Source organism: Pleurodeles waltl, chromosome 9 (assembly GCF_031143425.1).
Source record: "Pleurodeles waltl isolate 20211129_DDA chromosome 9, aPleWal1.hap1.20221129, whole genome shotgun sequence".
NCBI classification, from domain to species: Eukaryota; Metazoa; Chordata; class Amphibia; order Caudata; family Salamandridae; genus Pleurodeles; species Pleurodeles waltl.
The window spans coordinates 42,688,630-42,760,718 of NC_090448.1; the positions used below are offsets into that span (position 1 = coordinate 42,688,630).

Genomic DNA, 72,089 nt, shown 5'->3' on the forward strand with positions numbered 1-72,089 from the left:
TGTGCTGAAGAGGCGGATCCGGCCGTCAGGTCGTAAGCACACGCGGACGTGCACATACAAACATACATGTGAGTACAGGAGGTACAGGTGGAGGTAAGGGGAGAGGGTAAAAAGCGGGTCTCCAGCTGGGGGGAGTTGGACAGTGGGCGCACCCCGCTTCTCTGAGCTGTGGTGAGATCAGATCGTGGAGGATCTGCATGTGAAGAAGAGGGAGACATGAATTAGCCACAAAAGGTGCGCGGCTGACAAGGCTGCGTGCGCGCAGAGATACTGTAATGGAGTCAATGGAGGCGCGAGGACAGCTCCTGTGTGCGGGGCATAAATACACCAGGCGAGGGGAGGGGGAGAGAGAGCCCTCCTGGCAGCCACACTGCTCGGAGGAGGGCAGGGCCTGGGTGTGCCGAGATCCAGATGTGCCGGCGCCGCTGCTGGAGCTCACTCTGGCACTGGGAGAGCAGGGGAGACAGGCAGAGCGCAGGAGACAGGTAAGACTGCAAGGTCCCCTCTGTGTCACAGCTGTGACTGCTGCTAGTAATGCCGATGGACAGAGCTCACTCCTGGAGGAAGCTCATTCTGTCACTGGGAGAGACCCGAGGGGAGACAGGAAGAACCCGGGTGGCAGGGAAGACTGCAAGGTCCCCTCTGTGTCACAGCTGTGACTGCTGCTAGTAATGCCAATGGACAGAGCTCACTCCTGGAGGGAGCTCATTCTGTCACTGGGAGAGACCCCAGGGGAGACAGGAAGAACCCGGGTGGCAGGGAAGACTGCAAGGTCCCATCTGTGTCACAGCTGTCACTGCTGCTAGTAATGCCGATGGACAGAGCTCACTCCTGGAGGGAGCTCATTCTGTCACTGGGAGAGACAGGCAGAACCCGGGTGGCAGGGAAGACTGCAAGGTCCCCTCTGTGTCACAGCTGTGACTGCTGCTAGTAATGCCAATGGACAGAGCTCACTCCTGGAGGGAGCTCATTCTGTCACTGGGAGAGACAGGCAGAACCCGGGAGGCAGGAAAGACTGCAATGTCCCCTCTGTATCACAGCTGTGGCTGCTGCTAGTAATGTAGATGGGAGGGGCTCACTGCACGCTCACTCCTGGAGGGTTGTTAAGCTGGCACTGGGAGAGACCCCAGGGGAGGCAGGCAGAACCCGGGAGGCAGGGATGACTGCAAGGTCCCCTCCGTATCCCAGCTGTGACTGCTGCTAGTAACGCCGACGGACAGAGCTCACTCCTGGAGGGAGATCACTCTGGCACTGGGAAAGCAGGGGAGGCAGGCAGAGTCCAAGGGGCAGGTAAGACGGCAAGGTCCCCTCTGTATCCCAGCTGTGACTGCTGCTAGTAACGCCGAAGGACAGAGCTCACTCCTGGAGGGAGATCAATCTGGCACTGGGAGAGCAGGGGAGGCAGGCAGATTCCAAGGGGCAGGTAAGACTGCAAGGTCCCCTCTGTATCCCAGCTGTGACTGCTGCTAGTAACGCCGATGGACAGAGCTCACTCCTGGAGGGAGCTCACTCTGGCACTTGGAGAGCAGGGGAGGCAGGCAGAGTCCAAGGGGCAGGTAAGACTGCAAAGACCCCTCTGTTCCACAGCTGTGACTGCTGCTAGTAATGCCGATGGACAGAGCTCACTCCTGGAGGGAGCTCACTCTGGCACTGGGAGAGCAGGGGAGGCAGGCAGAGTCCAGGGGGCAGGTAAGACTGCAAGGTCCCCTCTGTGTCACAGCTGTGACTGCTGCTAGTAATGCCGATGGACAGAGCTCACTCCTGGAGGGAGCTCTCTCTGGCACTGGGAGAGACCCCGGGGAGACAGGCAGAACCCGGGAGGCAGGAAAGACTGCAAAGCCCCCTCTGTTCTACAGCTGTGACTGCTGCTAGTAATGTTGACGGTATGTGTTGCGGGGAGCGGACGGCTCAGCGCGCACAGAGGTCTTGGTGTGTGACAGGATCGGGTGGTCTATGTTCACTGCCTCGCCTCTGAATTACAAAGTGTGTTGTGTTTGTCTTCTTGGGCTGCTTGTTTTCTGTGAGTTAAACACACAGGTATCTTAGTTCGAGAAGTGGGAGATTGTTTTAAAAGATATTGACCAATTCTGAGTCTTTTATTTTTTTGCCCATTGCAAGTTTCTACCTTATTATAGCGGAGCACTGGGTTTGTGAATGGGCCAATCTGTCGAAATTCTTTCGGGCCCGGAGTGTATGTTTTCAGCAAGCACAATAGACAGCTTTCCCTGGGGCGGGGACTTGGAAATCTTTGGATCAGGAAGGGGCTTGTGTGATCTCCAACGCTAACCCCGAGTTAGTTGTTTTATCCGTCTGTCCTACCCCACTCTTGGTGATTCAATGGATACAATTCCTTCGGTTCTTTCGGATGATGAAAACATTCTTTAAGTCTTGGAGATTATTTTTTGTATCCGTCTTGACTGCCTCTAAGCACTACCTCTTTTCTGTTTTCCTTCTATCAATCCCAACATAATGTTTTCCAAGGAGTCATGTATTCTCATTAGGTGCCCAAAATATTTGAGCTTCATTTTTTTTAATCATAAAAGATTCTAGTGAAAGTTCTGGCTTGATCAAACATTGGTTCCTTCTTCTAGAAGTCCACGGGTATAGAAACGCATTCCCCATGCACCGGAGCTCGAAGAGATAATACATTTTACTGCCCTGGAAAGGTGCTTGTTTCCATCCTTCTTTGGATGATTGTCTAAAGTGCAGAATATGTTTTCACTCTGTTACATGTCAAGCACGGACATGAGTGATTGTAAACGCCAATGTTTTTACACAGTTTAACTCTGTCCATCGGGTACCGCAGCCATGTGTGGTACTCTCTAAAGGTTGTTTGATTTAAAGGATATGTTCATTTCCATTGGCCGCTGCTCAGAGAGCTGGTCCACGGTGGCCCCGCTTCTCCCGCTGCCTGTACATGCGGCTGGTACCCGGGCACAGCTGTCACAAGCCCCTTACTCAGCCTGCTTCTGTTTACAGCTCCTCGCATCGCCATGTTTATGCCTCTCCCTGGTGCCTTCTGGCAGACACCAGCTTCCACCGCTGCGTATACACGTGGCTGGTGCACGGTGGCCCCGCTTCTCTCGCTGCCTGTACATGTGGCTGGTACCCGGGCACAGCTGTCACAAGCCCCTTACCCAGCCTGCTTGTGTTTACAGTCCCTGGCACCGCACCGCCGTGCTTACGCCTCTCCCTGGTGCCCCCTGGCAGTCAGACATCAGCTTCACTCCTGGTGTTTCAGTCAGGGGGTGGATGTTACCTGTTTTCGGATGTTTCGTACATCCGTGATGAGGGGGCAGGGGATGGCACAGCTTCCCCGGCTCGTGGAGTTCGAAGCTCCCAGTTATTTCACGGAGTCCAGGCTCACACCAGCTGCCCTCGTCCCTCTGCAGACCCGGGATGACGGATCTCTTTTACGGGGTGCGCTCTCCCCCTACAACCAGTGGGCCTCAGTGCCGCACAGCTCAGATTCACAGCCAGCTGGCTCCGGGCAGCGGTGCGGTGGATTTTACGGTGTTTGCGCTGTAAAATCTTCACTGCGCAGTATGCTGTATTTAAATTTTTAACCCACCTTTCCCTCCTGTAATTTGCATTTAAACGCCTCGCCTAATTATCGCCCCTCCAATGCCACTGCTGTAATATTTTAGACGGCGGTCATTTTAGCGCAGAGCGTTCCCTGGGCGTTGTGGTCGCGGCATCAGCTCCCGGCCTTAGGTGAAGACAGGAGGAAAGCGAGTGCCTAATGGCGTGGGGTCCTCTGCCCTTGTGTGTGTGAGGTGGTGGCCTTGGTTTACCCCCCCCCCCCCCCCCCCAGGCCAGCGGTCTTGTTTGGATGATGGGGGGTTCCGCTGGCAGTCACGCAGCTCCTGCCCCAGAATCGGAGCTCATCCTTTGCTGGCACCCCCCACAATCACGACACAGCCCCCGGTCTCGGTGCACCTGCCCTGTGCCAGGAGGGATGCGGCTGAGTCCCGTGCAGATTTAAAAAGCTTAGCGTGGTAAGCTCCGCTGCCCTTTGTAGGGAGAAGCGCGCAGGCACCGTGGGCCCTTCTCATGGCGCCTTTTATTTACATTCATTCACAAGCGCCCAGAGTATCAACGCCTCCAAAAGTGGAGCTCCTACGGCGATTTCATTATGACTCAGTGTAGGAAGCTGCGGCATAACACAGATAGATAGATAGATAGATAGATAGATAGATAGATAGATAGATAGATAGATAGATAGATAGATAGATAGATAGATATTCGCTGCACCCCACGCTGCCAGGCAGCGATACGCACTCATTTTATCACCAGTAAACACCTTGCATAAGCTGTTTTGTCAATTTGGAAAAAGCATGGTATTCAAAACCTGTGTTTTTCTGGGGTGCCATCATTTCCAGGAGTGATCGCTTTTAAGTAATGGAAGAATAAACATGCGTGTGGTGGGTTTTGAATGAAGTATCATGATGGTCGAACAATGCCATCTCTGCAGACTGCCTTCGGTGAAGGGTAGATGTGCGGCGCTACGGAGCTGCAAGGCTGTGGCGCTTGTGTGTGTGGTGTGAAGACTGGCGGGTGTGCATTTGCAGAGACATCGGATTACGAAGCAGTGTACTGTGTGACGTGTGCATCGGATTCGGAATAGAAAAGTACACACAGGGCAGTGCTGTGCAGTGGCGCCCGGCAGTACACAATAACCCATCGAGTGGGACGAGGTTCTAGGGATGTTTACAACTATGCAGTAAAGCGCAGTGCGTGGCCGCAGGCACTGGGGCGTGCTGCCGGGAGGGGAACACAATATTTGCATCCTTTCCGCTGGCATGCAACTAGCTCATGCGCTCTTCCCCTTTTACAACCATTTTATCACAGACCGCCTCGTCGTTGTCATTTTTTCTGAGTTGGGTGTGAAGGACAGGGGTTACGGCCGGGTTAAAGGTTCTAAGTCTGTTGTGAAGACTAAGGGACAAGGGTAAAAGGGTCAGGGGTGCGGAGTTAGAGGTGAGGGTAATGTTAACGAGGTGAGCGCTGCGAGGGGGCGGACAGCCGCAGGGGAGATGTGGATTGCTAAGGGAGCTCACTCACTGGTGGGGTGGCAGAGGGAGCAGCTCCCCTACGGTAACACCCAGCATGTGTGTGCCGCTCTTCCGGACCGCAGACCTCGCACAGAAGAGCCTGCTCCTGCCGAGACTCGTGCCTGGAAACGGGGCAGGCGACGAGAAGCCAGGGACAAAGCTCAATTACTTGCAGTGACAAATTGGAAGTAAATTGCAGGTTACCAAAACGTATTTACAAGTTGTCAGCCCCTTATTTGTAAAACTGCGCCGAGAGACAGGGAGGGAGAGCTCCTTCGGAGCTGGAGACCTGCCGTAGCAGTGGCATAGAACAGCGCACTCGCCACTGATGCCAAGGCCGGAGCCTTCCTTGGCAGGTGTGCTGTGGGGTGGCATCTTTTCAAGTCGCTCTTTTTATTCCTTCTAAATAGACGATTGGCTGAGGGAGGCAGCCGTGCGCACTGGCATCCGCCCATTAGGAGCATTAACGTGCTTTACTGCACGCAGAGACAGCATGTCTGGCGTTCGGGTGCAGTGTAAAAGGATAAAAATTCAAAGTACCCACAGGGGTATTATGTGTGTGTGTCTATGTGTAAGGTGCCCAGTATGCGTGTGCGACGGTGTAGTGTATGTAATTGTAAGTTTGTGCGCGGTGCAAGTGTGTTGTGTATGCATGTGTGGGCGTTGTGTGTTTTGTGTGACGCGTGTGTACTATGCATGTGTAAGTGTGTTTACCACAGTGAGTGTGGCGCCGTGCGAAGTTGACTGGGGGGTCATACTTTGCAGAAGCGTTTATGTGTCCGTCTGTGTCTCGGGCACGCTGCAGGACGGCTGAGTTACACTTCACCACAAACGTGTAACAGTAACACCTGTCATGCAGCGCTTACACGTGAGGTGTGAAGCGCTACATCAATACAAGGTGTTACTGGCAGGCCGAAGGCAGCTCCGACTGACCCGTGGACACGCTGTGGACCGACAGAGAATGAGGTCGCAGAGGATTACCGAGGCCACTACGATATTTCGGGAAAAGTGCTTGGGTCCTATTGATGGAACATCTAACCTATATCGAATTTATTTAAACATACGCACATATATATGGAATTAAAATCGGAAGCTCCAAATAGGTAGAGAAATCCATAAGCCAACAGCCAGTGGCGTAACATAGGCCCCCGGGCGCGCGACGGGGTGGGCATTGGCGAGCTCCAGAGACGCCTTAGGTACAGTGCCCACAGGATTCTTGACCGAGCCCTGAAGGGGGTGGGGGATCCATGTACATTGCGGCCCCCCCCCCTCAATTTTCGTTACGCTACTGCTAACAGCATGACATCAACACTGACATCACAAACATTGCAAACAACCGCATCTGAAAATTGTGCTCAAGTCCCAAATGCGCCAGGGCCCCTGATATGAGGGACTTTCAAGCCCACAGGTGCGAAATTATGCAAATTATTAATCCTCTGTGATCACAACGTTCAGAATGAGAGAATTCAAACAAGATTGGTACAGGGAAGTTGATGGCCGGCCATGCTCACATAGACGAGGAGCCTAAGTGGACATTATCTGCTGTGGCGTGTTTACAGGCGATCACTCGTCCCCATCCCTCAGGGAGTGGCAGCTCAACCGACCTCACTTCCGCCCCATCATTCACTTTTCCGGCTGGTGACCGGTAGGTGGAGGCACTGCTCCATGGTTTTAGGACAGACTAGTGAGTCACCTACCTACCCAGCCTGGTTAGTATGGCAGCTCACTTCAAATGTTCACCGTGTGCTCTGGGAGTAACCGGGTTCACTTTTCATCTCTTCTTTGTATAGAGTGCATGCCTGCATCCTCTGGGATGGGGGTCCCTGTCTGCACATCACACCCTAAAACAAACTACAGTCCTGCATCGTCCCAGGGGTGAGTCCCTGTGTGCAAAGCACATCCTAGAACATGGTACAGAACTACATCCTCCCGTGCGTGGGTCTCTGGATGCACACCTCAGCCTAAAGCAGACTACAGTCCTGCATCTTCCTCAGGTGGGTCCCTGTTTGCACACTGCAGCCTACAGCAGAATACAGGCCTACGACCTCTCGGGGTTAGGTCCCTGTCTGCACATCCCACACTACAGCAGACTACAGTCCTGCTGAGTGCTTCTTGTCACCAGGCGCTGAGTAGGAGAGTGTAGGCATGTGGTGAGGCTGGGCCTGTCTCTGTGGTCCCGAAAGGGGACCAGTTAAATAGCCAGGTCTTCAGCTTCTTGCAGAATTCAAGAAGTGAGGAGGAGCCCTAATGTGTTGGGGGGAGGTTGTTCCAGGATTTGGCAGTTTGGTTGGAGAGTGATCGACCTCCTGTTCTGCTTCTGTGGATGCAGGGTGTGTGTTTGTGCAAGTGAGAGTGATGTTGTGTTGGTGGGTTAGTGGAAGTGCAGCCGGCGACTGAGGGATGCAGGTCCCGTGTTGTGTAGTGACCTGAATGCGTGTGAGACGTTTGAACTGATAGCGCTTCTAGATGGAGAAGAGGTGGAGCTCTCTGAGGAGTGGTGTGGTGTGGGTTCGGCCCTGCAGGTCGAGGACAAGTCTGGCTGTGGCATTTTGGGTGGTTTGACATCTGTGAACGAGTTAGGTTGGGAAGCAGACATAAAATGCATTGCCGTAGTTCAATCCGCTTTTAATTAAGGACTGTGTGATGGTATGTCTGGTGTCCAGTAGGGGCCAATTGAAGATTTTACATAACATGCAGAGGATGTGGGAGCATGAAGAGGTGATGGTATTGACCTGGGACTTCATGGTGAGGTTGGTATCCAGAAGGAGGCCTAGGTTGCTAGCGTGGTCGGTTGAGGTGGGTGCGGGTCCAAGTTCATTGGGTCACCAGGTGGAGTCCCAAGGTGAGTTCTTATTCCCAAAGATCAGCGCTTCAGTTTTGTCAGTGTTGAGCTTGAGGCAGTTTTCTTTCATCCAATTGGCCACGCTAGTCATCCGTTGCTTGAAGTTTGTCTTGGTGGTGAAAGTGTCCTCTGAGAGGAAAAAAATGAGCTGGGTATCGTCGGCGTAGGAGATGATGTTAAGTCTGTGGGATAGGGGGATATTTGCCAGAGGAGTAATGTATATGTTGAAAAGTGTTGGGCTTAGTGATGATCCATGTGAGACTCTGTAGATGAGGTTGTTGCATCCTCCCGGGGTAGGTCCCTGTCCGCACACCCCACCCCAGAGCAGACTACAGGCCTTCACTTTCCCATGGATGGGTCCTTGTCTGCACACCCCACCTTAGAGCAGACTACAGCCTACATTCTCCTTGGGGGTGGGTCCCTGTCTGCGCAACCAACCCTAGAATAGGCTACAGGTTTGCATCCTCCTGCGGTGGGTTCCTTTATGCACATCACATCCTTGCAGGGCACAAGTCTTCATTCTAATTTGGGAGGGAGCCTGTTTATTGGGTTAGGAGACGTCAGTTGGGTCACCACCACCGTTCATTCAGCCAAGACAGTGACCTACACCAGCTTGGATTACAGGAGGGTCATATTTATTCAGAAAAATACAATATTAAAACAATACATTTCTCACCCACTAAAAGAATAAACGTTTTTAAAACAATATGTACACAGATGTCATTGTTTCAAATTAAGCTAAGGCAATTTCAACATCCGAGGCTTATGGAGTAATCAGTCTTTTATGATTATTAGCGACATTCTCGAAGATAATCAAATTATTTGACTAGCTGCTTGTAAGCCCCACATGGTGGTGTTTTGTATGCCCATGGTCGAAAATGTTTGAGTCGCAATTTTAAAGAAAATTATTGTGGATAATCTTGGGATGCCAAACTGTGCTTTGAGCGGGTTCCACTACATATGACTCTACTATGGTAAAATAGATGGACATAGTGATTAACTGACTTTCTTTAACTGCAGTAACTTGTAACTGGCCACGTGATGACTAATCGTGATTTACCTGTGAGTTCAATTCTTCTAATGCAACATTTTAAGTAATCAACAGTACATATATTTCGCTCAATTGGATAACAAAATACTTATGTTTAGGGGGAATTGCTAAAGCACGTCTTTGCATAATACCAAGCCAGGAGTTGTTAATCTAGAAAGTGGTGTTTAGAAGATACAAGGCAGACCTAGTGTGGTTATAGGTATTTAATCTGCAATATTGTACCAGTGATTACTGGAAGACTGCAAAGCAGGGGGTGTCTTTTTTTATTTCTCCCCTTTAACTTTACGCCCTGCTTCAAGCTGCTCCCAAAAGTGGGAGCATAGAGGAGTAGGTGGCATGGTGGTGAGGGACACCCCTGGGACAAAGGCCGCGGGCAAGCACTCCTTGGTTCTAGGAGTACCCTGGGTCACGACTCCTGGGGCGCCAGGAAGCAGTGATATCAGGGTGCATCTGACCACTGGTCTCAGTGACTGTTGTAACTCTGCCTCCAAGGCTACTCTATGTGGGTAAGTTTGTCGCAGATCGCTTCTTTTACCTTAGACTCAAGTACGGATTGAAATCTAGGGAGCGTCAATAATTCCATGTACTCTTAGCCCTCTTGGTTGCTGAGCATGGTCGCTTGTAAGGTTTCTACTACTGAGACTTGAAATTGTCTATGGGAGCCGAGAGCTAGGCCTGGACTGGAGACACCAGGTATGAGTTTTTCCAGGACTTTTTGCCAATGGATTGGCTGTGGGCTGTACAAGTGTGTGCAGCACTCTTGTACAATTTAATTTTAGAACTAAAGTAAGTTAACTAAAGTATGAATTGATGGGTATAATAACTCCATACTTTTTCTTGTCTTTATATATTTATATTTACTAATATCAAATCAGTTTAATAAGTAATCGAATTGCACCATTTTATTCTACATCGCTCTAACTCGGGCACAAGACTGTGTCTATGTTGCTTACACTGGTGCCCTAGAGGCACAACATAGATAGAGGGGCATAAGGTCAGAAACCCAACAAGTTAAATTTAATGCTGTTAGGAACAATAAACATCATGTAGGTTCGATGCTTCTGCCGCATACTGTAATTTAATAGAGCAGGGCACCCTGTGAGTGAGAGTGGCACCAGAACAAGAAAGGAGAAGGATTAACAGCAGTCGCTGTGGGTGGTGTAGAGCATCACATCCCTGGTGCTATTTAATTACTACATCTGTTTTTCTAAAAACACAACCAGGCATTCTTGAACAAGCGTTCATCAACCATTCAGTTTAATGACATCATGATAATTCAAACTATTATTGTAAAGTTACGTTCTACACTGTCTACGTCCCCCAACCAAAACATGCAGGTTACATGTCAGCCACCCCGAGGGTTCCACCTAACAGTTCCAAATATGCCAAATCAGGGCCTCCCCAGCCGCCCTTCTGGGAGATAACCCTGGGTACCTGGAATAGAACACAGGCAAGGGATGCTGAGAGAAAGAAGCAGCCAAGCTTTAAAGAACTGATATTTATGGGGTGTGGTCTCGAACAGTGAAGCCTGGGCAGAAGAGGCCACGATCATATGTCCAGAGAGGATAAGTGAACCACCTGTGCTTCACTTACTTCACATATTTATTGTTTTTAGTCATGGCGGCCATAACAATTAACAACACAGATCAAAACAGAATGATCATAATAAAAACCCACAGTTGATTCTTGAGTTCACATGAAGTTAAAAAACAAATAGTTTAATACATCCAGCAACTTTGGGGGTTACCGTTGTGATTGACCATATGACCAAATTAGAATTTTGCATTTTTTGAGGGAATTCTCAACTGAACAACAGGCCAATCCTGTGTGCTTCACTTTGATGTGTTAAGTGTGTGATGTAAGGTAAAAAAAAAAAAGATGGTAACTTAAAAACAGTTGGGATTATGGTCGTAAAATAAGGATGTCTAATGCTTTCATGAGTTGATCTGTAATTTACACTAGGTTTCCTGTGCTGACTGTAAAGTGCTGGTGGGTGAAACTAAATAACTTGTGCTTCACATACTCATACAGAGGCTACTATCACTAAATACACCAACAGAGACATGTCAGCTAACCTCACCTCCCCAGTTTAAATCAATAATTGTAATTCTAATACTTATTGTTCTAGCTCACTTTCAAAACCCTGCTGTGTTAAGTGCGGACTGCTGCTACTAATACTATTACAGTGATTGCTGCCTGATGTAACTCTATGTGCCATGTAATGGTAACTATGCATCTTATGGAAAAAAAAGACTCTTAAAAATGGAATGAGAACAAATAACTATGAATAAATATAGACAGATAAGCCAAATACCATAAATGGGAACACTTGTCATGTGCAGAAGTTCCTTAGCTACTCCAGGCACCACATCTGGGTTATGTATGACCACAAGTGGGTATTGTTTGTAATTCTTGTGTCACAATTTAATAAATGTGCTTATAACATCTTCTAAAGTACTAGTATGTGGTCCACTGAAGACACTTCTACTGGCCTCACAAAATATGATAGGCTGGCTACACATGGATGGATCTGCTAATCCATTCTAGTTTTAGAGCACAAGCTTCCATCCATGTGTCAGATGCTAAGTAAACAAACTATGAGCCAAAATGCATTGTTTTTTATTGCAACATTTATATTACTACCCATATGTGGGGCACTAAAGCACTTACCTACATAGGTAGCACACACCACCTTACAGGGTGTGTGATTGGAAGGGCGTTGTCTTTGTTGTGATTCTGTGTGGAAAGGGCTTCCGAGTCCTCTGTGAGTATTACTGAGGAGTGGTTATCCTGTTATGGGTCACAGTGCATAGCTGCTTGATGAAGCAGTTTGAGATTCAGTCATGCAGTTTATGATTTTTGGTAAACTGGAAGCTTTGAGCAGTTCTGCCCGCCCCTTTATGGTATTTTTTAAAGCACCACTAAGCTACCTTACAGGTTTGTGGATTTTGAGATGTCTTGTTTAAATTATTTCAGAACACTAAATAGCCCATTCCAGGAGCACACTGACTCAAAGGGTATGATGAGTCTCCCGCCCCGATTCTAAGACACGAAGTGTGAAACGACTGCATGGCTACAACAAATTCTTAATAAGCTTTTCCACACACGTTTCTTCAGGTTGCAGAGAGATACCTGATTCTTCCAGCCAGTAATTCCGGACATAAAAATTGCATGAGGCTATGGCTGCAGCAACAGACAAGCTCCCACCCCGTTTTGTTTACAAGGGGTGCATACAATGCAAGATGCAAATAAAGTCCTCCCCTTTCCACCACACCCTCCCCAACCTTGCCTCACCCACAGAGCTCAGAGCAGGTGGGAAATATATACATTAAAACCCCATGGAATTGAGAATTCCATCTGGTTTAATGCCCAGGAAATCAATCCCACACAGGGATTCCGTATTCTATGGGGTTTTACTAGTAATTGCATTGAACTGGTGCATACTTACTGGAGGGTAACACTGAAAATTGCATAAGAGTTTACTGTTACCCCTGTGAAAATGGCTCCCGACGCACACAAGAAGCACAGTCGCCCAGGCCCTCATAACCAGAAGACTCAACTATGGCAATACACTCTACATCAGCATCTCCAACCTGGTCACTAAAAGCCTCCAGACCATCCAAAACACTGCCACCAAACTCATCCTAGATGTCCCCAGAAGCATTCACATCACTCCCTACCTCAATGAACTACACTGGCTACACATCTAGCGATGTTGCAAATTTAAGCTGCTCAACCACGCCTACAAAGCCCTCCACAACACTAGACTAGCATACCTCACTTATACCAACCTTCCAGACAGCTACACTCCACAGAAGTCAGGAAGGCAAGCCTTCTTTTCTTCTTCATCGGCCAAGAACACTTCTTAATTTCTGGAAGAAATGGAAGACCTGGATGTTCAACTAGGAGCACCGCCTTACCTACATACCTGCTCCAACGTCTGCATACCCTTATGGGTGATACTGTGCCACTCAAGTCGATATGACATAACACCATGAGTGAGGGAAGGGTGCTCATCGGTAGCCTAAAAGCACTATAACAGTTACTAAGAGTGGAGGGCCCAGTTTACAACGAACCAGGTAAATACACTGCAAAGTAAAAGTGCTCCAACACAACGCTATTATTCCGTGTCTCATAATCATTGATATGATACAAACGCATCATTGGGATGAGCTGATGCCTGTACCAAAGATGTTTAATACAGACAAATGTGTACAAGAGCGACCCAATTAGGACCTGCCCTTCGCGCACAGATACTATGCCCCAACCCAGGCCCATCGCCCTAGACCATTGCCCCAGTGGAGTAAACAAGATCCAGAGCCACACCCACAAATCCGCGTAAAATTTTGAACGAATTCTTTGGCAAGGAAATGACATTTTTCAGTGATGACAAACAGTCCATTCCTCCAAGAATGGATGACAAACAAAGGACAATACCGCAACACGGATTGCATGAACACGGTCGGGTCAGGAAAGCAGAGAGGTCAAAGAAGGTGAAGCCTGTTGTGGCCTAGCCCCCCACTCAAAGGAGACTCCGCCTTGACACGCAAACCATTGGTGTTCACTTCTCAGGAAATGACGTCACCAGCAGCTCAGACGTTGTCTAGATGTTGGGAAGCAGCCAGGGAAAGAGGGGTCAAGTACTTGGCGGCCTATAGGGCCGCTGTTCCGCAGTGTTTTATATGGGCACGTACCACGAGCACATGCAACCCTTTCATTTGTATCAGCACTGATGCAATAATTTCAGTGGAAGATTTTCGCACTAATCAATTGCTAGTAGGTACTCTTGCACTCCTATACTCTCCTTACAGGGGGGAGGTGTACCATACATTGTTGATGCCTGGATACAATGTGGTTGGCTGACATAAAACTACACCACCATGCGCCACATACGGGGCCTCGGTCTTCAGGGTGGTACATGCAATGTTACACCTTTGCTGGCACATCTGGTCTGTGAGCTACATATTCAAGGAAGTATGGGTGGTTAGATAGATGGACGGGTTAGTGGAAGGAAGAGTGGTTGGGTGGAAGGAGGGAAGGATAGATTGTTGAGCGGATTTGGTGGGTGCCACATTGCTGGATGAATGGGTGGATGAACAGATTTTGTGGCAGCCATATGGTGGTTGGGAAGTCTGACGGGACAGTACGGCATCTCAATGCTTTATTAAGTGGGATGGGTGGCAGGATGGATGCATTTACTAAATGGTGGGTAGATAAATAAACATACGAATGCCAGGATAGGTGAACAGATGAATGGACGGATTGATGAATAGTTGGACACATAAAAATTGATGGGTGAATTTACTAATGAATGTATGGCTTGGGTGTGCAGTTGGGGGAACGGGTTGATGAATGGTTGGGAGGAGCCCACTTTTCATGGAGTTGTGCTATGTTCACTGAGGAGGTTACTGCCGTACGATCCGAGGTGGACAAGAACTTTCAACTTGTGTATTTCACGTTGTGTGGCGGAAGTATCTGAGAAGTTGCGGACAGGTCAGTTGAGTGACCTTTGGCTCAGCACCGGCTACCCCTGACAACTGCTGACGCACCTGCCTCTCAGATCCTGCATGCTCTCTGGGACAAGCAAAAACTTCCTGTTTTAGCCAGCACCACGGGCAGGCGACAGAAGTAGGTCTTCGGTACCACTGGTTCAGAAAAGGTGGTCTGCGTCAACTCATCAAGGAAGTTTTGCGCCGCTGGCTACTACCGCTTGCGCTCATCATTTTACAAATAGGGGGCAATGACTTGTCAACAATAGACAAGAGAGCCCCACTTGAGAACTTAATGGCATTAATGTCTTGGTTAGCTAAAAGGTGCCCAGGTTCTGTCGTTGCATGGTCCCACATCATACCTAGACGAGTATGGAGGTCAGGCGGGTCTGCTAAGGGGCTTAATGAGTGTGCCAGGTGCCTGAATAGCAGAATGAAGCAGCTACTCAATTAGTCATGGTTACAAACTTTTCCTCATGGGTGTGTTCATGGGATAGCACTGTTCCACAGAGACAGAGTCCACCTGGCAGACCTTGATCATGGTCGGTTTGTTGAAAATCTGGTTGCCTTTACAATACAGAACACTAGGTAGGATAATCTTTCTGGGGGAGGCCTGGCTGGTAGGGGACCAACCCAGGGCTGCGGCATGGAAGGAATCATGTTTGGACACAAAGCAGGTGGACAACCTTCGCATCGGGAATAGAAGTGCAGGTGACCCCAAGATGGAATTGGAAGCCTTTGGCTCAAACCAAGGCTGGAGTACCCCAGTATATAGGGAAGGGTTCGGTGCATCTGCTACAGTGATTGTCCCTAGCCTCCTACGGTATTCCATTACATTGCCCTGGGGACGGTTGTTGGGAGATGGTGGCTGTGCCAGGGGACCAAGTTATGGGCTGGTTGCCAGGCCCATTTCCAATTGGGTCCAGAGGGAGTACCTTCTTGGGTTGGCACTGCATGGTTGTTTTGGGGTCCAGATTTCATGCTGGACAACGCTCCTTCTATCTTGAAGGAGCAGGTAAGTTTGCCTTGTGATGGACAATTAGTTGGGGCAGAACACGACCCGAGACAATTGGAACAGTAAATGCCATAGGTGCCTGAGAGTTGGTCAACCATGACTGCTTTGAGAGCTATTGTTAGGAGATTCCACCTATTAGATGTAATTAATGTAAATAACATGCAAAAATGTTGTGGAAATGCTTTTTAATGTCATGTTTATGGAATGTAATATATAAGGCCAGAAAATTGTTATATTCTGGTTGTCTCCGTCATTCCTGGGGTAATTTCCCGCCTCACAAAGGGGTGCGTGTGTGGGGGGTGCTGGGAGGCCTTTTGTGGATGGGTAGAATACGTCTCGGTACGGTCTCCCTCCTGTGGACTAGGGGTAAAGCCAGAATGGCGGGCACCAAAATCAGGTGCGGGCTAGATTGAACCGGCTGAAGCCAGTGGCCAACGGTGGCCCCATTTTTGCACTTTGAATTTCCTGCAGGCACCTGCAACACCAACCACTGGCTGGCAGGAAGGTGGCGGGTTTCCTGGGCGAGCGGCAAGGCCATCCAGGTGACTGTAAATGAGGAGTACTGTCCTGCTCACCGCTACCTGGATTTCGCCTGGCTGCCTATGACAACCGCTGACACACCTGCATCTAAGATACTGCATCCTCTCTGGGACAAGCAAGAACTTGTTGTTTTTCCCAACTGCCCATCCCTACAGATACCCTCTCTGTGGGTGGGGAGGTTTTGGGAGGGAAAGAGTCATGTTTGGACACAAAGCAAGTGGATAACATTGACTTCGGGAATAGAAGTGCAGATGAACTGAAGATGGAATTGGAAGCCTTTGGCTCAAACCAGGGCTGGAGTACTCCGGTATATAGTGAAGGGCTCGGGACGCCCGCTACTGCAATTGTTCCTAGCCTCCCACAGTACTCTATTACATTGCCCTGGGGTTGACTGAGGATGGTGACTGTGCCAGGGGACCAACGTATGACCTGGCTGCCCAAGCCCATCTCCCATTGGGTGCCAGGGGAGATTCCTTCTTGGGTTGGCTAAGGCAGGATTGTTTTGGGGTTCAGATTTCATGCTGGACCACGGTCCTTCTATCTTGAAGTAGCACGTAAGTTCGCCTTGTGATGGACCACTGGTTGGGGAAGATCACAGCCCCCAAGACAACTGGAACAGTCAATGTCATATGTGCTGGGGGTGGTAAACCATGACTCCTTCAAGAGCTACTGTTACGAGATTCCATGTATTAGTTGTAAATAATATGCAAGAATGTTGTGGATTTTTTTTTTATGTCGTGTTTATGGATTACAATAAATATGGCCAGAGAATTGTGTTCTCATACCTATGGTAGTCTTTGACAACCTTGGGGTAACTTCCCACCTCACAAGGTGGAAAGGTGGTCGTTGGAGGTAGGTGGGGGAGCTGCGAGGCTTTTTGAGACTGGGTGGAATATGTCTCAGTAGGGTACCCCACCTGTGCTCCCTGGAACACATTTATTCACTAGAACAAGCCTTGGCTGAAGCCTAAGAGACGGATGAAAGGTGAGAGACGCAAATAGGGTGTACGGCGCACGGGGGGTGTTATTGGGCAAGAGAGCGGGAGTGGAGAATGTAAAAGGGTCAGGGGATGACAGACAAAGACGGAAACAGATAGGTAGTGGAATAGATGGGTAAACGTGAGGGGGGCACCCAGGCCCACAGGTAGGCAGTCAACAGGCAGAACATTAGATAGACAAACCGTAAAAATAGACATAGGGCAGAAAATACACAAGCAGGGAGATGGACAGGTGAAGAACGACAAACGGGTAGACCGAAGGATAAAAAAGGGGCAGGGCAGGCAAACAGAGAGAGTTATACAAGTAAACACAAGGATAGGCGAGTGGCTCAAGAAGAGATGGTGACAGCCAGATCAGTGGACAGAAGGGTGCACAGACAGATACATAGAAAGTGGATATACAGCCAGCCTAAGCGATGGACGGCTTGGTGTACAGATAGTCAGACACTGTAGGAAGCTGGCCTGGTGTGTGGTGGGTACCCAATGTATTTACACCTTATACCAGGTCCAGGTATCCCCTCTTAGTGAAGTGTAGGCAGTGTCTAGAATTAAGGCTCTCTAGAGGTAGCTGTGGATCAGCAGCCAAAGGCTTATCTAGGAGACATGCAAAGCTCATGCAATACCACTGTAGTCACACAGCACTTACACACATGAAAGAAAACGCTCAGTTGTACAAAATTAAAGGTACTTTATTTTTGGCGCAAACTATCACAAATCACTAGACAGGTGACCCACCCTTAGGAGGTCAGTAATATATTAAATATATAATCTAGCAATCAGAAATAGGCATAGAAAAGGTCACAGAACAGTGCAAACAGTAATAACCAATAATGAACATAGGGGGAGCACAAAACATATACTAAAAAAATGGAATGCGAACATGGTATTCCCACCTAGGTAAGTAAAATGTGTAGAGGGGAGCTGGGAGTATTAGAAAACCACAAAGGTAAGTACCACAGTACCCCCCAGCGACCAGGAATGCAGGAGTAAAACACTGGATTTTCCCCAAACCACACAAAAGGAGGAATAGAAGACACCCAGAGAAGACTGCAAGAAAACCAGCAGTGGATTCCTGAAGAAAGAAGACCTGTGGAGAGAGGGGACCAAGTCCAAGAGTCACAGTGGAGTCCAGGAAAAGTAGGAGGTACTACCCACACAGCTGTGGATGCAGGAGTTGGTCGACGGTTCTGAAGAACAGGTCAGCACTGCAGCCCAGGAGCCGGCGAAGAGTTCCAGATGAATGCAGATGATGTCCCATGCCGGAAGCAAGATTGCAGACGGGTGTCGGTGCAGGATTGCCACCAACAAGTCTTGGCAAAGGCAAACTCATGGTTAGTGGAAAAAAAGGTGCCGCCGGGGACCAGTAAGGCCCAGGAGGACTCAACCCAGAATGGGGAGTCACAGGAGACCCTCAGCGTCGCAGAGAGTCCACAGGAGCAGAGGCAGCCCCCACAGGAGTCCCACATATGGGGAGACAGAAGTCACAGAAGAAGCCCGTGAAGCACTACAAAAGGGGATCCCACGCTGCAGGAGAACGACACAGGAGCCTGGGATTTGCAAGAAGGAGTGCTGGGGACTGGAGCTGCACGTTGCCTTAAGATCCCTTTCAGTAGACGCAAACAAGCCTTGGCAGTTGCAAGAGATGCAGTGCACAGAGATGCTCTCCTGCATGGGAAGGCAAAGGCTTACCTCCACCAAAGGTGGACAGATGTCAAAAAGGACCAAGAGGACTACTCCGAACCACCCGTGATGCAGGATCCACGCAGCTCAGCAGGAGAGGGGATCACGCAGCCAGTCATCGCTTGTTGTAGGTGCCTGCACTTGCAGGGAAGTGACTCCTTCACTCCAAGGGAGATTCCTTCTTCTTCTTGTGCAGGATGAAGGGTTGCAGTCTTCTGAGGATGCACGCCGAGGAAACTGTTGCAAAGCTGTCAGGAACTCTGGATACAATGTTGCAGAAGAGTCTTCCTTGTGGATCTGCTGCTTGTAGGTTCCTGGAGGGTCCAATTGCAGTCCCGGAGGCCAGAAGTCAAAGTAAAGGAATCTGAGGGCCCGCCCAAGAGAGAGACCATAAATCACCCTGAAAGGGGGATTGGTCCCCTAACCAGGTAAGCACCTATCAGGAGGGGGCTCTGACGTCACCTGCGTGGCCTGGCCACTCAGATGCTCTCAGAGTTCCCTGCCAACCTTATAATCAAGATAGCAGAACACAGGGACCCTCTGGAGGAGCTCTAGGCACCACTCTAGGGGTGATGATGGACAGGAGATTGGTCACTCCCCTTTCCATTGTTCAGTTTCGTGCCAGAGGAGGGAATGGGGGTCCGTGAACCAGTGTGGATTGATTTATGCACAGAGGGCACCAAATGTGCCCTTCAACGCAAAACCAGTGACTTTGGGAGGATACCCCTCCCAAGCTAGTCACACCTATTTCCAAAGGGAGAGGGTGTTACCTTCCTCTCCCAAAGGAAATACTTTGTTCTGCCTTCCTGGGCTTGATCAGATCAAGCTGCAGGAGGGCAGAAACCTGTCTGAGGGTGGCAGCAGCTGGGCTGCCTGAGAAACCCTGTAAAACTGGTGGTAGCAATGCTGGGGAGAGTCCTCTAAGGAGCCCCCAGAGTGCATGGGATCGTACTTCCAATACTTGCAACAGTATTGGGGTATGATTCTGACATGTTTGATAGAAACATGCCCAGGTTCGGAGTTACCATTATGTAACTGGACATAGGCAGTGACCTATGTCCAGGACATATATAAAATGGTGTTCCTGCACTCACGAAGTCCAGTAAAATGGTGCTGGAGTTTGAAGGGGCACCTCTGCTAGTGCAGAGGTGTCCTCACACACAGGTACCTGCAGCCTGCCCTCTGGGCTGAGAGGGCTTACCATAGGGGTGACTTACAGTGACCTAGTGCAGTGACCTGTAGTGAAACTGGGTGCATGCACCCGGTTCACGCAGACTGCAATGGCAGCCCTGCTGAACCCTTTGCATGGGCTCCCTATGGGTGGCAGAATAACTGTGGCAGCCCATAGGGAATTCCCTGAAACCCCAATGCCCTGGGTAACGAGGTACCATATACTAGGGACTTACATGGGGGGGCCACTATGCCAACTGTGGGAAGAAAAGGTTACAAGCATCCAAATTTAGAGGAGAGAGCACAGTCACTCACACTGACAAACAGGACAAAAGTGGGGGTAGCCAAGCTAGACAGAGGCTACTTTCCTACAGAGATGGGTTTACAGTCAAATACATAGAATGTGGGTATACAGCGAGCCAGAGCCATGGACGGTTCGGTGTACAGACAGTCAGATACATAGATGGGGTTACAGTCAGATACATAGATGGGGTTACAGTCAGATACATAGATGGTAGGTGTACAACCACCAACAGCCATGGATGGTGAGTGTACAGACAGTCAGGCACAGAGATGGGTTTACAGTCAGATACATATATGGTGGGTGTTCTGCCAGCCAGAGCCATGGACGGCTCAGTGTGCAGACAGCCAGACACACAGATGGGTTTACAGTCAGATACATATATGGTGGTTGTGCTGCCAGCCAGAGCCATGGACGGCTCGGTGTGCAGACAGACACAGAGATGGGTTTACAGTCAGATACATAGATGGTGGGTGTACAGCCAGCCAGAGCCATGGACGGCTCGGTGTACAGTCAGACACAGAGATGGGTTTACAGTCAGATACATAGAAGGTGGATGTACAGCCAGCCAGAGCCATGGACGGCTCGGTGTAGAGACAGACACAGAGATGGGTTTACAGTCAGATACATAGATGGTAGGTGTACAACCACCAACAGCCATGGATGGTGAGTGTACAGACAGTCAGGCACAGAGATGGGTTTACAGTCAGATACATATATGGTGAGTGTTCTGCCAGCCAGAGCCATGGACGGCTCAGTGTGCAGACAGCCAGACACACAGATGGGTTTACAGTCAGATACATATATGGTGGGTGTGCTGCCAGCCAGAGCCATGGACGGCTCAGTGTACAGTCAGACACAGAGATGGGTTTACAGTCAGATACATAGAAGGTGGATGTACAGCCAGCCAGAGCCATGGACGGCTCGGTGTAGAGACAGACACAGAGATGGGTTTACAGTCAGATACATAGATGGTGGGAGTACAGTCAGGCAGAGCCATGGACGGCTCAGTGTGCAGACAGACACAGAGATGGGTTTACAGGCAGATACATAGATGGTGGGTGTACAGCCAGCCAGAGCCATGGATGGCTCGGAGTAGAGACAGACAGACACAGAGATGGGTTTACAGAGCCATGGGTGGAAGGTGTACAGTCAGCCAAAAAAATACGAGGGATGGGTATCGGGCTAGAGACACAGACTCGAGCAGAATATGGTTATTCTGATCACATATCAATGCAACTGAAAAAATATCCGTTCAATTTACATCGTCGCTGGAACATGCATTTTTCCATTATTCACCGTAATAGCCGTCTTTTCAATACCCAATTCTTTCGTTCGAGCGAATATGCATTTAAGATGTAGTAACAAAAAGCATTTGATTGAATTAAATACCGACGTTATGCCTTAGTTTGGTTATAAAACTAATTGGTTTGCAAGCTTTCACGGCAGAAATGTTGCGCCTGGGGACGTGGGTCTATCATGTCTTGTCTTTGAGATAGATAGATAGATAGATAGATAGATAGATAGATAGATAGACAGACAGACAGACAGACAGACAGACAGACAGACAGACAGATAGATAGACAGACAGACAGACAGACAGACAGACAGACAGACAGACAGACAGACAGACAGACAGACAGATAGATAGATAGATAGATAGATAGATAGATAGATAGATAGATAGATAGACAGACGTATGGGCCAGGGCTGCCGTCTTTGGCAATGGGTAACTAGGTTCTAGTCTCAGCGTCGGCTCGACAGCCTGTGATTCTTGGCAAATCCCTTAATATCCCCATGCCTAGAAAAAAATTAATAGTCCTTGGGAAATGTAACTAGTGCTCATGTAAAGCCCTCCAGTACCTTCAGTGGACTTGCGCTATATAAAACTGCAAAAAAGAAGATCGATGTTTGTGCAACTAAGCACGAGTTTGCACAAACTTGTTTCAATTAACATGTGTTAATATGTTTGTGTACGCATAAGTGTACGAGCCAATGTATTAATTTATGGAAATGTATTTACATACATAAATCTCCTACTTTCTTCCTCGCCGTGAATGTGTGTGATTGCGCCTAGGGTGCACTACGCATGCATGACTCTAAGCACTATACTAGGAGACCCACAAATGTGGGGCCCCAACAACCACACCCAGATTTTCCTTCTGACGCTCACTATCTCCCCGGCCTTGTAAATGGAGTTTTCTGCTGGGAGGTGTACAGCGCCAGATTACAAATTTGAGAAAATACAGTCATATTCTGCGAATCGCGGGCTGAGGGCACGAGGCGCAATGAGCATGCCCGTCTTTTACACGGGGTTCACTGAACTACGTGTTTAACCCACGGGTCCACTGAGCGCAGCGCTTTAATACATTGGGAGCGCTGACCTCTACGTGTTTAACACACGAGGTGTACTGAGCGCGGCGAGTTTGACAAGCGGGGTGCACGGAGCGCGGCATGTTTATCACACGGCTTGCACCTAGCGCAGCGTGTTTGACACCGGGGGTGCTCTGGGCGCTACGTTTTTAACACCATGTGGTATAGTCGAGCGGGTCTGTGTTTATTGGAAAACCTTATCCAGAAGTGCATGTCTCCAGAACAAAAGGGGGGTTGTAGGTAACTGTCTTAATTATCTAGTGGTAATGAGGCTTGTATAGAACGTATAAATAATTGTATTTCAGAGATTGTGTGGAACCGATAGGGTGTTTATTGGTGTCAGTGTAATTTAATGCCCGATTACGGTACTGATTTTGTAAAAGTGCAGTAAAACTTATTGATAGAATTATTACTACTGTTATTTACTCAAACGAACACGCGCGTTCAAACGATACATATGAGGACACAACGACAAATACGGTTTTATATATGCACTAGACACAGGCAGACGTATGTGGGGAATTATCAACGGCTCTATGCGCTATTCATGACATTGATGGGTTTAGGAGGGGCCGAGACTCGTGAGAGGGGGTACACATGGGCCGTATGCTTCTGCCCTACTTCTATAATAATACCTCGGAGTGGATCCATATATCTACATGTATGGTGTGTGCTAGTCTGGTTTTCACATGTAGAAGCTAAACATGTATTAAGTAATGTCCGAGCAGGGAGATAAACTTTGAACAGGGCCGCTGAGGACAGGCCAGGTTCTCTCTCCCGGGCTAAAGCGACCCTAACAAGGAAACTGAAAGGCAGCAAGCGGCGAATTCTCAAGGTAATCTGTACCAAGACGAGAATGTGGATTTCGAGTTCTGCGCCTGAGCCATAAATCGGGTGATTTTAAATGGCTTCGCTGGGCATGTGCTACATGAATTGCGTCCATATCGCACATAAATGATTATCAGTTGTGCGTGTAAAACCTCCCTGATTTCGAACGTTATTGTTCCATAGCTGTATTTGTGCTACATAAATCTAGTGTATATGTACTGACAGCCGTCGTGGCAAATACAGTGATCGGCCACTGAAGGAGGCCATGGTTAAGCGCACCGCCTGCCCTGCTAACATTATATGCATGAGTCCAGTCCTTTACGCCTGGGTTGTCAATCACTGCCCATTAGCCCTCTGTCCCTGTCCATGCAGGCGCCGGAATGAAGACTCGTTAAACCAGTACCATCAGTCAAGGAGTGAGTTCTGAGAGGCGGGCCCTTGCGCTCCTTGTATTCTGCAAGGGGTGCAAGAGCCTGGACCAGCCAGGCAAGGGGGCACAAGCACAAGTGCTCCGTCCTCGAAAACGAGACCCCTGGTTAGATACAAGGGCCAGGTGTGCCCAGACGCTTAATAGGGAAAGTAGAAGAACCTTTATAGAACCCAAACGTTTGTCCAGATTCCAGCTACCGTAAATACAAGAGAGTAAGATCTCTCCTCTCTCTCTCTCTCTCTCTCTCTCTCTCTCTCTCTCTCTCTCTCTCTCTCTCTATATATATATATATATATATATATATATATATATATATATATATATATATACTTATATATAGATAGATTCAGCTATATATATTATATACACACACATATATACACACACATTCAAGTGAACATCTGCATACACAGCAAAAACACGAGCACAGGTGTTGGTTAAAAATAAAAAAATGCCAGAGGAGGTGATGATGGAAAATGATGAGATAAGACTTATCTTGGATTATAGCAAAGAGAACCAACAGATATTGAATATTTTAAACAGACATTGGCACATCATTAAAAGAGACAATGATATTGGACAGAGAGTGGGTACCCGCCCCTCAGTCACATATAGGAAAGTACCAGTGTTAAAGGACATACTAGTGAGAAGTCATTTCGAGACCCCAATAATCTCTAATTGGTTAGTAGATGGGAACAAGGGTTTTTACAGTTGCAAGAAGTGTAAAGGATGTAAAATTGGTTGCAATAAAAAGGCAGTAACAGATTTTCGGGGTAAGGAGATTCCGATTAGAGATAGAATTACATGCAAAACAACCTTTGTGGTATATGTCATAGAATGTCGGTGTGGTCTAAGATACGTTGGCAGCATCATCTGCCCTTTAAAGAAACGTATCTTGGAGCACATTAGGGCAGTACAGAATGATGACAATAACTACGCTATGACCAAACATCTGAAAAACCATCCAGATTCTGAGAGGTTACATATGAAATATTATGGCACTGCTACAATAAAAAGCAGGAACGGGGAGGGGACAGAGTCCAGAAACTGAGACATCTAGAATCTAGATACATCATCAGATTGAAAATCAAGACTCCTTTTGGGGTAAACGGCGATGAGGAACTGTACTGTCATCTATAACTGTGCACAGATAATAGGAATATAGCTTGAGATATTTTCATATAAAGGATTAAATGGATTATTGGTTGCAGAGGGATGTTATGAATTTCAATAGTGAAAAGAGATAATGATATATGGGGTACTATACCCATAATCAAAAAATGCAATTGCAACAGAAAACCATATGAAAGAATTGATGTGATAAAATGTAACCATGTATAATTGCTGTTAAGAGACACAGCGATAGATGATAGTAGAAGTTGTGATTAGAGCGAGTAATCAGTAGTTTCTTTTTATCTTAGTATATCTGTATATATATATATATATATATATATATATATATATATATATATATTTTTTTTTTTATTTCATTAGTAATATGTAGGGGAATACGTAGTTGCACAGAAGGATTTCTTTAAATTTTTGTTGTTATTGTGTTATGTTTTAGTATTCACATATGTATTGGTTTTAACTACATATCCCAGAATGCCAAATAGAGGCATGTTGAGATGAAGAGGATAAATATAGCCTGAAATGGATTGACTTGTTACCATGATCAAGACCTTACCCATTGGTGATTGTTGCTGGTATCTATTTGCACATTAAAATGAAGAATTGAAAATCTTGTGAGTGCCACGTCATTGACCGAGTGTCAAATTTGGATGGTGATTTATTAAGGGAAAGGTCCTTCCCTGGCATGGGCACTGACAAAAAGAGCTTCCTCAATTGGACCTCTTGGGAGTAAAAAAAATAATATATATATATATATAAAAATATGTATTATCACACAAACTTGACACTGCTGTCAATGACGTGGCACTCACAGGATTCTTAAATCTTCACTTTAATGTGCAGTATGACACCCACAACAAACTAATATATATATATATATATATATATATATATATATATATATATATATACACACACACACACACACACAAACACACACATTCAAGTGAACTTCTGCATACTATCCAGCTACAGATGTCAAGGCCACTTCCAGGCACTAGAGTGCGACCAGAGCCTCCAGCTCCCAGCCCTAGACACTAGGGGCCAGATTTACAAGACCCTAGTGCCTCCTTGTGACACACTAGCTTCATTTTTTTTTTACGCTAATGTGGCTCAAGGAGGCAATTTTCATTGTGCCATATTTACAAAGGCAAAGTGCACTTTGCGCCCCCTTTCGCCACATTATGCCTGCATCAGGCATAATATATGCAAGGGGGGCCTTCCGGCATTAGGAGGCCCGCAAAAATGGGATAGTGAAATCTACACAATTTCACTGCGTCATTTTTGGCGTCATTTTTAATGCCTGCTCAAAGCAGGCGTTAAAGTGACGCACCCATTTTAATCAATGGGTCTCCTTGCACTTTGCTGCACTACCATCCACATTGTTGACACTAGTGCAGCAAAGCGCCACAATAGCGTCAAAAATGCTGACGCTTTTGGCCTAACCTGTGCCATGGTGTGCCATATTGTGAATACAGCACACCCATGGTCTGGTCAGGTGGGGTAGGGGCGACGCAAGAAAACTGGCGCATCAGCACTGATGTGCCAGTTTCTTGTAAATATGCCCCCTAGATTTCTTATCCAGGTGCAAGTCTCACCAGCTCCCCCTCGACCTAATGCAAAGCGAAGGCTCGTAAATGCCCAACTGAAGCCTTTCCCTGTTGGGAATTAGACTCGGTTGGACCTTCATATAGCGCCGAGCTCCAAGTATTACCGACACCTGGGCACTATCCTATGGCGTCAATAGACGGGAGCCCCCTGCCCTGTCATGATTGTCATGTTGTTGTCATGCCCCCTCTGCCTGTAAGGTAGGGGTGGGGAGAAAGTCGGTCTGCAGCTACGCCCTCCCATTTGCCTACAGCCTCCACCTCTCCTCCCTGTGAAGAATAACACAGCGAGGTCTTATCTTTCTTCTGCCTTTTGACTGGGCCCCCGCCCTCTTCGTGTTTCTGCTCAGTGCGATGATAACACTAGTGCCCTCTGAATCACGCCCCCAAACCGCAATCCCCGTTACTAACTGCTCCTGCGCCGTCACTCGGGCCCCCATCTCTAGATGCTTGCTGCGGTAGGGTGGTGGTGTCCCTCCTGCCCCTGTACCCACAGACTCCTCTCTAGATGCATGCTGAGGTAGGGTGGTGGTGTCTCTCCTGGGCCCTGTACCCACAGACCCCTCTTTATATGAATGCTGTGGCAGGGTGGAGTCTCTCCTGGGCCCTGTACCCACAGACCCCTCTCTAGATGAATGCTGCAGCAGGGTGGAGTCTCTCCTGGGCCCTGAACCCACAGACCCCTCTCTAGATGCGTGCTGCAGTAGGGTGGTGTCTGTCCTGCCCCTGTATCCACAGACCCCGCTCTAGATGCATGCTGTGTCAGGGTGGAGTCTCTCCTGGGCCCTGTACCCATAGACCCCTCTCTAGATGCGTGCTGTGGTATGGTGGTCTCTCTCCTGGGCCCTGTACCCACAGACCCCTCCCCAGATGCGTGCTGCAGCAGGGTGGAGTCTCTCCAGGGCCCTGTACCCACAGACCCCTCTCTAGATGTGTGCTGCTGTAGGGTGGTGTCTCTCCAGCCCCTGTACCCACAGACCCCTCTCTAGATGCGTGCTGCAGCAGGGTGGAGTCTCTCCAGGGCCCTGTACCCACAGATCCCTCTCTAGATGTGTGCTGCTGTAGGGTGGTGTCTCTCCAGCCCCTGTACCCACAGACCCCTCTCTAGATGTGTGCTGCAGTAGGGTGGTGTCTCTCCAGGGCCCTGTACCCACAGATCCCTCTCTAGATGTGTGCTGCTGTAGGGTGGTGTCTCTCCAGCCCCTGTACCCACAGACCCCTCTCTAGATGCGTGCTGCGGTATGGTAGTGTCTCTCCTGGGCCTTGTACCTACAGACCCCTCCCCAGATGCGTGCTGCAGCAGGGTGGAGTCTCTCCAGGGCCCTGTACCCACAGACCCCTCTCTAGATGTGTGCTGCTGTGGGGTGGTGTCTCTCCAGCCCCTGTACCCACAGACCCCTCTCTAGATGTGTGCTGCTGTAGGGTGGTGTCTCTCCAGCCCCTGTACCCACAGACCCCTCTCTAGATGCGTGCTGCAGCAGGGTGGAGTCTCTCCAGGGCCCTGTACCCACAGACCCCTCTCTAGATGCGTGCTGTGGTATGGTGGTGTCTCTCCTGGGCCCTGTACCCACAGACCCCTCTCTAGATGCGTGCTGCAGCAGGGTGAAGTCTCTCCAGGGCCCTGTACCCACAGACCCCTCTCTAGATGTGTGCTGCTGTAGGGTGGTGTCTCTCCAGCCCCTGTACCCACAGACCCCTCTCTAGATGCGTGCTGCGGTATGGTGGTGTCTCTCCTGGGCCTTGTACCTACAGACCCCTTTAAGTGCAGCTTGTACAGCGCCCTCTCTACTGATCCTGTACCTACAGACCGCTCTCTCCTCTGTGTAGTGGGATCTCGCCAGGCCCCTGAGATCTCTCTAGATGTGTCGTGCAGTTGAGTAGTGTCTCTCCTGCCCCCATGGCCCCAGATACCCCTCTCCTCAACAGGCGCCTGCTGCAGTGACATCTTATCTACCCCATCGTGCCACACGCTCACCACGACTCCCGCTGGTCTGCCACGGGCTCCGACCCCAGAGCGCTCTCCGCTCACTTTCCCAGACAACACAGGGCCGTCCGGTGCCGACAGTCCGCAGCCCTCCTCCGGCTAATTCCAACTTAACTTTCCGGGGTCTCCCTCCCTCCTCTCCTGCCCTCCCACTAGCAGGAAACGTGGACAAGCTCGAGTCACTTGGAGGCGGGAGAGGGACAGGACGTGAAGTCAGTCCTGCAGGCTGGTGCGGTACCATTGAGAGGGGCAAAAGAATGTACTGTGTATGCTTGTCTCTCTGTGGCCGTGTGTCTGCCTTGGTCATCCATGCATGCATCCATGCCGCTCTCTCCACACAGTGAGCCAGCACGTCTATTGTATTCCTCACTCTGTCTGTCCTTTTCTCTGTGTATTTATAAGTTTTTCTTCTGTAGTTTGTTATCGGAGCTCTACATTAAAACGTGTATATTCATTCGTGTCTTCCCTGGTATTAGAATTGCCACACTTCAATATTTAACACTGTGTTAACGCCGTTGTCATTTAATAGCACAAATAAAGATTTAATGTAGTTAGAGCTATAGGTAAATAAACAGAGCGGCGAATGCATTCCGGGGACTCTCCCCACGTGTTCGCTGCGCCGACCGCAGAGGTGAGAAGTTTTGTAAAGTCCGTTTCCTGGTGAGTTTGGCCGCGGCCTGTGACGTCAGTCAGCCGGCGTCAGCATGGCTGGGCCGCCTGGCCTGGGAGAGCCGGCATCAAAAAGCTCAATTACTGACTGTCACTCCCAGTGCCCTCTCCCGCTCCGAGCTAAGGGGCTGGAAGAGAGGGGGCCTGGGGTCTGATCCTCCACTGCGGGCGCAGCCCCCAGCGGGAAGTGAACCAGCACCCACCACACTGAAAAGAGCAACCAAGCGTACCCCATATCAGAGATACCACCAGGGCACCAGAGACTTACAGCCCCTCCCACTGTAAAACTGCACACCCTTATTTAGATGGATAACCACCTCTCAGAACAACAAAACAAAAGGAGTTAGTCAAAGCCCCCAATATCACAGGCAGAAGGAGCCCTTCTCCGAGACACCAAGAGAGCACTCCATAGCCAGTGCCAAGCACGTCGAAAATGACACAACCGCGATCATATTATGGAACCGCACACCCTGACCCTCCACCATATCACAGTCCAGTCCTATATGGAGCAGACACCGTCCTACAAGCCCAGGCCACGAGTCTAGCAAGCAGAAACGCCACACACAAGGCCTCGCCATAGCAGGGCACTATCACACACCTCAAACTGCGAGCCCTGCTCTGCCCCAAACCCCGGCTCTCCGCGGCTACCACCTCACAGAACAGCCAAAACTGATAATAGCAGCATTATACATCAAGAGGTTTCAGAATGCTTTCGAATATTTTATAAAATTGTGCTAAAACTATTTTTATTTGAGTATTAGTTATTAATGCTTAATACTCTCGGAAAGCTACCACAGCAGGGCATAGGCAGGGGCAGTGATCAATGCACAGTGGTAAGACAGATATTGTTATGCACGGAGAGCGATTTAGATCCTTAATATCGAGGGATAAAGCAGATGAGTAGGTGTGAACTGGAGACATCATTCTGCATTATTCAGCCAGGCTGCTGGCGTGTGAAGGGGACCCGTTATGTTTTACAGAAAGTGGCACGATTTACCTTCCGTTTTTCAGATTCCCGGGAGTATATTTTTATTTTAAAAGAACTTCGCCCGTGCCATGGCTGTGTCCGTTGCCTAAAATCGCAACCTGGTGCTCGGGCCTCCACAGGCGCTAATTAGACTGTGCCATAATGGCAGTAAAGTTTCATATTGACATCTTTGGGGGCGAGGGGGAGGTGTAAAAAGGGTGTGCGCGTTTTCCTGGCTGCATTGCGCGTTATTTGGGGATGCTCCACCTGTAAAGCGCCTCCATCCACAGTACCCCGGGGTGCTCCAGGCATGTTCCTTGGCGTCTGGATACACAGGTGGGCAGGGATGCTGACAATGCCCTGAATGGGAAGGTGTGTTCTAATTACTGTTGTCTGCCCCCTCCATGTCTATGATCACAAACACCGAGAGGCATAGGGGTGCCGTCTACGCGTACATTCCTGAGGTTTGCAGGCGCCGGGACCTGAAATCTGCTCGGGGACGTTTGTGCCCCTTTGTCTGCCCCGCGTTACAAACAAAAGCAAACAATCAGCGGGCCCCAGCCCTGGACAGGGGCTGCCTAATTAAGGCGTGGTGCTGCGGGGGTTCAAGTCCTCAGATGTTGGGAGTCACCGGGGCTGGCAGCCAATGGCGAGGCGGGCCAGGCGGTCCCCTGATTGGCTGGGCGGGGGCTTCTTAGGGCTGCGCCTGGCTGCCTTGGTTCATGTCTGCTGTAGGAGTCCAGCTGGCGCCAGCCCTTGCACTGCAGCGTCTGCCATTGGGTGCCTATGGGGATAAGAGCTGGAAGGGCCGGGCCAGGAAGCTGACACCGTGTCTGCGCGCAGCGTTGGGGACTGACGGAGACCACTCCTGCCACCAGCAGCCCGACAGGACAACCCCTCTCGCTACCAGCCTGTGGCACTCACTCACGGCACCGGATACCCGCTTCTTGCTGGCCCGGCTGGAGTCTGCCCATCCACGGCAGCCGGACTTCCCAGAGCTGCAGCCTGTACCACTCCCGGCACCCGATACCCCTTTCTTGGTGCCCATCCACCGCAGCAGGACTTCGCACAGCTCCAGTCTGCACCACTGCAACGCAGCCGGACACCCTAGGCGCTGCCTGGTGCCCTCTCTCACGCCTGCACACCTGGGCACAGCCGGGCAGGGCCAGGGCGCTCTTGGGCACACAGCACTTCTCTCTGTAAGTACACAGCGCTCGGGACCCTGCATTTAGCGCTGCGCACTCAGATACCTTCTGCAAGCGTCTTCCCGCCTTAGTCTGGAGAGCCCCTCTTCTTATCAATAAATGCTGTTTTCCTTCCGCATCTGAGCGAAGCGAATTTTATTTGCCATCGAAAGTCCCCTAAACAACCCCCGCCCCAACGTACGGTGTCAAGTACGAAGCACGCTGGACTCCGTTCTCTAGGAGTCGGGGGTGTCTACTCTCCGGATAGAACACTGTTCCACCCTATAATCCAATAGGGGGCTCGAAGCTACCTATGTCAGGGGTGCATCACTAGGGGTACAAACCTCTTGCAACCCGTTCTCGGATAGAAAGAAGCTTGTCGCTAGCTATGTTTAGGAGGATGCCCGGAGTACAAACTGCTCCTGTACCCCGTGGTCGGATAGAGGCTTGGCGCTGCCTATGTTTGGGGGTGCTAGCCTGAGTACACAGCGCTCCTGCACCCCGTTTCGGATAGAGGTTTGCGCTGCCTATGTTTGGGGGCACCGCTCTTGCACTTGACGATCGGACCTGCGGATCGGCGCTGCCTTGGTTCTGGAGTGCTGCGCAGGGGTCACGGCGCTAGAATGGTCGGGGCGCTGCTCGGCCCCCTGTGATCGGGGAGGGGGGCTGCGGTGTTTGGGTGCCGGATCGCCGCAGCCCGTTTGTCACTGACAGCCGGGGGAGTATCTTGTTTGCTTTGTCAGAGCGCTTCAGAGCTCGCGTGTCCAAATAAATCAGACGGGCAATGCATCAAGCGCGGGGGCTTTCATGTCTGCGGCCTCTTTCCAAAAGGGCTCCATTTCAGAGTCACTGGAGCTTTTTAACGGCTCCGTTTAATTTGAAGATTATTCGAATGCGCTGTTTCCGTTATTTCTTTCTACGTCACCCTCCTACCATATATTCATAAAAACCCCACGTTTTTCTGCCTGCATCTTCATCATTCAAAAATATCAACCCGGGCACGCTAGTTCTTTTTTTATTTTTTGCAAATACTGTTCCCCAGGAAAAGCACTCCATCCTCCTTTCTTAGTAAATGCCACTTTAAAGCTTGTATATTTAACTGTCACTTTAAAGCTTGTATACTTAACTGTCACTTTAAAGCATGCATAAATGTGTCTTTCACACGGCGCTTAATAATAAACTTCGAAGGGGCATTTGCAAGCCACAGAGGTGTTACCATTACCAGTTTCGGTTGTGTTTGCGGTGTGAGTGAGTGCACACGTGCTGTGCTTGCGTAGATAACCAGACCGTTTTTGTTGCACGGAAGCGGCGCTTGAGCAGTTGATCACACTGTGCGTGAATACCCCGCGCTTGGCTGTCTGCAGTATGTTCCCAGTGAGTACCAAGCTCATCTGTCTCCTTTCCTTGTTGCAGGCGGTACTAGCGGCCTCACACTCCCGGATGGGCCTCGGACAGCCACCCCAGTACTGAGAGGAACGCGTCTTTCTAGCGCCTCGAACAACCCTATGTGCTGAAGGGCAGCGAGCGCGCCAGAGACCATCCGACAGCGCCGGGAAGATGATGGAGGTGGCACCCGACCAGCCCCGCTGGGTGACCCACCATGCCGTGCTGAACGGCCAGCACCCCGACTCGCACCACCTGGGCCACAACTACATGGAGCCCACGCAGCTGCTGCCGCCCGACGAAGTGGACGTGTTTTTTAACCACCTGGACTCGCAGGGCAACCCCTACTATGCCAACTCGGCACACGCACGGGCCCGGGTCTCCTACAGCCAGGCGCACGGTAAGTGCTTCTATCCACTACAGGCTCGGGCCCTAACAGTGGGGTGACCGTGGAGTTAAAGCCGTGTGTGGGGAGGCGAAGGGGGCAAAGGGGTTAGCGAAACTGAAAAGTGCTCAAACATGATCAACTTTGGCGGCACTGTGGGAGCGGAACTTCGGGCGGCTGGCCGTACGACCCCTCAACTCCACTGCCCGGCTCACCTGCACCCCTCCAGAGCCCGCCGTGTCGGGTGCCAGCTGAGTTGGTGCGCTCCCACTAACCGTGGCCTATGCCACTTAACTACAGAGATCCTTGTCGAATACTAGAAGTCAAGAGCCCACTTCCCACCTGAGCACGCCTCTTTCCTACGCCCGGGTTGAATAACAGCGTCCGGCTTCCCCGTGTGGTCATTAAAAACCTCTTGCCGTCCCCTTGTTGCATGAGTCGCACTGATGCCCTGTTCTGTACCCCTTACTGCCTCTGCCAATAACCCTCTGCTGCAGGGAGAATGTCACGTCTTCCTAGCTCCATCACACACCACTACCTGCTTTCATAACATCTTAGGTTTTCGGTCATTAGCCAGTTCCTCGGCACCTGCCTGAGATATAGCAACCTTTGTCTAGCACCACAACACCCCTGCCTGGTCCACTAACCCCTCCAGCGCGACCTGTCCGCTGCCTGGCTCCACTGCCCCTATGGCTTGGCCCTGTAACCTGTCAGCTCCTGCTTCAAGGGTTTCTTTCTACACAGTAGGCACCCCCCGGTGGGTTAAGGCCTGGTTGGCAGTGGATGTACTCCGTGAAGGGAGCTAAGGGGTGATGGGGTCACACTGCCGAGCCCCTGGATGCGTCTTGCCAGCTCGCCAGGGCCCCTGCACCGTACGTGTCGGAGGCCTGCTCTGGAAGCTTTTGTCGACAGCGGGCTACAGGCACCCTGCCTGCCCCACATCACCGGTGCCACCTGAAAGTGCGCGCACAGGCCCCGTGTGGTTCACTGCGTGCTCCAGCGCACCAGGGCCCACACTGCAGCGCTCGACTCCTAGGCTTCCGTTGTTTCTTCTCATTTCCTATGCATTTGTTTCTACTCTGCTGTGCTCTCTTATACCCTTTGTTACAGAAATTTCGCATCAGCTCAAAAAGACAAACCCAATCCATCTGCATTATTATTGCTGCTTGTGTACTAGATATGTCTGCATTGAGAAAACAAACCCCAACAAAACAGATATCACGCTAATTTGTTCCGTTTCAGAGTAGCAAGAAGTAACAGCTCGTTTGATGTATTTTTAAATAGATTTATATTAAAATGTTATGTCATGATCTTGAAAAAAAATCATGTAATATAAAGAAGTGGCCCCACATTCAATTTCTTCATTTTTCTATAACAATATGAATAGAGGCCACCGTGCGTCGTGTTGTATTGCACAAGCAGAACAATAGTACGAAGCTAGTTTGCTGTGTTCTTAGTGCAAAGGACACAGTATTGCTATTGTGATGTTTGCCTTCTGCTCCTCACTTTACTCGTTCTGCCGCTGCCCCTTTACTCTTCTAGTACTTTTGCCTCTCCCCCTTGCGCGCTCTTCTGTACTTCAGCTTGCTGTCTTCTCTGTCTCTTTCCCTTGCTGCCCTTTCTTTTCCGTACCTCTTCTTGATATCTTCTCTCTGCCCCTTTACTCTTCTGGTATTTTTTACTCTTTCCCTTGCTGCCCTTTTCTTTTCCGTACCTCTTTTTGATATATTCTCTCTGTCCCTATACTCTTCTGCTATTTTTTACTCTTTACCGTGCTGCCCTTTTCTCGCTCTTCTGTACTTCTTGATGTCTTCTCCCTCGCCCTTTACGCTTTTAGTATTTTTGCCTTTTCCCTTGCTGCCCTTTTCTCGCTCTTCTATACTTCTTCTTGCTAACATCTCTCTGGCCCTCCCTCTTCTAGTATTTGTGCCTCTCTCCCTTGCGGCCCTTTTCTCGCTCTTCTATACTTCTTCTTGATATCTCCTCTCTGCCCCTTTACTCTTCTGGTATTTTTTACTCTTTCCCTTGCTGCCCTTTTCTCGCTCTTCTATTCTTCTTCTTGAGATCTTCTCTCTGCCCCTTTATTCTTCTAGTATTTGTGCCTCTTTCCCTTCCTGCCGTTTTCTCGCTCTTTTGTACCTCTTCTTGATATCATCTCTGTCCCTGTACTCTTCTAGTATTTGTGCCTCTTTCCCTTCCTGCCGTTTTCTCGCTCTTTTGTACCTCTTCTTGATATCATCTCTGTCCCTGTACTCTTCTAGTATTTGTGCCTCTTTCCGTTACTGCCGTTTTCTCGCCCTTCAAGTACTTATTGATATCTTCTCTATGACCGTTTTCTTTCCATAGCCTGTAATATTTTCATCTCCTTGACGTTTCTCTGATCTTTTCCTTCTCCCTTTGCTTGTTTCCTTTTCCTTTCGCCTGCTCTCTTCTCACTTCCCACCCATTGCCCGTCGTCGCTCTTTGCTTCCACCGCCCTTTGTTATTTCCACTCACCATCTTCTGCTCGTCCTCACTTTCCTCTCTTTTCCTTTGCTCGATCGCCCTCTTTATTTTAATCTCTTCTTATGTATGTCCCTTTGCTCTTCTCCTTTGCTCGATCGCCCCTCTTTATTTTAAACTCTTCTTGTGTATGTCCCTTTGCTCTTCTCCTTTGCTCGATCGGTCCCTTATTTTAATCTCTTCTTATGTATGTCCCTTTGCTCTTCTCCTTTGCTCTATAGCCCACCTTTATTTTATTCTCTTCTTGTGTATGTCCCTTTCCTCTTCTTTTCCTTTGCTCTATAGGGCCTCTTTATTTTATTCTCTTCTTGTGTATGTCCCTTTGCTCTATAGCCCTTCTTTATTTTCCCTTCTTCTGTTTGTCCCTTTGCTCTTCTTCTCCTATGCTCTATCGCCCCTCTTTATGTTATTCTCTTCTTGTGTATGTCCCTTTGCTCTTCTCATTTGCTCTATTGTCCCTCTTTATTTTATTCTCTTTTTGTGTATGTCCCTTTGCTCTATCGCCCCTCTTTATTTTACTCTATTTTTCTGTACGCTCATTTGCTCTCCTTGCCTTTAAACTTCTTGCCGTTCTTTCTTAACTCGACCTTTTTTTGTAGCACCTTTAACTCGTTTCTCCCTGTACTTTGTTCTCCTTTCTTTCGCTCTTTATGCCCTTTTGTAATTCTTGTAACTGTCTGATTCCACACTCTTTGTCCCTTGGCCCCTGGCTCCTTTGCTCCTCACACACTTCTGCCCTTACAGTTTGCTCTTCTTGTCCTCTATCTAGTCTGTCCCTTCACTGCTCCTGTTTCCCCCTTCCCCGAATGGGCTCCTGTGCTTCTCTACCCATCCTGCTTTACGGTGCCTCCTTCAATCTCATCTCTAGTTCGGTTCAATCTCATTTCCTCGTTGCTGCTCCGAGTGCCTCTTCCTTTATACAGCTTCGGTCACACCTCGCCTTTTAGTTTTTCGGTCCTCCTCCACCATTCATCCTTCATTCTCCTTTGTCGTTAACATCCTATACATGTGCCATTCTCCATGCTCTTGGCACTTGCTGCCCTGTTCTCTTCCTTTGGTTCTTCTTGCTCTATGCGCTTTACGCGTGTTCCTCAGCCGTGTTTTCTTCTCGCCCTTTCCTCTGTCTCAGCGCCTCGGACCGTCTCATTTCCCTTTCTACTTAAAGGAATCAGAGTCCGTGGGGTTAACTCCGTGTTTCTTGCTCTTTCCACAGCCCGTCTGACCGGAAGCCAGATGTGCCGGCCTCACCTCCTCCACAGCCCTGGAATCCCGTGGCTGGACAGTGGGAAGGCCGCGCTCTCCCACCACCACAACCCCTGGACGGTCAGTCCCTTCGCCAAGGGGCCTCTGCACCCCGGTGGAGGGCCGGGCTCCCTTTACGGAGGAGGCAGCGGCGCTTCAGCCTCGGCCCCGGCCTCGCACTCCAGCTCGCACCTCTTTGGTTTTCCGCCTACCCCTCCCAAGGACGTGTCCCCGGACCCCAGCTCGGCCAGCGCCTCCTCCCCCTCTGGGGCTCGGCCCGAAGACAAGGAGGCCCTCAAGTACCAGGTTCACCTGTCGGACGGGGGCATGAAGATGGAAAGTGCCAGCCCCTTGCGGAGCAGCCTTGCCTCCATGGGTGCCCAGGCCGGCACCCACCATCCCATCCCGACCTACCCGTCCTACGTGCCCGGCCCTCACGACTACAGCGGCAGCCTCTTCCACCCGGGGAGCCTCCTGGGAGGCCCGGCCTCCAGCTTCACCCCCAAGCAGAGGAGCAAGAGCCGATCCTGTTCAGGTGAGAGTTATTCACACGTCTCTTATACAGTACCTGTCTGCACTTCACAATGCTATGCAAAGTATTACCCATAGAGCGCTTTATGAGAGTATAACCCACAGAGCGCTTTATGATAGCAGGGTGCCACCCATCTAAAGAGTATTTTTCATGATCGCTTTATAGGGTCATGCACTGCCATCAGGGTATTATCCATGAGTTCTTTTAAGTTAGGAGTGTGCCATGTCACCCAAGAGTTTCATTTATAAAGTGATTTATGGCAGCCTTAGAAAAGTAAATCTAAACCGTATTTTTATTGTGACAGAAAGGGACATCAAAAGAGTGCAAGTCACAATGTGTTTTATGACACAGAGCTATAGCACTTAATAGTTATTGTACAGAAAACAAAGATATGGTGGGGGGGACCTTGCCACCCATGAATTTTTACTAATAAACCGCCTTGTAATATGAAAACATGCTACTAAATTAATGCCAATCGCAAATCTCTCTTTATGTTAGGAAAGCATATTTTCTAGTGGATATTCATAAAGTACATTTACATAAAATGATATAAACGAAATGCTTTAAAAATGAAACCTCTGTATTCAGTAGTTATATTAATAGAGCGTTAGCTATGAGACATTGGCATAATTTAAAGGTTACTGTTCACAAATCACTTCATGGTTTTAACTGTAATTGACATGTTTTAGCCCGTAATTCAAAGGATGTTATTCATAAAGTGCTTCAGGTTGGAAGCCCGTGATACTCAGCAGTTACCATTTACGAAGCGTTGCATGGTAAAAGTCTAAATTATTCAATAATTGTTATTCACAAAGTGCTTCGGGTTAGCGACCCACATTCATCAATGCTTGTTGTTTGCAAAGGGCTTCTTCTCTAGGCACATTTTATGCAGTGTCTGACGGTCAGAACGCTCGTTAAGTACAAAAACCTTATTATTCAGTTAATGCTGTTCAGTAGCACTTTATGTTGTTATAAATCCATATTATTCAATCATTGCAATCCAATCGAAACATATTTAATCACTGCTTTATGGCTTTATAACATAAAGGGCGTAGCAGTAAACCACGCCATTTAAAGGAGCGATATTCATGAATACTCTTAGGAAACACACGTTATTCGGCGAATGTTGCTGTGAAGTGTTGCCGATAGAGAAGATGCTGAAAGGCGCACACTGAAGATCGGCTGTGCTGACATGGACACGACACTGGATTAGGTGCTGCAGGAGCTGGGAGATGAGCCCTCCCCCCCCCCCCCCCCCCCACCTCGCAAACTTTACCCACGCGGGTCCATCTCTGGACACACCGCACCTTCTCCATTGAGCCCGCTCTTCCCTGGCGAGCAGCAGCGGTGAACAGACTCTGCCCCCGGCTGCTGGGTAGCGATGGTCACTGCCAGCAGAGATACACCATTCTGCCCGGTCTGGACGTGGCACCATCTGTGTAAATAATGTGTGCCCTGTCCTGGGAGCCGCTGGATAGTTACCTGCCATTGAAATCTCTCGACATTTCCCCACCTCTATATCTTACCCCGGGCTGCATTGTTTGCATTACAAAATACCAATGTGCTAGTACCCCGGGCATCCTGGCACATGATTTATGCAAATTTGGCCTAATAGTGAATTTTCGATTCGAGTGGAGAGGTTTCTTGTCTTTCTCTTTTAACGTTAAACAAATGCTCCAAGAGTACCCTTGGCAGTATATATCTGATAAAGAATACACTCCCTTCCCTTTTGTGTGATCAAGGTTTTCGTAGAACTGCAGATAGTGTCAGTAACTAGTCACTGGCAATGTTTCCTATATCACGCACAATATTTGTAGGAGAGGGCAGGCTTTGTGTTAATGCGTCTACACAGGGAAACACTCACTACTCTTGTGTAATTTGTTTAAAACTGATAACGGCTGGCGGCCAGGGAGAATAAGCAGATGCTGTCTGAATTTTTAGCGGCGGTTGTGTACATACATCTTCTAGCACAGCGCTGTGGCGATGGGCTTTGAGTACCTTTGTTGAAATGTCGAAGACGCACTGCAGGCAAAGAACAAACTACACAGCAGACCCTTTATTTATCTATAAACTAGGAAGCTTGTACCGCACCGGGCTGTTAACAGACGTCAAGTGACTGGGTGGGGGCGGGGGGCATCAGACGACCTCCGGGCTGAAAGGAGAGAAGTTCGTGACCGGGCTCGTGTTATTGAAGGTAAAGAAAGCCAACGACGTTCCAGCCGGTGACACTCTCTGCGTCTTTGCCGTCCCCAATCCCGGACCTCTGCCCCGACAGACACACTTCGAGGACATGACTTCTTTCTTTAGCAGGGCAAAGGAATCATGTGTGTGGGCCGGAGTAGGGAAACTCGCCATCCTAAACATATAGTTCTATGTTCAAGGCTAAGGGGGTTATTCTAACTTTGGAGGAGTGTTAATCCGTCCCAAAAGTGACAGTAAAGTGACGGATATACCACCAGCCGTATTACGAGTTCCATAGGATATAATGGAGTCGTAATACGGCTGGTGGTAAATCCGTCACTTCTCCGTCACTTTTGGGACGGATTAACACTCCTCCAAAGTTAGAATAACCCCCTATGTCTGTGAGCCCCTCCCGCACACACATACAGGAATGCCGGATTTGACAACCTCTGGCAAGCGCACACCCTTTGTGGCCATCGGTCTTCGATAAAGCGCGACCATGTGAAATGCAAGCATCAATAGGTCTGGAAGCAGCTCACGGGAATAAAAACACAACCCTAAATAATTACAGCCATCACTTTCATCGAAATTTCACTGGCAGGGCCACTGCTTTTTTCGAAATATCAAACAAATCTGAAATGGGGTATGTGCTGTGAAAAGTGGAGCTCACGGGAATAAAAACACAACCCTAAATAATTACAGCCATCACTTTCATCGAAATTTCACCGGCAGGGCCACTGCTTTTTTCGAAATATCAAACAAATCTGAAATGGGGTATGTGCTGTGAAAAGTGCACCAAGAATGTCCTTGCAGTAACAGATTTGCGTTGAATTTATAGTTCGTTCATTAGGAAAAAAATATAAAATCCACTGTTCATCTGGTAGGACAGCCGCAGCACTGGGGTCGAACAGCATAGGCTCCAGGCCCGGCTGTTTTACATAAAACCAGGGTCTGTTCATATTTAATACGTTCAAGCAAACCAGAAACGACTGCAAGCATTTTTAAAATATATAAAAACTGTATGCACGTTTTCTCCCAATTAACTCTTCTTTTCTGATGCATATCGCCGACATGTTGTCGTCTACAATGGCATGAAAATGCATAATCTGATTTGTTTTGAATTAAAATGGCACATCTCAAATGTAAATGAAAGTTGAGCTAAGTTATATAACTGTCTGGCTTATTATAAAGTGCTTTCGTTGTTGTATAAACTGTGTATTAACCCTCCTGCTTGAAGGACACTGCAAAACGATTTTGTGAATTTGTTTTAAAGAAAGAAACCCGGTTTCTTCGTGTTTCCATTTAGAAGGCAGAGAGTGTGTGAACTGCGGAGCGACGGCCACCCCTCTCTGGAGAAGAGACGGCACCGGTCACTATCTGTGCAACGCCTGTGGGCTCTATCACAAAATGAATGGTCAAAACCGACCTCTCATTAAACCAAAACGAAGACTGGTAGGTGTCCGGTGGGGGCTGTGAACACTCATGCATGCTTGTATAATGCAACAGTATTGTCCGAGTATATCTCAAGTGTCTGCTTTTTAGTTCTCATACTCTGTCAGTGTAGTGCCATCTAACAAGCATTACTTACATCAAGGGCCCGAATTCTGGCACACGCAGCTCACTTTGTCTTGTGCACTTACGATTCGCTTTGTGGGTAGTGTTTGTACAATGTCAGGGACTCTGCCTATTTCTGAACTTAGAAAACAATTGCTGCGACTGTGTGTTGAGCTCTTACACTGGACGAGGCCCGACGGGGATGCGTGTGCTTTAGCTGTGAGGATTACATCAGGCGTGCACACTTACTTCTGCACAACCCAGACAGAAAAAAAAAATGATCAGTAGTTATTGGGAAGGGAGGGAGTGTGCACCCTCGTCCACCCATTGCTGGTACTCGCAGGGAGTGTGTGCACACTCATCCACCCACTGCTGTTACTCGAGGGGAGAGTGTGTGCACAGTGCACCCTCAACCACCCACTGCTTGTATTCAAGCGCTGTTTTCTCGGCGGTTGTCCACACTGCAACTCTGCGCGGCAGTGGAGGTGTTCCTGGCAGCCGGAGTCACGCCGAGGTCACACCGCGGCCTGCAGCGCTTTCCACATTCCCCACCCACGGTGGCTAACGCCCTGTTGGTACATGATACCTTCGCCTAACGAACCTGTGCAGACTTTCGTGCTAGCAGACCGTACATGTCAAGGATGCATGTGACAGCTGTGGGATCATTCAAGCCATGGGATGTCAGCGCCCTAGCCCCCTTACTTCCCAAAACATACATCCATATGCACACAAAACATCCTTCGCACACACGGCACACAGACCCACGCTAACAGTCAAATATGCAGTGCATGCCTCGCGTAGGCGCATTTTATGAAACTGGACACTAAATCGTAGTAAACACAAACCTACATGTGTACACACAAATCAAGCTAACCATAAAAAAAAAACAGGAATATTGTAATTTATTATGACTTGATTATGCACAAACAGCAGCTCCAATGAGTGCGCATCATTTCCATCTTTATCGGGAAGCGAGGGAGAAAATGACACCACAACGTGACAGCTGTGGGATACCCGCTACTGAAAGGGTTAACCTAGTCAGCTACAGCGATCAAGGATTTAGAAACGAGCATAAGTCATTAAACCGCCCCGCCGACCCAACAGCCATTTTGTGTGATTTTCAAAAGGGCAGAGAGTCATTTCAGTTGATAGTATGCGAGGAGAGCAGAGTTGTGCTCGCCTCCTCGCAATCCCCGGCCTGCTTCCTTTGAAAGCATTCATTTTCCATGGAGTCACCTCCAGCCAGTGTTTTCATTGCAAGCACTTTTGGTTGCCTGTGCCCTTTCGGAGCCCGTGCTAGGAGTTTCCTATCCGGATATCTGCGCTGCAAAGATAAGGAGACTTTGTGTTTCTGTTTCCGGACTCGAAAAGGTTTAGAGTTTTTGTTCTTTCCTCCAAGCCAGGCATGCCAGCCAATCCTGGTTGTTTTAACATTTCTAACACACTACAAATAAAGCTTAACATGCAAAGAATAATAAATATATTTGTGTTTCAATTTATGCTAGGGACACTTCAACATGCTGCAGCAGTTTAGGAGGGTGGGGGTGCGGGACAACGGGTTGCAGTCAAAACATTTTGGGAAAGATTCAGGGGGATTTTAGCCATGAGTCACGATTTCAGCTTTAGCAGCGCTGGTTAATGACTGGCTGTACTTGAGGAATGTGACTGACACGTCAAAAAAACGCTAAACTAGAAGTGTAACCGTATCGGCTCTCAGGCCCAAAAGCTTTCTGGGCTGGAAAGCAAAAGAAACAGCAACTGTAACACAGAAGCGCCTCAGCCTGGAGCACCCAGCACATAGAAACCGAGGGAGAAATGTAAACAGCCATCTCCTGTCGCTGCGTCTAGGGGTCATGAACCCAAGTGCGCTTTTTAAAAACTTATTGTGTGCTCTTATTTCTGTTTTCAATAAAAACACCCACACCCTTGACCTACTAAAGCAAAAATCATGTATTTTAGTGCTACACGGGAAGCCTGAACGGGGGCGCGGGCATTTATGCGTTCAATGCGACTAGTAACTCGGATGGAATGTTGTAAACTAAGGTTTTACGCTATCCTTGTTTGCAACATGTTCGAACCGTCCCATATTCAGGGTTACTGCCACCCTTCCATTTCACAAGGGAAAGCTTTCTCCGGGCTGAGATGAATGTGCTGTTCACACTCGGAGAAGGTTATTTTTTTCTGAAAGAGGCCAGGCATTCTGACAGAAGCACTTAACATGTTGGGCACTCCTGCAGATGAGTGTTGTTCCTTCTTACAGCCGCAGCCTGTACTGAGGACTGATAAAGGCGCATGCAACTGCTCTTGAACTTTACCTGCAGAAAAGCCTCCTTTCTCACTGCCCAAGCACCGGTGACATAGTAACACCATCTCCCCAATCTCTCCTCAACCTCTTTAAACACCCTGTTGCACTTCCACTGTTGTCTGTGTGTCGGTAGGCCGTATTTTTAAATACTTATTTGTTCATTTTTGTAGTCGGCGGCCAGAAGAGCAGGGACGTGTTGTGCCAACTGCCAGACAACCACCACAACTTTATGGCGACGCAATGCGAACGGGGACCCGGTGTGTAACGCCTGTGGCCTGTACTACAAACTGCACAACGTGAGTATTACTGCGGCGGTGCTTGGGGGGGTTGTAACTGCTGTGCAGTCGGGCCTGGGTGAAGTCTGTAATGACAGCTGCGGCTCCCGGGATGGGGCGTCCCCCCGTCCCCATTAAGGACGCGCGCATCCATCAGGGCCTTCGCGGCGGCGTGGCGTTCCCCAGACGTTATTGGTTTCAGTTTCTGTTCCCCTTCCCCGGAGAGACGAAGCTATTCTTCCCTCAGCAGAGTGATGCAGCCTCCATTGACATGGCAAGGCTTTAGCTTGGCTCCTACAGCGCGGGCATCAGGGCGACCTCACTGGCTGGACATGTTCATTTAAAAAGACACAAAGGCGAGGGCACTGCTCAGGGCCCGGAAAAGCCACCACGTGTAACGTGTAACATTAACAGGCACACAGCCCGCAGAATATTCCAGCCATATAAACCAAACGAGCAACGTGTAACATTTGGGGGTGTCAACATTGTAACACGAAGCACTATTTAAACACACAAAAGAAAGAACAAACCCGATGCAAAATGTGAATACCGATATTTTCAATCAAGTTCACTGTGATATAATATATCTTAATTTGTAGCGCCTGCTGCTATGCTCTGAATACTGAATATAAACACAAACAGGTCAACATGAAATACTACATAAGTAGGAAGCTGCTGCATATCCAAGGCATCGAAGTCCATTAAAACTTGATTGCGGAATCTGACCAACACAGAAAGATAAGCTCAACTGTTGGCGCTTCACGGATCCAGCAGCCACGGTGGGCGCCTGCATTCTGTCTGGTTAAACTAACCTCAGCTCCCCGAAGAGGGCAAGGAACTGCTGTACAGGTTGCGCCGAGCTTCAGTGCCACGTGTGTACCATTAGTGCAAAAATAAATATTTTCATGTTTTCCTTTGCACAGGGAAGAAATGCCTTCCCATGCCACAATAATACATACAGACAACAACACAGTCTATTTTCCTCCGAATCCCAACTCCCAATAGTAAAGGCCACCTCAAGAAAAGCACTTTCACTCGATATTACTATTTACTTCAACGGCTGATGACATTCCATTTGTTTTCATCATTAAACCCCAATACAGACCAGTCGCATAGCGAATGTATCTTACCTTTTGTCCCGAAATATACACATGCTTCACATAAATCCCGTCTGTATATTTTCATCTATAATGTTCCCTATGCGTACCATTCAATGGTGTTTTCTACAGCATCCACTCAAGAGGTATATTTAGCGATGCACAATTTCCCCAAATTAATTATGTGCATTCATTAGTGAGACCTGGCAGTCACTATTCCCCTTAAATAATTCAGTCCACCCAAACATCCACCTGATATACAGGATTAATATATCTAATTTTTGTTTTTATAAAAATATAATTACTGACAAAATGTAAGAGAGGTAAACATGTCTCTTGACCTGAATCCACTCACAGGCCATTCACTTCCAGTGAGTACGATAGTATAGAACCTAGCACCCAACTCTGGTCAATTCTTCTGGCCTCGCTCTGTTTTTTTAAATAGTTTCCATTGTATCTGCTAGGTAGCAGGAACCCTTTTAAGAGGAGAGCATGCCTGGGTTTACTGCCTGAAGTTTCTGTGACACTATGTCATGGATGGGTAGGAAAGCTCTCATGTATGTGGCTTGGCACACGTAGAAAGAGGTGTCTGCGCTGCATAAATAGTGCCTTTGCAAGCTTTTTCTGATTTTTATTTTATTTATTAGTTTTAGGTTAGTTATTATTTTCTGTAGAGCAAGCCAAAAGCATGGAGTGTCAAGACTGTTTTGCAAAAGGAGCAAATATGCAAAGAGTAGAAAGTGGCAATGCCATATAGTAACCCCAGAATAAAACTAACAGATGTAAAACAAGGGATAAACAGCGATATAAACAAACTAAATAATAACGGCAATCCAAATATAGGATTTACATACATCTGACTAAAGCAATTTCAGCAAACGATTAAGGACTGACAACACCCCAGTAAATTTATTAAATGCGAATCAAGCAACAGCTGACACTAGCGTTGGAAGTGTAACTTTTATAAATCTTTGGTGAACATGCTATGGGATGGGTTAGTTCGAATCTTTACATAAACAGAATTCCAGACCAAGCTACAAACACAATAAAGTTCCACACCAAATCTTAACGATTTGGCATTCTGAAAAAAAGAAGTCTATAGTGCATACCCCCAAACAATGTCTGAACATTTTTATGCAGGTTAACTTTTGTCCACATGAGCCTGATTTTCTTATTTTTTGCAGGTTAACAGGCCGCTGACAATGAAAAAGGAGGGCATCCAGACCAGGAACAGGAAGATGTCCAATAAATCCAAAAAATGCAAGAAAGGGTCAGAGTGCTTTGAGGAACTGTCCAAATGCATGCAGGAGAAATCTTCTCCTTTCAGTGCTGCGGCTCTGGCCAGTCACATTGCTCCCATGGGACACCTGCCCCCTTTTAGCCACTCTGGACACATTCTGCAGACACCCACTCCCATTCATCCATCTTCCAGCATATCTTTTGGACATCCCCATCACTCCAGCATGGTTACAGCCATGGGATAGGTTTGAGGACTGAAATGCTAACCCACTGGACAGAAGCAGAAGGGGTACTGCCAGAAAAAGCACCATGGAATGGGCCATTCTGCCCTACTGAGAATTTAAAAGGGATCTGAAATCCATGGGATAGTCACGTAGAAGCCAACTGGCATGTGACAAATTGACTAAGTTGGATCTGTTTGGAATTCAGCCTCCTAGGACTGAAGAAAGAAGAAAGATTCACATGTTTCACACTTATTGGTCACCCTAAACCCAAAGTGTCAAAGACGAACCTCGTGTTTCTTTCTTTTTTTGTTACTGTGAATATTGTAAATCTATCGGCCGCCTCCAAGAGCAGCACAGGCCCAGTGGCAACCTTTGCTGGATTTCTATTGTGGACCATTGTTTGCAAAAGGACAACTTTATAACATTTATAAAGCTTAATTTTAAAAAGAGGAGTCATTATTTATTTTGCTCTTGCTTTTGTAAAGAGCCCCTTCCCTTCCGACCTGCATGCTTTATGCTATCTTGCAATGGGAATTCTTTCTGTATTCAGCTAGAGTGCTAGCTGACCACAATACAGCCCCTTAATTTAAAATTTAGAACACCTGCTATGAAAATAATATATAGTGTAATATAACTGTACTAGTGATTGTATCTGGGCCGAAGTTGTGCTTTATTTGGACATTGACTATTAATTCACATCCAGAACCGTATAAACAAACGTATACCACACTGTTGGGAAAACAAAACAAAGTTGACAACACACAAAACCAACAAGATGAGTTCTTAATTGGGTTTTCCACATTGGATAGGTTAAGTGCATTTTAAGATGTTAAAGTCTGGTCTGGTTCTTTTGCACATTGCTGCAGAAATCCAGACCTAGCAACTGTGGACAGGTCATACTGTTTTGCCACATGGAAATGAGAGAGGACAAGAGGGTGAAAAATGGTTGGGGAAAGGGAACCTTACCAAAATAATCACATTTATTAATTGCAACATCAAATGCAGTGATAAGCTGCAGGCCTCACTAAAGAACACATTGTTTTCCATTGATTTTGTAACAGCATATGTTTTAACCAGTCTGCCTCGCATTACAGAACCATAGTGTTCGTAAATAACAAATAAGAAAGATATTGCCAATACTATGTGTAATATATTCACTTATTTAGGCATAATCACCCTCAAGATGAAGCTCCGGTAATTATAACATGTGATGTACGTACTGAGCTATGCTTCTTAAGAAAAACCCTACAACAACAAGCAGTTGCTAATATACACAACAAAAGACTAAATGTTTGTGACAAGCTTTGGACCAAGCTCGTGGTTTGTCATTGAGAATTTCTATTAACAAGCACACCGGTTTTATGTATGTTCTTTGTCTTAATATATTTAAAAAAATACATACAAAAACTCATTGCAGATCAAGAATTTGTTTGGTGTGTGTGGCATATAGCTGCATTTTGTAAAGCAGCGCACAAAAAGGAAGAAGGGACCCGCGCTGAAGAGAAATATGACAAGCTTAATTCTATTTTAGTCCAAAATCACATCCTTTTCTTTCTATCTCTCAACATGGTACAGTTGAACATTATCACAATAACTTTAGGGAAGGAATGATTTCCTGACTTAAAATGACAAAGTGCAATATATTGTCAGTCACTGCAGTACAGACAGCAGCCGTCCAAACTTAAATTATTTTGTAGTTGTACCCGCAAAATTCTGCCGTATTTTTATTTTGGCTTCTTTATTTTGATTAGTGAACTAAATTATTGTTAATTGTGTACAACATGTTTATATATTGTCTGTAAAAAGTGTATGCTATTCTCATATTCCTTGAAGGTGAACATTGCTAAGAATAATAAATAACTTTTGTGAGAACGTTTGGCATCCTTTGGAAAGATAATGCAGCCTAATTGTATATGTGCTTACAAAGAAGTCTTGAAAACAACAAATGTTTTGTGCGTCTAATGAGCTTGGTACTCATAGCTTTGAGCGCCACTGAAAGGTGGAGGTAAACCATTGAAAGCACTGATTTTATTATGGGGGAATATTATTTGCGATTTTATTTGTTTATGCACTTAAGTAGAGTACGTTTTGGAAGTATTTTCTCACCATGAGAATGGGTCTGTATCATAAAGTGAACACTAAGAGCTTATTAGGAAACATGCTCTACCACTCTTCTGGACTGACTGTGTTATCTTAAATAGTCAAGGGGCTGAAGCGGTGCTACATTTGCCACCTTAAACAGCAGTAAATGGTTGCCTGTCACAGGTGGGGGGCAGTAGTGAGACCAGACAATTACCAACACCACCCACACGTATACTCTCCCAAAACAAAGATCAACCCATACAAAATGACCAAAGACTAACCAGCCGTCATTTATGCGTTCGAAAGCATACCACTCTCAGGCCCAACTTTTTTACACACCATAAACACAACAATCATATTCAATTCACATTATTTACAACATGTACATTGTTGTGGACAATTGCACAGCAACCAAAACGAATACATGAAAGTCACAATTTCAATTGGCCTGGGCCAAGGGAAAACACTTCGGTCATTCCATAGTTGTCTTTCACAAGGTGAACTCACCTGCACCTTCAAGATAGAGGGAAGCTTGGACGAGCGTGAAATCTTGTCCCCCAAATAGCCATGCCAGAGGGAACCAAGTAAGAGGGATGCACCTTGGGATCATTGGGAGATGGCCTAAGAAACCGGCAATACTTTGGACCCCTGAAGCAGCCATCATCCCCCAGCATCCCAAGGGGCATGTAATAGAGTACCCCGGAAGGCTGTTGACAATTATTGTGGACTACTGGACTTTTTACTGGTGATAAAAAACTAATATATGAAATCTCCTAAATTCACCAAAGGCCCTGGTTTGAGCTATAGGTTTAAAAAATTAATGACAACTGATATTCACCTGTACCTGTTTTCTAGTAAAAAAAAATAAAAAAAACTCCTCCCCTGTCACGTGTACAGGCCTAGGAAGTTGATGCTACCTGCGGAACTATCTGCACGCTTGTGAATTGTGGTCACTGGACGCCCAGGGGATCCACCTCCTCACCTTAAGATTACTGGTCCCCTTTACCCAAATAATCCATCTTGGAGCACACTATAATGTGCCTATTAGGTCCTGTTCTAGCCAGGAGCTATGGTTGGATAAAGCCTCTTTGTGAGCGTCATGCTTGGATGGTTCCACGATCTCTAAGACCTTAAATGTCCCATAAAATGTGAAAGCAAAGAGTGCTGCGAACAATGCTACCTCATAGTCTAAGAGTCCCATACCATTGTTAAGACCACTTTGATTCTTCCAAACCTATCCACGTCGATACAGCACCTTTGGTCTGGGATTGGCCCTTTCAACTTCTCCTTTCCCTTGAGTGCCCCCTAAGACAGGTTTGCAAATGGTCAGAGTCCCCCACCCGCAAATTAGAGAAAAGTTCCACCACAGAGATATATATGCCTTCTGGCAAATGCCACTACTCGAATGTATAACTATATGTGTTCAGGAAGGCTCAGCCAATTATATAAAGAGAAGAGCTGCACCTGAATATTGCTTACAGTGTATGCCATATAACTATAAAAAGCCTTCTCATATGCCCACATTTTCTTTGATCTGAGGCGGGCTGAAATTAGGTCTCAGAGAGCTGGGTTCTAAAGATCTCCTGAGAAACGTGTAGGTTCCATTTCTGCCTTTGTGTGAAAGCACCGTATTTTCTATAACTTGGTGCAAGATAATGCACTGGCTGAGTTATTCAAAATACCGCATATGTGCTTTACTCTAAACAAAATGTTCATTTTTTGACAAATTAAGCCCAGTTCTTTTAACTTTCTAACAAACTGAGAACATTTTGGTTAGGACTGCTACTTTAACATTCTGAATTACAGCCTTTGTCACAAGGTCGGCCACACAGTTCCCTTGGACATGAATGCCATCATGCTAATGACTCGAAGTGTGCCTTGCATGGACTAGAGGAAGCTGGTCTTGCAAGACAGGTACCTTTTTCCAAAGCTGTTTATTTTTTATAGGTTTCTCTTTGAATTCTTGAATCGTTTCAAACACCAACACTGCAAGTCAATATTGTAAACCTGCACACTGAAGGATGAGTCGGACACAGTATGTGTGGAAAATGATGTCAGCCTTTTGTTCAAAACAAACAGGACATTTAGTTCTGCATGCTGTGCATTGTTGTCACTTAGGATTTTAGTGTAGGTGAACTGTGGAAGGAATTAACCACCCTTCATTACAACTTGCACTGCCACACAAGCTGGGGAATATTGGATGGGCAGAGCTATTTATGTAGAATATACTTTGGTAGGACTCTATAGGTAAAGTGAGGAGTTGGAACAGTGTGCTGTTCATATTGGAAAAAAGCCTGTGTACGAAGAGTGGGATCACAGTGGAATTTTACATCCACTGCACTGAAGGAAGAGGCCCACTGCACCCACCTTGGTGTAGGGCATGAGCATTCAAATCAAATCAAATCAAATCAAATCAAAAACATTTATAAAGCGTGCTACTCACCCGTGAGGGTCTCAAGGCGCTAGGGGGAGGGGGTTACTGCTGCTCGAAGAGCCATGTTTTGAGGTGCCTCCGGAATGCGAGATGGTCCTGGGTGGTCCTGAGGTTGGTGGGGAGGGAATTCCATGTCTTGGCCGCCAGGTAGGAGAAGGATTTCCCACCTGCCGTGGTGCGGCGGATGCAAGGGACGGCGGCGAGAGCGAGGTTGGCGGAGCCAAGTTGACGGGTGGGCGTGTAGAAACTGAGGCGACGGTTGAGGTATTCGGGTCCCTTGTTGTGGAGGGCTTTGTGTGCGTGGGTGAGGAGCCGGAAGGTGATCCTTTTGTTGACGGGAAGCCAGTGCAGGTGTCTCAGGTGGGAAGAGATGTGGCTGTTGTGGCATTAGGAATGCTTGCCTTGGTGACTGCTTCTAGTGTTGGCACAGGAGAAACAAAAATGATCCGAGGGGTGCTCCTTCATAATTGCTGTTTGCACAGCTGAAAGGATCTTGTCTATGAAACCAAAACCTGCTTCAGCTAAGGAATGGAAGTCAGAATTGTAAGCAACAGGAATGGCCTGTCCTCCATTGTAGGTCTCATAGACATAACCATAGTAGTTAGGTATGTCTGATAACTAGGTTAGTTTTATTACCCCTAGTCTGTAAATATTTAGTTTCAAACATGTCTACTTGTAGAGCACGCAAGATTATCAGTGAGCGTGCTCCTCCGTTGCTTAGAGGAAAATGTGGGAGAAATCAAGTAAGACAAGGGCTTCACTTGCTCAGCATAGTGAGGCAAATAAGTACATCCAAAGTTTAGAAACCCCAGCAGGGATTGCAATATTTTAAGTGTATCAGGAGGCTGCAAGCAACTAAGGGCCAGATGTAGCAATTTCCGATTTTGCTATTCGGAAATTGCGAGTCTGTGCGACTCGCAATTTCCGAATCTGATGCAGAACGGTGTCTCTGACACCGTCTGCGAATCGCAATGGGGCCCCAAAGACCCACCTCATTAATATTAATGAGGTGAGTCGCATTTTGCAACCTCATTGCGATTCCCTGCACTCACAGGGATAGTGGCCTGCTGGAGACAGCAGACCTCCATGTCTGTGACTGATTTTTAAATAAAGCAGTTTTTTTGTTGTTGTATTGCAGCCCGTTTTCCTTAAAGGAAAACGAGTTGCAATACAAAAAAATAACTAAACCAATCGGTTTCGTTTTTTTAGAACAGGCAGTGGTCCATTGGACCACTGCCTGCTCTGAAAAAACATTTATGACAACATTCACAAAGGGGAAGCGGTCCCATGGGGACCCCTTCCCTTACTGCGAATTGCTTTGCGACCACGTTCGCGGTCACAAAGCAATTTAGCATCGCAGTGCGAGTCGCAAATAGGAAGGGGACACCCCTTCCTGTTTGCGAGTCGCATTCCCATTTTGCGAGTCGGTACTGACTCGCAAAATGGGAATGAGCATTGCGATGCGCGTTTTGCATGGCGCAAACTGCAATTTTCGCAGTTTGCGCCATGTAAAACGCTACCTACATCTGGCCCTACATTTCTGAAGGTCTGAAGCTAGACCCTTGCCCTAACTTAATAACTCAGATCCTAGGAAGATCAATGTCAGATAGACAATCTTCAATTTCTTAAAATGTATTTTGCAACCATGGGATGTTAATACAGTTAACAATCTGTCCAACCTAGTTAGATGTAGATCTAAATCATCTTTAGGAAGATAGATGGGATGAATACCTCAGAATATGATTGTAAGACCTCCAGAAAATAAGACAGGACTGTTCTAATAGCCCATAGGGAAGCTCTGAACCAAGAACTGCACCCGATCGAAACTGAAGGTGGTTAGATACTCACTTTTAAGTGCTATATTTTGACTAAAAAGAACACTGAAAATATCCACTGTCCTTTTGTATTTTTTCTGTATTTGGTTGGTTATTAAACCCGGGCTATGAGCTTTTTGTACCATGTAGATTTGCATATGCAAATTCAAATTCCTGTAGTCTAATAGGTGCTGTCTGTTTTAGAGATGGGAAAAAGGGGCGTGTTCTCTGGTGAAAGACACAGCACTGTTATGCCCTGATATTGCAACTGATCTAACATTGCTTTTATACCAAGATTTCCTTCTGGCTTCAAAGGGTATCGTTCTTTTGGTTGAGGTTTGATGTGTAAGGCAATGACATGCACACTTTAGTGTTTGCCCTACTCTGCTTGATTTCTGTACTAGGGCATAGCCTGTCTTATTGCACATTCAAAGGTGCTAGTTTCCCCAATATCTTCTCATACTATGGAAGAAAAAGCCTAGCCTTAAGACTTCCTCCCCCAAGGATGTTTCCCTAATAAAGATTGGAGGCCAGTCTTAAATGATATCATAATTATCAGGTAATGGTACCAAAAGACTGGTTTGATAGCAAGTGGTATATCTCCGTCAATTTGTGTGTTAAAATTGCAAGTCCTATAAGGAGGATCTAAATGTTTATCTGGAGTCACAACTTGTATAAAGCCATCCGTTGGATTGGCATCCAGAAACTAATGAAGTGTCTCATGCACTATTGTGACTTCTGCTGAGCTGTCTTGAAGCTCTCTTGCCCAAGTCTTGTTTCGCAGGCGGACCCATAGATGTAGCGGCATGTTTTTAAGAAAGCCCTGCAACTTTTTTCTTCTTTACTGGAGTTTTAGGGTCCAATCCGTTCTCCCCCCTCTCTTTATGCTGATGCCAGTCTCACATCCTGCTTTACTTTTCGTACTGTTCTCTTCTTTTCTTTAGCTCTCAGATCGGCTCCCCTCTCTATAAAATTACTGTTGAGGAGTAGCTATCAGACTACTGATACTGTTCAGGATTTTAATTTTTTTTCACAACTTCAATGTAACCACAGCCACCGGATTCCAGAGAAGCTGGCGATCCAGTTTGTCTTTTTTCTTTGGCACTCCATTTCTGCTTCCCTTTCATTGCAGATTTCTCCTTAATGCAACCCTGTGTCAACCCTAGGTTCTGAGTGTGGTAAACGGCCCAAGTACCCCAAGGATCTCTACCCACAGAGAATTAACTTCAGTAATTATTTTTGGTAGTTCCTGTTCATGATCTTGAACAGGAACTGCTTCCTCTGACATATAGCCAGAACCGAAGCCTCCTCCTTAATATTCCTTAAGATGATAGAGGAGACAATGGTAAAGTTCCCCACTAACCTAATACCTAAATTCAGAGCGGGTGCGGCTCCATGTTGATTTTGTACCTGCACATCAGGCCGAACTGCGAAAGGAAGGTGTGCCATGCATGCTAGTGTAAATGCATGTGAAGGTGCTTCCCCAGGTATTACACTCCTCTACGGTGGCATCATCCCAAGAGAAAAACACATATTCAGTATTGTCTGTTTATCTTGGGATGTAGTGTATAGATATACTCCTTTCAACTGGTTGGTTTTGCAAGCAACCCAGAAGGCCATTTTGTCACACTTTGAGGGCACTTTTCCTATGGTAGCATTAATAGTGTGGTGACTAATAGTTTGTACTAGTGTAGGAGTGGTAGGTCCTGCTACAAGACCAGGTCTGGAGCTCAAAGTACATAGTACGAATTGTATGTGTGCCACGTATAAGGCAACTGTGTAGTTTCAATTTTCTGGGCGAGGATTGGGTGTACAACCAGCTATGACTAGTCACATAGCCCCTTTATTACTCAGAAGACCCAATCGGATATTTCTGTGCATCTGTGTGGCAATTGACTAGCAACCCAGTTCTGGTGTGTCTGGTGGGTCACAGCGATTTCCAAATCTTAGTAAGCTCTATAGTGTGCTGGCGGGTCTACCACTGTGTTGGCATGAAACTCACTGAGGCAGCATCAATAGGCTTGAACTCTAGGCATGAGTAAATTGTCTCTAAGGCAAAAACCTTGTGTGCAGCAATCACAAAAGTTAACAGCCCCCTCCCCTTATTGGGGACACTTTGTGCTTTGAGATGCTGAGTAACTTCTTCCCTGTAATTGACGCCTATCACAATAGGTGCTGCCATTGTGAATGGATTCAACTGAATTTGGAATCAAAGAATTAGAAAATCCACAGAATGGGAATTAGCCTTATGAGTCAAGCTTGACAAACCTACAGAAATAGGTGATCCCTTATCGCTATGAGGAAGTAAGAACAAGTTACTTACCTTCGGTAACGCTTTTTCTTGTGGATACATTAGCTACCTGTGGATTCCTCACCTTATGAATTCTCCCAATGCGCCAGCATCCAAAGGAAAATCTTCTTCCCAGCTCTCCACGTCGACGAGGACATCACAACTGCCTGGCTCCACGCGACTCCGTCTGACATCACCATGCCAATAAAAGGTCCTTGCCAGCGTGCTGACGTCAGTTTCACACTTTATTTACATGCCTTTGAAGCAAACAGGTGAAAGTCCGACCTCACAATAGTTCAAACGAATACACACATAAAACCATAATGATGTAATACAATTATAACCATCATTTATATATACATATAATTACCAAAACATATATACACTTGTAAAACAAAAGCCATGGTATGACCAGAAAGGCAACGGGGAGGCAGGTGGGACTGTGAGGAATCCACAGGTAGCTAATGTATCCACCAGAAAAAGCGGTACCAAAGGTAAGTAACTTGTTCTTCTGATGGATACAACTACCTGTGGAGTCCTCTCCTTATGAATAGAGTCCCAAAGCAGTACCGCACTCGGAGGTGGGTGCCTGACTGGTTACACCAAGAAATCCTGCAATACAGAACGTGCAAAATGGCCGTCCCTCCTAACCTCCGAGTCCAAGCAATAATGCTTTGCGAAGGTGTGGAGGGACGCCTAAGTTGCTGCCTTGCAAATTTCCACCACCGGAACTCCTCTAGCCAGGGCCGAAGTGGTAGACTTATCCCTGGTCAAATGGGCTCTAATACCCTAAGGGGGAACCTTCTTTGCCAACGAGTAACAAACCTTGATACAAAGAATGACCCACCTGGATATAGTTCCTTTATGGACCGCTCTGCCCTTCCTCTTTCCTACATATCCCACGAATAGCTGGTATTCCAGGAGCAAGTCCTTTGTCCTCTCAATATAAAAACAGAGCACTTTTGGGGTCCAAACGATGGAGCCTCTCTTCCTCCTTTGAGGGGTGAGGAGGAGGGTAGAAAGATGGAAGGGTAATGGTCTGCCCCATATGGAAAGGAGTTACAACTTTAGGTAGGAAAGCCGCGCTGGTTTTCAGCACCACTTTATCAGGAAAGAATAAAGTAAAGGGAGGTTTAACACTAAAAGTCTGAAGCTCACCGACACACCTAGCCGATGTAATAGCTATCAGGAAAACCGTCTTAAGAACTAAAAATCTTATCGGACAAGAATGCATGGGTTCAAATGGTGAACCCACTAAAAAAGTTAAAAACAGATTCAAATCCCACAGAGGCATAAGAAAGGGAGTGGGAGGAAATGTATTAGTTAAACCCTTTAAGAACCTAATAACAATAGTTGATTTAAACAAGGAGGGTTGACCCGGAAGGCAAAGAAAAACTGACAGTGCAGTGCCGCCAAATAGCCTTTAACAGTAGCAACTGCACAACTCTTCTCTGCTAAATCTAATGCAAACAACAAAACATCAGACAGATGGGCCCTCAAAGGATCAATTTGTTTCTCTCCACACCAAGCCACAAATTTTGCCCACCTGCCGGCATAAACAGTCTTAGTGGAGTGTTGATGGGCTGATAAAAATAACATCCACTACCTCTGGTGGGAGAGAGAAAGCACTCAGATTGCCCCGTTCAATCTCCAGGAATGTAGGTGCAGTCTCTGGAGGTGGGGGTGTAGAGCCTGTCCCTGCGACTGCGAGAGGAGATCTGCCATGAGAGGGAGACGGAGCGGAGGGCACAGTGAGAGTTGGAGAAGTCGGTGTAGCACACCCTTCTTGGCCAATCCAGAACTATTAAAATGACTTGAGCCCGATCTTGGTGAATCTTCCTCAGAACCCAAAGAATCAAGGGTATGGGGGAAATGCGTAAAGCAATTGGTCGCACCAAGAGATCTGAAACGCGTCCCCCAAAGCTTCTTGCACTGGATCCTGGAGACCAACGACCTTTGATCTCCAAGTCCCCCAGATGAGCTCCCCACCCTAGAGTGGAAGCATCCGATATGACCGTGGCCACCGGAGGCAGTAGTGAAAACAGCCTTCCTTGAGAAAGGTTGCCGTCCACAGCCCACCATCGTACATCCGCTGCAGCATCTCTGGAGATCGATATCGACTCCTTCCGATCCCCTTTGTGTTGAAACCGCTGCCTGCGGAGGCTCCATTGGAGAGCCCTCATGTGTCAACGTGCATGAATGACCAACAGAATACAAAAAGCAAACAGACCGAGCAGGCGTAGGACCTTGAGGACTGGAACAACAGGTCCATTTTGAAACATTGGAATCAACGCCTGGATGTCCTGAATCCGCTGAGGCGGAGGATAGGCTTGATTCAATGCTGTATCCAGTACTGCCCCTATGAACAGGAGGCACTGCGAGGGCTCCAGGTGAGACCTGGGCACTGTAAGGAAATGCCTCCTTGGCATGGTTACCCTATAACGTTTTGCCTTTGCTGATGCTAAGTTTTGATTGAAAGTGTGCTGGGACCCTGCTAACCAGGCCCCAGCACCAGTGTTCTTTCCCAAAACTGTACCTTTGTCTCCACAACTGGCACAACCCTGGCCCTCAGATAAGTCCCTTGTAACTGGTACCCCTGGGACCAAGGACCCTGATGCCAAGGAAGGTCTCTATGGGCTGCAGCATGTCTTATGCCACGCTGGGAACCCCCCACTCAGCACATGCATATGCACACTGCCTCACAGCTTGTGTGTGCTGGTGGGGAGAAAATGACTAAGTCGACATGGCACTCCCCTCAGAGTGCCATGCCAACCTCACACTGCCTATGGCATATGCAAGTCACCCCCTCTAGCAGGCCTTACAGCCCTAAGGCAGGGTGCACTATATCACAGGTGAGGGCATATGTGCATGAGCACTATGCCCCTACAGTGTCTAAGCAAAACCTTAGACATTGTAAGTGCAGGGTAGCCATAAGAGCATATGGTCTGGGGGTTTGTCAAACACGAACTCCACAGTTCCATAATAGCTACACTGAAATCTGGGAAGTTTGGTATCAAACTTCTCAGCACAATACATGCACACTGATGCCAGTGTACAATTTATTGTAACATACACCCAGGGGACATCTTAGAGATGCCCCCTGAATGCTAATCCGACTTCTAGTGTAGGCTGACCAGTTTCTGACAGCCTGCCACACACCAGACATGTTGCTGGCCTCATGGGGAGAGTGCCTTTGTCACTGTGTAGCCAGGAACAAAGCCTGTACTGGGTGGAGGTGCTTCTCACCTCCCCCTGCAGGAACTGTAACACCTGGCGGTGAGCCTCAAAGGCTCACCCCTTTTGTTACGGCACCCCAGGGCAATCCAGCTAGTGGAGATGCCCGCCCCTCCGGCCACTACCCCCACTTTTGGCGGCAAGGCTGGAGGAGATAATGAGAAAAACAAGGAGGAGTCACCCACCAGTCAGGCCAGCCCCTAAGGTGTCCTGATTTGAGGTCACCCCCGCCTTGAGAAATTCTCCATCTTGAGTTTAGATTCCCCCAATAGGATTATGTATGTGCCCCCTTCCCCACAGGAAGGAAGCACAAAGAGGGTGTAGCCACCCTCAAGGACAGTAGCCATTGGCTACTGCCCTACCAGACCTAAACACACCCCTAAATTCAGTATTTAGGGGCTCCCCAGAACCTAGTAAACTAGATTCCTGCAACCTAAAGAAACAAGAAGGACTGCTGAACTGCAAGCCTGCAGAGAAGGAGGAAGACGACAATTGCTTTGGGCCCAGCCTTACCGGCCTGTCTCCAACTTCGAAAACCTGCAACCAGCGACGCATCCAACAGGGACCAGCGACCTCTGAAGCCTCGAGGACTGCCCTGGACTAAAGGACCAAGAAACTCCAGTGAAAAGCGGCCCTGTTCAAAACCAGCTACTTCTTTGCAACAAAGAAGCAACTTTCAAAGACTGCACGTTTCCCGCCAGAAGCATGAGACTTCACACTCTGCACCCGACGCCCCCGTCTCAAGATTCAGAGAACCAACACCTCAGGGAGGACTCCCCGGCGACTGCAAGTCCGTGAGTACGAGAGACGACCACCTTGAGCCCCCACAGTGACGCCTGCACAGACAATCCAGAGGCTCCCCCTGACCGCGACTGCCTGTAACAAGGGACCCGACACCTGGAACCAACACTGCACCCACAGCCCGCAGGACCTGAAGGAACCGAACCTCAGCGCAGGAGTGATCCCCAGGTGACCCTCTGCCTAGCCTAGGTGGTGACTGTCCCGAGAAGCCCCCGTGCCTGCCTGCACCGCTAGAGTGACCCCCGGGTCCCTCCATTGTTTTCTACCTGAAACCCGACGCCTGCTTTGCACACTGCACCCGGCCACCCCTGTGTCACTGAGGGTGTGCCTACTTGTGTCCCCCCCAGTGCTCTACAAAATCCCCTTGGTCTGCTCCCCGAGGACGCAGGTACTTACCTGCTGGCAGACTGGAACCGGAGCACCCCTGTTCTCCACAGGCACCTATGTGTTTTGGGCACCTCTTTGACCTCTGCACCTGACCGGCCCTGAGCTGCTGGTGTGGTAACTTTGGGGTTGCCTTGAACCCCTAACGGTGGGCCGCCTATGCCCCAGAACTGAGACTTGTAAGTGTTTTACTTACCCCCTAATCTAACCTTTACTTACCTCCCCCAGGAACTGTTGATTTTTGCAGTGTCCACTTTGAAAATAGCTTATTGACATTTTTACAAATACTGTATATGATATTGCTTTTATTCAAAGTTCCTAAAGTATTGAAGTGAAGTACCTTGCATTTAAAGTGTTTACTGCAAATCTTGAACCTGTGGTTCTTAAAATAAACTAAGAAAATATATTTTTCTATATAAAAACCTATTGGCCTGGAGTAAGTCTTTGAGTGTGTGTTCCTCATTTAGTGCCTGTGTGTGTACAACAAATGCTTAACACTATCCTCTGATAAGCCTACTGCTCGACCACACTACCACAAAATAGAGCATTAGAATTATCTACTTTTGCCACTATCTTACCTCTAAGGGGAACCCTTGGACTCTGTGCACACTATTTCTTACTTTGAAAAAGTATATACAGAGCCAACTTCCTACAGGCACGTTTATAGAAAAACCCAGACTGAACAACAACTGAGTTGCCATTTGCAAGTGATGCAGCACAAGCCCCGGAGACTTGGCTTTGATCACCAATCGTCCAGGTAAGGGAATACCGATATTCCCTTCCTTCTGAGACTTGCTGCAACCACCGCCATCACCTTCGTGAAGACTCGAGGTGCTGAAGTAAGACTAAACGGAAGGACCGCAAACTGGTAGTGTTGCGACCCCACAAAAAACCGGAGATAAATGCTGTGGAACTTGAGAATAGGGATATGAAAGTAAGCATCCTGCAAGTCGACAGGCACCATCCAGTCCTCTTTGTTCAATGCCAGAAGTACCTGCGCTACAGTCAGCATTTTGAATTTCTCCTGTTTGAGGAACCAATTCAAAATCCTCAGGTCCAGGATTGGTCTCAATCGACCATCCTTCTTGGGAATCAGGAAATATCTCGAATAACAACACTGACCCCTTTCTTGCTCTGGAACAAACTCCTCTGCACCTTTTCATAACAGGGTTTGAACCTCCTGCTGCAGCAATAGGAGATGGTCTTCAGAAGAAAATGAGGGACGGGGAGGGATGAGAGGGGGAAACTCCTGAAAAGGAAGAGCATATCCTTTCCTCACAAGGTTTAGAACCCAGGAGTCTGATGTGATTAACCCCCACTCGCACAGAAAAAGATGTAATCTCCCCCTACAGGAGAAGTATGGCTGAAAATGGGCAGAAAAGTAGGGCTGCTTCCCTTGTTGTTGTCCTCCAGAGGAAGAGGATGATGCAGGGTGCTTCTGGGTGGCCCCTCTTGTCCGAACCCTACCCGCCCTCTAAAGGATCTATTTGGGAGGCTGGCAGGCTGTTGGACTGTAGACTGAGGTCTCCCACAGTAAACGGCTCCACGCCCAAACCCCCTGAACCTCCGAAAGGACCTGAAAGGGGTAGTAGTGGAAGCCTGCAAACCTAAAGACTTTGCTATGGCCCTACTGTCCTTAAAGCGCTCTAAGGCAGAGTCAGCTGTATTACCAAAAAGCTTCTCCCCATCAAAAGGCAAGTCCAAGAGACTAGTCTGGACATCCGAAGAAAAGCCAAAGGACTTCAACCATGCATGCCTCCTGGTAGCGATAGAGGTACCCATTGCCCTGGCCATGAATCAGTAGAATCCAGACCAGACTGGATAATCTGTTTGGTCGCTGCCTGAGCATCTGACAGGAGTTCACCAAATTGTTCTTGCATCTCCTGCAGCAGGTCTGGAACCATAGCCTTAGCTGTCCCCATCAGGGCGTGCACATATCTACCTAATACACAGGTAGTGTTTGCTGATTTGAGGGCCATATTACAGGAAGAAAAAGTCTTCTTCGCCGACTGCTCCATACTCTTGGACTCCCTGTCCGATGGAATCACAGGGAAGGAGCCTGGTGCAGACCGTATGGAACATGAGGCGTGATCAACTAGGCTCTCCGGGGTAGGATGTTTCGACAAAAATCCCGGATCTCCAGGAGCTACCCTATACCTCCTTGCCACAGATCTGTTGACAGCTGGGGACGACACAGGCTTCCTCCATACCTCCAAGATAGGCTCCGTAAGAGCATCATTAAATGGGAGCAATGGTTCTGCTGAAGCAGAAGAAGGATGCAGGACCTCAGTTAGAATATTAATTTTGACCTCCTCAGCAGGCAACGGAAGATCCAAAAACTTTGCAGCCTTCCTGACCACAGTATGGAAAGAGGCCGCTTCCTTCGTAAACTCCCCTGGAGAAGAAAGGTCCCATTCCGGGGAAGTGTCTAGCCCACTGGTTGAGTCAAGTCCTTGATATTCCCAAGGGTTCCACAATCTCTCCTTTCTCCAGCAGCTGCCTTTGGTACTCCTGTTCCTCCAAAAGCCTTAAAGCTTTTCTGCGCGACCTCAGCCTGGCCTCTAACCTTGGTGTCGACATAGAATTAGCCGACTTCTATGACACCGGCTTCAGAACTGAAAGATGCAGACCAGAAGACGAAGGCTGACTACGGTCTAATCCGAAGCCATCCGGCGCAAGAGCGGATCCTACCGGTGCTGTGGTCACCTGAGGCTCCGTCATCGGCGTCGACTGATAAGGCGATGTCATCGGCGCCGCAGGTCTTTGAGGTGGCGTCATCGGTGCCGAACCGGCACCCTCAGCCGGATAAAAGGGCATTAACGGCGCCGCCTAGTAAGGAGCCGGGGAACCCAACGTAAATGCCAAAGGACTCGTGGGACCAGCCGGTGCACCAGCAGGGGCCATAGCATTAAACATCCTAAACATGGCATTTAAAAATGGGGCCAGATCCACTCCCGGAGCCAGGAAGGCAGGATACTGTTGGTCTCCATGCAGCACTTGCGCCGGTTGAGCATCCGAATCCTGCGCCGCAGGTGAAAAGCGAGGACTCTCTGGAGGTGCGACCACCTCGAAGACTGACGGCACCGGAAAAGCCTGAGGGCTTTGAGGCTGTGGAATCACAGTAGGACTAACCTCCCACGTCGTACAGCGCCATCTAGATGGAGACCTGGACCTTGAACAGCTCCGAGCCGAACGACGCCAAGAGTCGTGACAACATCGCTTCTTATGCTTTTTCGACGAAGTGTGAGAAGACGATCTTTGATGGCTTTTATGTCCTTTCTTTGCCTTAGCCAAAAAGAGTTTGGCCTCTCTCTCCTTAAGCACCTTTGGATTTATGCTCTGGCAGGATACACACTCCTCAACGTCATGCTCAGAGCTTAAACACCAAGATAATCATCATGAGGGTCGGTAACCGAAATGCGACCCCCGCACTCTGGACAAGGCTTAAATCCCGACTTCCTAGGAGGAGACACTGTAACCAGAAACAAGATTGTAACCAGAAACCAGATGGAACACCTTCAACAGTAGCAAGAGCTAGGAGAAAACCGTTAGCGTTGAAGGCACAGAAAAAAGGGAACTGACGTCAGCACGCCGGCGAGGACCTCTTATTGGCACAGTGACGTCATATGGAGTCGCGTGGAGCCGTGCAATTGTGAAGTCCTCGTCGACGTGGAAAGATGGGAAGATTTCCCGTCAGATGCTGGCGCACTGGGAGAATTCATAAGGTGAGGAATCCACAGGTAGTTGTATCCATCAGAACCATGATTACTACAGACATCTTCGTAATGACGTAATAATGAGTCACATGTGCGACATAGTGAAAAACCACTTAAGGCATAACTGTAAGGTATGAACCCCACATTGCACACCAACTATGGCATAAACTACAAGTTTGGCGCAGTTCTACAAGGTTTTTTTCCCACCCATGGGTGACACAAGTGAACTTGGTTCAAGGCACCAGTGTTGAATGAGAGAGACAGGATTTGTAGCCCCGCAGAGCCCTACCCAGTACATTGCTGACAAGTGGTCGAATGACAGTCGTTATAGACTAAATCCTATCAGAAATTTGAATTTTTGACATACATTAAGGAATGTCTGACATAGTTTATGTGTATCAAGGTGCACATCCCTGACATTTCCTTATGAACATATAAGGTGAGAGGATGTCAATTCAGACTACACTATTTTGGCTATATGTGTGTACTTGTTCTTTCTTGACCTTGACATGGTCATAGGTAGACACTTTCCCAAAATGATGTTGCATCAGGTGTCATATCTGTGTCATTAACCAATTGACCTGATACATTCGCAGTCATTAGAAAGATATGATCAGACAAAATCTGCATAAAATGCAGGCATGACAATGATCTTGCATAAATTGAGTGAGATAGTGACCTCCATTGTCTAAAATGGCAACCGCCATTGTCTAAAGCTGGCGACCTCCATTGTTTAAAGATGGCGACATAGCCTACTTAAAACGGAGTTGGACGAGTTTGACCTTGGGAGCTTTACATCAAATTTTAATTATTTTTCAATCTTTTTGGCCACCGCCCAACTGAGACCAAGGGAAAGTTGATTTTTGCAAAAATATGGCCCGTGTATACCTAGAGTGGGTATTCTGAAACAGTAGTGAAAACCCTAGTAAAACAGGTGAGCAACCTTGTTACAAGAGTACATATTTAGTAAAGGGTTCAAAATCATTACACAGGGGATGGAATATCAAACATTGAGGGCTAGAAGTCTCACATTCTCTGCACATTTGTCCATGGAGTTTTTGAAACATCTAAACTTGGGATGCCCTGGAGTTCTACCAAAGGAACAATTGTGCTTGAATTTGCAGGACCCTGGCGGTTTGGTACATGTTTCTTAGTAAATGACCAACATTTACCTTTTTGCAACATACTCCCACATCCCCCGGTTGTTGGCAAAAAGGGCAGCTGGCAAATACCCTGAGGCTTCTTCAACATAAACATACATTGGTATCTGTCTCATCCCAAAACATTACTGGGTGTGTGGCTTTTTAAAATCTGAATGTCTTACCACAGTCTTCTCAACAGACCCCTCAAATTCTTTGTATGCACCTACTATGTTGTTTATATAATAATATGACTGAGACCCTAAGTCCTGGAATTTCTCGAGTAGCACTAACTGATAAATGGTGAAACCCTTGATCTAAATTAATATAGTTTCTTCAACCTTAGGTTTCCTAAATTTATGAGTGCAGTGCTTTGTTTCTTTAGTGTCCTCCTTTTCTGGCTTTAACCATGGTGAGTTCAACTAGATCAATGTATGCACCTATGATCATAGTTACTATTAGGTTGGACCATCTCTTTACATTTACTCACAACTGCAGACACAACAGCTGTAGCAGATGCCCCTGCCAACTGGGCAGTGGGGATGGGTGGAGGGGTAGTGGAGACAACCTGGCTGCCCCAGTCGACACCACAACCAAGTTTGAGCTGGATTATCAGCTTCGATATTCTCAACTGACCCTTGCCACCCTATCTGGATGTGGTTCCCTCCTCCAGGCGTTTGGCTACTGCCTATGCCATACCTTCTACTGCTGGTGACACTAGGTCCCCACTTCCAACAGCCATTGTAATATCTTGGCTAGGCTGCTCATCAGGTCATCCCCTGAACTTCCTACAAAAGCCTCCTTTTGTGCCCTGTCCTTTGTTCTTTCTGCCACTGTGATGACTGCTCCTTGCCCCATGAATCAGCATGGAAAATTAACCTGGGGCTGTCTGTGCAACTGTGACCTTTGCTCACACCCCAGGAGCCCTTTTTCTCACCCACTTTGGTACGGGATGGAATGATGCTTTTGGTTGGAGGACCCACACCCTCCTTGGGCGCTCCTCACTAACCATTACAGTATAATTGGTCGATTCTTGGAATTTATACCAAGCAGCAGTCTGGCATTTGTGTGTGCTGGGGAAGCCAATGTGGGCTGAAGCAAGAGCAACACCTGGTCAATGGATCCAACCACCTGTTACAACCGCCATATTGGATTTCCATTTCACCTGTTTTGGGGGTATGTTGAACTCCGGGTTGCTCTGCTACTAAAGTATGGTAAAAATGACTGCAAGCTTTTTTGAAAACACTGCGTCAATTACTATGCTGACAAAATCGATGTGCCAATAAAAAGAACACTCCCTAAAGAAAGTTTTTTAATAACACAAATGGCAAAAAAATGGAGAACATAGTGACAAGTTCCGGGCCATCAATACAAGCAGGACATGAAGAAACAATTATGGCCAAGCAAGCTTTGTGCCTCAGGGACCAGCGGGATAATACTGGCTGCTCTGAAAATTAGTAAGGTCCCAGTGTCATCTCGTGGAAACAGTATGCTTAAGTAAAAACCAGCGGCATAAATGGACATAAGATCTGCATGGTGATAAAATAATTACAACCCTGCAACAAAAAAGAAACCCCCTTGTAGGAAGTTGGCTCTGTATATACTATTTCAAAGTAAGAAATAGTGTGCACAGAGTCCAAGGGTTCCCCTTAGAGGTAAGATAGTGCCAAAAAGAGATAATTATAATGCTCTATTTTGTGGTAGTGTGGTCGAGCAGTAGGCTTATCAGAGGGTAGTGTTAAGCATTTGTTGTACACACACAGGCAATAAATGAGGAACATACACTCAAAGACTTACTCCAGGCCAATAGGTTGCTATATAGAAAAATATATTTTCATAGTTTATTTTAAGAACCACATGTTCAAGATTTACAAGTAATACTTCAAATGAAAGGTATTTCACTCAGGTATTCTAGGAACTTTGAATAATCACAACAGCATGTACAGTTTTGACAAAAATGGCAATAAGCTATTTTAAAAGTGGACACTGCAAAAATCAACAGTTCCTGGGGGAGGTAAGTAATTGTTAAGTTCACAGGTAAGTAAAACACTTACAGGGTTCAAAGTTGGGTCCAAGGTAGCCCACCGTTGGGGGTTCAAGGCAACCCCAAAGTTACCACACCAGCAGCTCAGGGCCGGTCAGGTGCAGAGGTCAAAGTGGTGCCCAAAACACATAGGCTTCAATTGAAATAGGGGTGCCCTGGTTCCAGTCTGCCAGCATGTAAGTACCCACGTCCTTGGAGGGCAGACCAGGGGGGTTTTGTAGGACACCAGGGGGGACACAAGCAGGCACAGAAAGTACACCCTCAGCGGCACAGGGGCGGCCGGGTGCAGAATGCAAACAGGTGTCGGGTTTCTGATAGGAATCTATGGGGAGACACGATGCAGGCAGGCACAGGGGGGCTCCTCGGGGTAGCCACCACCTGGGCTAGGCAGAGGGTCGCCTGGGGGTCGCTCCTGCACTGTAGTTTGGTTCCATCAGGTCGTGGGGGCTGCGGGTGCAGTGCTGGTTCCAGGCGTCGGGTTCCTTGAAGCAGGCGTCACTGTAGGGGGTCAGGGGGGTCAACTCTGGCTACTCACGGGCTCACAGTCGCCGGGGAGTCCTCCCTGTAGTGTTAGTTTTCTGCAGGTCGAGCCGGGGGCGTCGGGTGCAGAGTGGAAAGTCTCACGCTTCCGGCGGGAAACGTCTGGTCTTTAAAAGTTGCTTCTTTGTTGCAAAGAGTTGCAGTTTCTTGAACAGGGCCGCTGTTCTCAGGAGTTTCTTGGTCCTTTAGATGCAGGGTAGTCCTCTGAGGCTTCAGAGGTCGCTGGACCCTGTTGGATGTGTCGCTGTTGCAGTTTTCTTCGAAGTAGGGAGACAGGCCGGTGGGGCTGGGGCCAAATCAGTTGTCGTCTCCGTCTTCACTGCAGGGTTTCAGGTCAGCAGTCCTTCTTCTTCTTTAGGTTGCAGGAATCTATCTTCCTCGGTTCTGGGAGCCCCTAAATACTGAATTTAGGGGTGTGTTTAGGTCTGGGAGGGCAGTAGCCAGTGGCTACTGTCCTTGAGGGTGGCTACACCCTCTTTTGTGCCTCCTCCCTGTGGGGAGGGGGGCACATCCCTAATCCTATTGGGGGAATCCTCCTTCTACAAGATGGAGGATTTCTAAAAGTAAGAGTCACCTCAGCTCAGGACACCTTAGGGGCTGTCCTGACTGGGGGAGTGACTCCTCCTTGTTTTTCTCATTATCTCCTCCAGCCTTGCTGCCAAAAGTGGGGGCAGTGGCCAGAGGGGTGGGCATCTCCACTAGCTGGGATGCCCGTGGGCGCTGTAACAAAGGGGTGAGCCTTTGAGGCTCACCGCCAGGTGTTACAGTTCCTGCAGGGGGAGGTGAGAAGCACCTCCACCCAGTACAGGCTTTGTTCCTGGCCACAGAGTGACAAAGGCACTCTCCCCATGTGGCCAGTAACATGTCTGGTGTGTGGCAGGCTGGGAGAAACTAGTCAGCCCACACTGGAAGTCGGGTATGTTTTCAGGGGGCATCTCTAAGATGCCCTCTGGGTGTATTTTACAATAAAGTGCACACTGGCATCAGTGTGCATTTATTGTGCTGATAAGTTTGATACCAAACTTCCCAGTTTTCAGTGTAGCCATTATGGTGCTGTGGAGTTTGTGTTTGAGAGACTCCCAGACCATATACTCTTATGGCTACCCTGCACTTACAATGTCTAAGGTTTTGCTTAGACACTGTAGGGGCATAGTGCTCATGCACATATGCCCTCACCTGTGGTATAGTGCACCCTGCCTTAGGGCTGTAAGGCCTGCTAGAGGGGTGACTTACCTATGCCACAGGCAGTGTGAGGTTGGCATGGCACTCTGAGGGGAGTGCCATGTTGACTTAGTCATTTTCTCCCCACCAGCACACACAAGCTGACAAGCAGTGTGTATGTGCTGAGTGAGGGGTCCCTAGGGTGGCACAAGACATGCTGCAGCCCTTAGAGACCTTCCCTGGCATCAGGGCCCTTGGTACCAGGGGTACCAGTTACAAGGACTTACCTGGGTGCCAGGGTTGTGCCAATTGTGGAGACAAAGGTACAGTTTAGGGAAAGAACACTGGGGCTGGGGCCTGGCTATCAGGGTCCCAGCACACTTTCAAATCATAACTTAGCATCAGCAAAGGCAAAAAGTGAGGGGGTAACCATGCCAAGGAGGCATTTCCTTACACCCCTGCACTGCCCCGAAGGCATCAACGCTCAATCAACTGTCCATTATCTGTTCTCTTTCCATTTGTCACCCTAAGTGGGAAGGGTATGCCCAGACGTGGGTCCCGTGCCCGCTATACCAACAAATTCAAGCTAACCTGGCTGACAAGGAGTGATACCTCAAAACTGGTCCCAGGATGGTTGCCTCTGGTCCAGGCAGGACCTGGCAGTTCAGAAAGGTTTGTCCCCATGGGCATTAGGGTCAAGACAGATTTGTATATGGCTGGGTCCAAACTGGAATGGCATGGAAAGTTTAAAAAAAATGGATTAAACCCAGATCTGTGACTGGGGGTGAATGTTTGATTTGTTCCACATTCTGTCCATCATTTGTTCTTTACGTAGTTAAAATCAGCTGCATAAACTGACATTCTACCTGCATAGTGGTATAATAATTGCAACTCTGCAATAAAAAAGAAACTCCCTTCACTGCTCTGAAGGCACCAATGCTCGCTCAACTTCCTGAACAGAAAGCCCACGCTGGAACACACTGCTTCCTCCACCCTGCTAGTCCTACCTCTCCGAACCTCTGGTGTCTGCCACTCCTGTCCTCGATACCTGGCGACCGCACATTGGAAAGACACCATATCCCCCAAAACAGGATTTCCTCATGTTGCTGCTGCCACCACCTCCGGAGCCTAGAGAGAGGTCAAGGAGCCAATGGGTGAGGGCTATCCAGCAGGGGAAAACAGGCAAAAGAGGTCTGAGCAGCAAAAGAGTTCCTACGGGGCTAAAGCACGAACCTGAGGAGGACGTCGGTGGTCATCAGGGCCTGCCAGGCAACAATGTAGCGATAGGTAAAACCCGCCCTCTATTTAACCCCTGCATATTGCCAAAGTGACCTAGCTGACACCCCAGCAACCATGGATTGTTGCTGCCAGAGCTTGTGAAATTTTTTAACGAGGTGGCCACAACTGTCCTCTGCCCTTGATCAGTCCGATCTGTATCTGTCTCCAGGGCTCGCTTTTCTGAAGAGTGGCCCATACACTGTCCAGGAACCTTCCAGGCTTATGGCTCGAAATGTAGCAGCATTTGTGTAGTAATCCACTGAGCGTTGAAGGTGAAACAAGGAGCAACCTTTATTGTAAGTACATAACATAAGAACAGGTCCGTTCAGGGAAAACACCAGGCTCAACTGACTCCAGGAGACTGCACGTAACAGAACGTGGAATCTCCCTAGGTCAGCAAAGCAAGCACTCCATTAAAGAAGTATTACACACTACACATCCCCCTTCTTTTCCAATAACAAGAGAATAAAATGCGAAAGAAAAAACAAGGAAAATAAAAATGAAAAATAAAGAGAAAAATAATTAAACATGAAAATCAGAGACGTCAGCTAAGTATCCTAAGACGTAATCCTTCAACCAACCAGGAGGCATCACTTTCCTTTTCCTTTCTACAGAGTCACTTTTCCTTTCTACAGAGTCACACTGAAGTGCGCACTCAGACACATTCACATTCTCTGACCCTGCAGTCGAGTCACTCACACCCACCTCCTCACACAAAACACTATCATGAAGAATTTGTAGAGACGGGGCGGCATTATGACCCGTAACCTCATCTTCCAACCATTCAGCCCGTACAGGCCTTCCCTTCTCACCTCTCTTACTGTTAATGTCGACTTCATTCCATCCAGGTCCCTGTATATTTCTAAGTAAAACAATGCGCTTAAGATTCCACACCTTACCATCACTTAGTTTAACGGCATTGTGCAAAACTTCCATAACACGTTCAGGCTCAAAATACTGGCTTTCCCCCTTCTTAACTTTATAAGGTTTTTTTACTCTAACCCAATCACCAACATTGATTTCCACAGGCTTGACATGATGGAGCTTGTCATAATAAGACTTTGATTTCTCAAGAGACCTATCCAAACAATCCCTTACACTCTCCACTGACCAATGTTGGATGCCTGTCTCAACCAACCAAGCAGGGTTAGGTTTGCCTCTCGGACTCCTTCCCCTCATAATAACGAATGGGTTGAGACCAGTAGTCACGTTCTCAGTAATCCTATACGCCCACACCGCTTTAAAAATGGCAATGTGCCAATCCTCTCCCACATTCATAGCACTCTGAATTATTCCTTTAATGACTCTATTGAACCTTTCCACAGTGCCATTTCCACTGGGATTATACAGAGATGTGGTTTTATGTTCAATTCCCACCCTCCAAAAATACTTCTTTGCAGCATCAGACATAAACCGCACACCGTTATCACTTAACAACTTAGAAGGAATGCCTTCTGTGAGGAAAATCTTATCCAAAAACTCCAGTACGCTTACCGTATCTGCTTTTTCTAAAATACCAATTTCTGGCCATTTGGAGAACAAATCAATAAGGACTATTACAAACTCTTGAGAGCTACCAACTGGACCTAAGAGATCGATGGCGACATATTCCCATGGTTGCCTGGGAACAAACGCTTGCTGCATAGGTGGTCTAAGGTTACATAAACTCTTGTCAGCAGAGGAACATACATGACAAGTTCTGACAAATCTTTCCACCGACTTGTCAACTCCAGGCCACCAAAACAACTCTTTAACCACCGACTTAGTTCTAACAATGCCGAAATGTCCCTCATGACATAAATCTAAAACTACTTCTCTTAAACCTGATGGAGGAATTATTCTATCACCTCTCCAAAGAACATTGTTTACAACTGTGAGTTCGTTCCTGACCTCCCAAAAACTTCTGCATTGTTCAGGTAACAGATCCTTCTTAGGCCATCCCTCTAACACATATTTGAAAATCAACTGTAAATTGGTGTCCACCTCCATTTCCTTCCTCCAACTATCTTCGTTAAGTGCAGGATTACCAGAATCATGTATAAGAGCCACATTCCATTCATACCACGGGTCATCAACACACCTCTCCAACAAATTAGGTAATCTAGAAAGGCAATCAGCCATTACATTACTCTTGCCAGGTACATACACAATGCGATAAACATAATCCTTTAGACGCATAGACAACCTTGAGATTCTAGCTGAAGCCAGTACACTTCCTTCACTTGTAAGCAGTTTAATCAAAGGTTTGTGGTCACAGCAAATGGTTATGTCTTTTCCCCACACGAATGCTCGGAAGTGCTCTAAAGCCCAAGCACAAGCTAAGGCCTCCTTCTCTATAACTGAGTATTTCTCTTCTGGAGGAGACAACGACCTGGAAGCAAAAAGTATAATCTTTTCCTTACCATTACAATCTTTTTGAGACAACACAGCACCTAAGCCTTTATTACTTGCATCAGTGGTAACAAAAGTATCCAACTTAGGGTCAAAACTTCCTAAACATGCAGCTTTGCTTAATTCCCTTTTTACACACTCAAACTCATGGTTGCATGCTTCATTCCACATGAATGAAGAGTTCTTCTTAAGCAAAGATCTTAAATTGTAGACCTTACTGGCAAAGTTCGGAATAAATTTGGCACAAAACTCCGCCATGCCCAAAAAAGATCTTACTTCGTCCTTAGACACAGGAGGAGACACCCCAATTATAGCATTCACCAAAGAGGCTTTAGGTCTAACACCCTCACCACTTATCTCATGTCCCAAATATTCCACACTCCTCTTTGCAAATTTACACTTACTCAACTCAACAGTCAACCCCTTATTACCCAACACATCCAGCCCATGTTCCAAACGCTCATCATGTATGCCCTTATCCTTTCCAAAAATTAAAATGTCGTCTTGGAAACACATAACTCCTTTGATTTTCCCAAAAAGTTTGTGCATA

At 47.6% G+C, this 72,089-nt stretch overlaps 1 protein-coding gene across 4 annotated transcripts; it reads left to right on the forward strand.

The window, feature by feature from the left end:
* Nucleotides 1-264: 264 nt before the first annotated feature.
* Nucleotides 265-48,103, forward strand: GATA2 (GATA binding protein 2). 4 transcript variants are annotated; one of them, XM_069206245.1, is made up of 6 exons: nt 265-485; nt 32,726-33,095; nt 36,796-37,359; nt 40,844-40,989; nt 43,567-43,692; nt 45,953-48,103. In XM_069206245.1, exons 2-6 carry the CDS (start codon nt 32,870-32,872, stop codon nt 46,250-46,252), a joined length of 1,362 nt encoding a protein of 453 aa, XP_069062346.1. In that variant the 5' UTR covers nt 265-485; nt 32,726-32,869; the 3' UTR covers nt 46,253-48,103. The 4 variants fall into 4 exon arrangements, with proteins under 4 accessions (XP_069062346.1, XP_069062344.1, XP_069062345.1 ...); XM_069206243.1 differs by having other exon boundaries at nt 395-485; nt 40,811-40,989; XM_069206244.1 differs by lacking the exon at nt 265-485 and adding an exon at nt 30,951-31,327.
* The last annotated feature ends 23,986 nt before the right edge of the window (nt 48,104-72,089 follow it).

Excerpts from the sequence above, each read along its gene's own strand:
- GATA2 (XM_069206243.1), top strand. The coding sequence starts at position 32,870 with ATGATGGAGGTGGCACCCGACCAGCCCCGCTGGGTGACCCACCATGCC. Across the intron at positions 37,360-40,810 it reads CAAGAGCCGATCCTGTTCAG|AAAGAAACCCGGTTTCTTCG; the intron begins GTGAGAGTTATT and ends TTTGTTTTAAAG. Across the intron at positions 43,693-45,952 it reads TGTACTACAAACTGCACAAC|GTTAACAGGCCGCTGACAAT; the intron begins GTGAGTATTACT and ends TATTTTTTGCAG.